General features: G+C 47.2%; 1 protein-coding gene across 2 annotated transcripts; it reads left to right on the top strand.

Moving 5' to 3' along the window:
• The first annotated feature begins 12,405 nt into the window (after window positions 1–12,405).
• Window positions 12,406–50,995, top strand: LOC144783791 (uncharacterized). Of its 2 annotated transcripts, none has more exons than XM_078662491.1 (3): window positions 12,406–12,543; window positions 13,180–13,395; window positions 47,697–50,995. In XM_078662491.1, exon 3 carries the CDS (start codon window positions 48,642–48,644, stop codon window positions 49,974–49,976), a length of 1,335 nt encoding a protein of 444 aa, XP_078518617.1. In that variant the 5' UTR covers window positions 12,406–12,543; window positions 13,180–13,395; window positions 47,697–48,641; the 3' UTR covers window positions 49,977–50,995. The 2 variants fall into 2 exon arrangements, with proteins under 2 accessions (XP_078518617.1, XP_078518616.1); XM_078662490.1 differs by having other exon boundaries at window positions 12,515–12,651.
• Window positions 50,996–72,089: the final 21,094 nt, after the last annotated feature.

The following is a 72,089-nucleotide window of genomic DNA, read 5'->3' on the forward strand; positions in this document are numbered from 1 at the left end:
AACCAATGGGAGGGAATTCCTGATCACAACAACTAGACCATAACATCTCCTTTTCTTAAGGGAAAGACAAAAGTTGAACATCAGAAAACTGTAGGTGGAGGACTAAACGGTACAGGGGAAGTTACCCAGAATTAATGGGGATGATTGGTGTGGGGACCACATACTAAATAAATGATCTTGCTAGTACGGTATATAAGAGTAATGCAGAGGCTACGTGGAGAAGGAAAACAAGGGTAGTAACAATACTAAAGAGATGTCTAACCTAAATGAAAGTTAGGTTTACTGTACGAAATGAATTATGCACAACATATAGCAATTACTGTATAAGTATAATCAACAGAAAATAAGAACTGACACACTTCCTATTTGACAAAAAACAAAAAATATATATATATATATAATAATAATTCATTACCAGAAAGCTACATGTTTTGAATCAATAATGACAAAAATGACAGTATGAATAAAAGGTAATGTAACGTAGAAAAGTTCCATGACTGTACATAGTCCGTAATGTGAATGGCAGACAGATGGTTCAACTGGAACGGAGCGCCACATTTTTGGGATGGTAATAAAGTCCTTGCAAAAAATACATAAGCAGGTAATGCTGAGGGAAAACCGAAGACTGGAGTCACATACTAGTGTAAATTATTAATGGTAGCTTGAATGCTGATATATGAGTAATTACATGCTCGAAATACACACTTCAAAAGCTGCCATAAAATATATGTAAGAAAACTAAACATATTTTGCATAAAAATACTGTATGTGAGTAGGAACGATATTTAACACTTTACAGAATGACATACTGTTTTATGTAGAGCCAATCCAATCCAGTGAGCGAAATATGTAACGATAGATGGATCCCGCCCTTCTGTACCAAATTCTTTAGGTCGAACATTTGAACCGTGAACATACTTACTCAACAAAATGACTAATCCAGCTTCTAATAATAAAAAAAAAATGTAAATATTGTCAGAAATATGAGAGTTTAAGAATTAAGATTCCCTTAAATGTATACTCGGATGAACTGCAAGTAAAATCAGGGTAAACTAAACCTAACTACCTATACAACATAACAATATAAATGAAAAGGAAGGAAAATATGAAATGACTTACTACTTATATGCAGGGGAAAGAATTTAGATCACATAAAATTCAATAACTCACATTGAATATATATATATTACCTACTGGCGGTCGCCAGTAGGTATATATAGTTAGGATTTTTTCTCTATGGGTTTTTTGAAAATTCTATGTCTAATAACTTTGGCGTTTGTGGACGGAATTGGCTGAAATTTTCAGGAAAATGGCACATTTTGTTTCTGAGCAGCCCTTGAAAATTTGGCGGGGGTTCGTCCAGTGGGGGCCGAGAAAAAAGGGGGGTCCCAAAACGTGTTTTTAACATTGAGTTTTCCATAGGGCGGTTGGCCTCACTTTTAGCCCGAACGGCTGAATGGATTTGCACGAAACTTGGCAAAATTGTAGGGACTGGTAGCCCGATGTGCCTTTTGTAGGTCTCAATATATGTGCTCCAGTGGATTTTGAGAAATTAACGTTTAAAAAAAGATATATATCTGTAACAGCGGACCGGGCAGCGCTCTGGTTCGCGGACTTTTCGCGCAACGGAGCTTTGTGAAGCGAAGCTGATTGGTTCTCCGGCGTCTGTCAACATTCCAAACAGTCCGTAGCGGCCGCCATCTTGTCTCTCGGTAGGATCGAGAGACAAGAGGAGGTCAAAACAAAGGGGGAAATAACTATAAGGGGGCATAGTAGATCCTCGCTGACCCCCTAGGTTTGATGTGGAGGTTTTAAAAGGGCCCCGCGGGGCAAAAAAAAATAATAATAATAATAATCGAACGGCTGAATGGATTTGCACGAAACTTGGCAAAATTGTAGGGACTGGTAGCCCGATGTGCCTTTGCTAGGTCTCAATATATGTGCTTCAGTGGATTTTGAGAAATTAACGTTCAAAAAAAGATATATATCTGTAACAGCGCACCGCTTCGCGTACTTTTCGCGTTACGGAGCTTTGCGAAGCGAAGCTGATTGGCTCTCCGGTGTCTGTAAACATTCCAAACAGTACGTAGCGGCCGCCATCTTGTCTCTCGGTAGGATCGAGAGACAAGAGGAGGCCAAAGCGAAGGGGCAAATGACCATAAGGGGGCATAGTAGATCCTCGCTGACCCCCTAGGTTTGATGTGGAGGTTTTAAAAGGGCCCCGCGGGGCAAAAAAAAAAATAATAATAATAATCGAACGGCTGAATGGATTTGCACGAAACTTGGTAAAATATTAGGGACTGGTAGCCCGATGTGCCTTTGCTATGTCTCAATATATGTGCTTCAGTGCATTTTGAGAAATTAACGTTCAAAAACAAGATATATATCTGTAACAGCGCTCCGCTTCGCGGAGATAAAATTATATCTGTATTACCTAGCTGTTGCTAACACCAGTTAGCGACGGCTAGTAGGAGATAGCGACCATCTTGGGTCCCACTTTGCATGTGAGTGATATTTATCACTAATGACATGCAAAGTGGGCATGCCAAGATGTTAGCGACTGGAAACAGTCGCTAACATCGCTATCTCCTATTATCAACTAGTAGGAGATAGCGACCATCTTGGGTCCCACTTTGCATGTGAGTGATATTTATCACTAATGACATGCAAAGTGGGCATGCCAAGATGTTAGCGACTGGAAACAGTCGCTAACATCGCTATCTCCTATTATCAACTTTTGGAAATATTCGAGATAAGCGCGAATATCTCCAAAAAGTAACAGCTGCCCTGAGCAGTTCTTAGCCATGTTATCCAATGGGAGGTGGATAACATGGCTAAGAGCATTAGCTCGGTAATGCATGAATATCGCGGAGTTTTCAGCGATATTAATGCATTGCGCTCGTTTTTTATCGTATTTGCGATAAACCTTGATAATAGCAAGGTTTATCTGCGATAATTTCTGACGGTAAAAAAATCTTTGCAATGCATCGTTAGGGATAAATATCGCTTAACTTTGGTAATATGCCCCAACGTCTGTTAACGTTCGATTCGAAGGAAATCAGGAATTGTTGAAAAACATTGTGTGCGCCATCTTGTCTTTTTTCAAATGCCACACTTTTGTCGTGCACGGCAGCCATTTTAGATGCCTTGACCAGACCCACTCTGTGCACGCTGTCGATCCTTAGCATGGCTCCCCACCCTCGCAAGCATCTCACCCAGGCAGTGGTCACCCCCGCTCTCTGTCTTATGCATGGGTAATAAACCTCCCCCCATCTGCGCTGCTCTTCCCTGAGAATCACACCCTGTGCCCGCCCGACACCTCCCTTTCGCCCTATTCACTACCGCACCCTCTGACACTCCTTTTCCTCTGTGTCCGATTGTCCAGGCCGGTCCTAGGCTATCAGCTAGCCCTGCAGATGTAGTTTATGGCCACAGCTGTAAAGAATCACCCCTCTTCAAAGGAGTTATAGTAGATCAAGGCCCACACTCGATGAGATCCGTCACAGCAGAAGCGTTGCTATTATCTGAAAACCATCCTGTATTGTGATTGGGGAGGGGACCGAGCGTGAAGCGGAAGATTCCAGGGATGACTCTTTGTACATCAAAGTTTTTACAATTATGTGTCACATTAAAAATATATAGCACTCCGACAAAGTAGTAAGATTATAAAACTTTAATAATTTATAAATATATACAAGAAAACAAAAATAGTAATAACATATAAACATTTTTAGGGAAAAACAACGAAGTAGCGGTCGGCTGTGCGAATAGTCCCAACGCAGCACAACGTCCAGATTTCCGGCGTGGGGCGTCGCGGGGGGTGGGTCATCAGTAGCAAACTGTTGTGCGAATAGTTCCAAGGCAGCAGAACGCGCCGAAATCTAGATGACACGAAAGTGATGTCTAGTAAGTTGCCACCCAGCAAATAACGGCGTGGGGCGTCGCGGGGGGTGGGTCATCAGTAGCAAACTGTTGTGCGAATAGTTCCAAGGCAGCAGAACGATGGCACCAAGGTGATGTCCAGTAAGTTGCCGCACTGGTTTTGGTATCCTACAATGCTGCTCCGAATAACGGCGTGGAGCGCCCCGGGGGAGGCGGCGTGAACGGGCCTCTCCAGGTGGAGTCTCATCTGTTTTAGTGGGGCGCCCCTTTACCGTTTCAGTTGCCATTCCGTCCGCTTTTGGTCCACTGTGTCAAAATCCGCCATTCAGCTGAGTTGCGCCCACTCTTGCGGTGCAGCGATAGGCGGCTGCCACAGGACTCTCAAAATGGCGGCAGGCTCTTTCCTTTTTGGGCGTGGTCCACTGAAATGGCCCTGGGACACCTTGGAAATCGGACGCTTGTCTGCTAGGTCTTGGACCCCATTCTCGAAAGCGTCCCCTCCGCCTTGAGAATTCATCAAAAGTTTTGGGGGCCCCGACTCCTGCAGGCTTCTGGTGGGGAGCGGCTGCCATGATTGCTCGCGGAATGACCACGACGGAGCTACGAGATGGTGGTGCTCTCATGCTGACGCCAGTTTAGTCTGAAACATCCAGAAACAAGGTGGGGCTTTCATCGTTTGGGGGGAAAAAAAAGTTTTCATCCAATGAAAAGTGTTGTTTTTAGGTCATATGATCAAGCCTTCCATCATTCGGAAACCAAAAGTAAAATGAACCAATGAAAAGTTTTATAAACAAGTCACATGACCTGTTATGCGGCATAGGGTATAAAATGCGGAGAAAATACGTTGGCACGTGAGGCGGCGTCAGTAGCGGACCGATGTGCGAATAGGCCGAAGGCAATACAACGCGCCAAGATCCGGATGGCACCGAGGTGGTGTCCAGCAAGTTGCAGCACTGGTGTGGCCATCCTACAATGCTGAAAGTCGGCGTGGGGCGCCCCGTTGGCCTGTGAGTTTGCGTCAGTAGCGGACCGATGTGCGAATAGGCCGAAGGCAGCACAACGCGCCAAGATCCGGATGGCACCGAGGTGGTGTCTAGTAAGTTGTCGCACTTCTGTGGCCATCCTACAATGTTGAAAGTCGGCGTGGGGCGCCCCGTTGGCCTGTGAGATGGCGTCAGTAGCGGACCGATGTGCGAATGGGGCCAAAGGCAGCGCAACAATATTTTCTGACTGACACCACAAGGCGCTGAGATGCCAAGATCCGGATGGCACCGAGGTGATGTCTAAGTTGCGGACTGATGTGCGAATGGGGCCAAAGGCAGCGTAACAATATTTTTTGTATGGAAGATACCACTAGGCGTTGAGATGCCAAGATTCGGATGGCACTGAGGTGATGTCTAGCAAGTTGGTGTGGTCATTCTACAATGCTGAAACTCGGCGTGGGTCGCCCCATTAGCCTGTGAGATGGCGTCAGTAGCGGACCGATGTGCGAATAGGCCGAAGGCAGCACAACGCGCCAAGATCCGGATGTCACCGTGGTGGTTTCATAGTTGAGAGGCACTTCATCTGCAGTGGGGCGCCGAGATCCGGATGGCACCGAGGTGATGTCTAGCAAGTTGCTGTACTGGTGTGGTCATCCTACAATGCTGAAACTCGGCGTGGGTCGCCCCATTAGCCTGTGAGATGGCGTCAGTAGCGGACCGATGTGCGAATAGGCCGAAGGCAGCACAACGCGCCAAGATCCGGATGTCACCGTGGTGGTTTCATAGTTGAGAGGCACTTCATCTGCAGTGGGGCGCCGAGATCCGGATGGCACCGAGGTGATGTCTAGCAAGTTGCTGTACTTGTGTGGTCATCCTACAATGCTGAAACTCGGCGTGGGTCGCCCCATTAGCCTGTGAGATGGCTGTTCTTTGGATTTGGGCCTGGTCCACCAAAATGGCCCTGGGACACCTTAGAACTCGGACGCTCGATTTTTTTTTCCTTTCCTGTACATGCAAAAAAAGGTAAATGCCCGGTACGTTACACGCTTCATCTGCCACGATGAACTCTCCAGAGGAACCGAAAAAAAATATAGTTGTGGTAACTATACCATGCATCGTCATATGGAGAGGTGGCACCAATTAATTATAGTGCTGCATAAAAGAGAGATTTGGAGGAGAACCCCTGACCTGCTAGTACATTCATCAAAGAAGTGGCACTGAGAGCTTCAGAGGCAAGGGAAACGGTCCCAAATATTTAGAAGAACTTTGGAAAGATTAAAATGACATGTTTAGATTGTGGCAAATTAATTTCATGTGGACAGATGAGTGTTACTCTAATAAATACAGCATATGAACATCATCATAGTCGATGGTTGGTAGAGACATTTTGACTATATCCTGGACCTGCCCGTCCTCGCCCAAAATGGCGCCGGAATAAATGGGACTCGTAACTCCTTGTTGTGTACTGGTTGCAGAACCTTGAAATCACGAGATACGTATGCAGTTTTGAAGCACATGGCGGGCGGGGACGAGAATTGATTGAATATTTCGACATCCCTATTGATATTAAGTTCTGATGTGTTATTGATTACTGTACTGTTGAAAGTTCGAATTAACGTCACCCATGGTACTTGCCCGCAAATGTATATCTAGATAATTTTATTGTAACTGGCCCTGTCGTATTTTAATTATAAAATGTACGTCCACCGATTCCGTAACTGTTAGACACCTTAGTTCTTGCAACCTAATGGCCCGCCCGTTACGTTCCTCTACAGTGTAAATGTCTATTCATCATATACGATTACAGTTTGCTCTGTGGCAGGCCCACGTGGTTATAGGCTCGTATTTGTATAATGAAATTTTCACAATAAAGGTTTTTAAAAGAAAACATGGTAGTAGTATATACATTGGTAAAGTTTTTAATAATAGTGACTGTTTTAGAATCATTAAAAGGCAAGTGAAATAAAGCAGACCAATTACATGAAGGGTAAAAGGTATAATACGAAAGAACGCAGTAAAGATAAATGGTCAAGGGCTGTTGTGTTTTCTATTCCTGCAACATAAAGTGATCGATAAGAATCTCATATTCAGGCGTATCGGCGACTAAGACAGCAGGTCGACCCTCTTTTGCTCAACGGCTCCGTCATGGGACGAAGAAACGCTCTTTTTCTCGAAAAAAGAATATATTTTACTTGCAGGACAGTTGTAAAATTTCCGGGAAAGTACATTAGCCTGGAACATTATAACATATATTTAAGAAAAAATAATGTTCGGAAGTAATGAAAAGTGTAATTTTTAGGTCATATGACCAAGCCTTTCATCATTACAATAAGAAAAGTAAAATGAACCAATGAAAAGTTTTATTAACAAGTCACATGACTTGTTATGCTTACGTTACGCGCTGCGCGCCCCGGATGACTTCCGGATGCGCTAACGCGGCGCGTCATATGACGCATTACGCGACAACGCAGGTACAGAATATAGTCAAAATGTCTCCACCAACCAGCGGTCGGAACACAACCCCTTTCAGCAGGCTAAATAGTTCTGTTAAATGACAACAGAAGGGACAGGCAACAAGAACCATCAGTCAAAGAGGGGAGAGCTAGTTCTTCTCTACCGGGTTACATTGGGGCGCTACCGGAACTGATCGAATTGGTAGTCTACAGTGTTTCTGGATGTTTCAGACTGAAGCTGGGGTTAGCATGAGAGCAGCACCATTTCGTAGCTCCGTCGTGGTCATTCCGCAACCAATCATGGCAGCCGTTCTTTATCGTTATTTTGGGCGGGGTGGGTGGCGGAGCCGAGCTGTTTTGCAGCCATCATTGTGTGGAGTTCAGTTCATCTCACTAGTTTTGTATTTGTCATGAGGGGTTGTTCCTAATGTTTCTATTTTAGCGAGTTCAAAAAGAGATCCCATTAGTGGCCTACTGATTTTGCTCGATTCCTTTTCTTTTTTTTTTACACGATTTTTCGTTATCTGCAAAGACTAAACAGAGTATTGCGACTCTGTGTTTGTTTGTAAATAGAGAATGAACCAAAGAGAACTAATTCTAAAACAGTAAATACTTGGATAACAATCAATCAAATGGAGAGAGAAGCAGGCACGACGGATTACAATGGGGGCAAAGACCTGCGTTAACTACCTTTCACTATCTGCAAAGAGAGAGTACTCCTAATAGAAATGAGGGGGGGGGGGCACCATTCAAAGCAGATCAGTGTGCATAAACACGAAAATGTTTTCACTTACCACGTACTTGACATTCGACAGCTTATGATATTTGCTATTAAAAAACCATTGAAATTCACTGAAAAAACCATAGGTTATAGACCATATATAGTTAGGAATTAGCATTTACAAAACCTTGAAAATTCACTGAAAAAACCATAGGTTATAGACCATATATAGTTAGGAATTAGCATTTAAAAAACCTTATTTTACTCACACAAAACCATTGAAATTCCATATATAGTTAGTTGCACTAACTATATATCGCGCACCTGCAATCCACTGCTGATCATGTCACATATTACATCATTCATGACATGGTCAGTGACATCACTGATGACATCACTGATGACATCTCAAATGACATCACTGATGACATCACTGATGACAACATCCAGTGACTGTATGTTTCTGTAAAGTTAAAATATGTCTTACATATTGAAGAATGAGTGGATGTATAAGTGTCTGGATGAAGGATTTAGTAGGTGCGTGACTGACTGTATGAGTGAGTGATTAAATGTGTCTCACTGAATGCATGGGTTAGTGACTAAACTGTCTTAATTTGTGCATCATTATGTCTGTTGTTCTGTAAACTGCTGCATGTGTTGATCATTAGCTATACGAGAGGCTATATGTGTTATTAATTGGTTGCCCAAGTATTTCTATGGGAGATTGAGTTTGTGTGGGGGTGGCTGGAAGGTGTGTGACTCTATGCATAGATGTGTGAACAGTTTATTCACTAGGTGTATGAGTTCAAGAGTGCATGTGGAAACAGCTACATGGGCAGTTGACTGTGTGCATGAGTGTATTGATGAGTGAATGGATATCTCAATGCTACATGTCATAGTAAGTACATATGTAAAACACAGTACATGTGAGAGTTGGCATATATAAATAACTGTGCATGAGAGCCACCGAATGAGTGAGTGGTTGTATCGATCATTGTGAACTTGTATCAGGGATTGTATAAGAGAGTAAATATGTGTTAGTATATGTTTCAATAAGTAAGGTGTGTTTAACTGTATAGTTGAAGAAATGGAGATGAGATTGTTTCTTTGCATGACTGACTGGGTGTGTGAGTAACTCCATGGATGAGTGGCAGTGTGTGAGTGTCTGTATACACTGAGTGTATCTAAGGTTATATTAGAGTCTGAAGAGGTTTATCGTATTAGCACAAGAATGACGTCAAATGAGATGTCATCAGTGATGTCATCAGTGATGTCATTTGAGATGTCATCAGTGATGTCATCAGTGATGTCACTGACCATGTCATGAATGATGTAATATGTGACATGATCAGCAGTGGATTGCAGGTGCGCGATATATAGTTAGTGCAACTAACTATATATGGAATTTCAATGGTTTTGTGTGAGTAAAATAAGGTTTTTTAAATGCTAATTCCTAACTATATATGGTCTATAACCTATGTTTTTTTCAGTGAATTTTCAAGGTTTTGTAAATGCTAATTCCTAACTATATATGGTCTATAACCTATGGTTTTTTCAGTGAATATATATATATATATATAACATGTATGCAACATCTGAACTGTAAACTTACTACGTGATGGCTTCTAGTTGAAAATCCTATAGGAAAGAGATAAAGGACAAAGGAAACATACCCTACTACCCAATAGTACTCTATAAGTCACCTTTAAATCCCTTTAATGACATATGAAAGGAGTGAACTATGTAGATGAATATATTAGATAACGATATTAAAGCACGTATCCTCCTCTAACTCATCCACCATATTAATCCTTGCATCATCATTACGCCACTTATAAAAATTTCCACAGACCATAGGATAATGCCCTATTTTTTGCATTTGGTGCATCTATTTCCTATGGCTGGACAATATGTGGAATCTGCCTTATGGTTCGGGGAACCACACCTGAAACATATTACAGGGGAAGGATTAGAAGCATAGTTAGGGTTATCATTTTTTCTAATATTACTATTTGTCCTTCTTCTGTCAGTTACCAACGCTATGTTTGAATTAACTGATTGATTTGCTTTTGCCAATTCCCTTCTACTTTCAAGTGAACGTTCGATACCCTTGGCGATATCGACAACCTCTGCCAATGTAGGTTTCTTGCAGGCCAATAAACGTTCCTGGATCTTGTGCTCAAAACAATGGAACACAAATTGATCTCGGATGTAGATATCCGTCATGTCACCAAAATCGCATTTCATTGCTAACACCCTTAGATTTCCTATGTACTCTTCAACATTCTCGGACTCTAATTGTTTTCTTAAGGCAAAACGATGTCTGCCCACCATAATGTTTTCATCTTCATCAAATTGTCTCTCCAACCTCTTAACTGCCTCCTGAAATTCATCCAGCGGAATAAATTGACCGGGATCTGGTTCATATTCAGGAAGACTTACAAACATTTCCTGACCAGCCACCCCCAACAACCCAAATAGAATAGCTTTTTTTCTTTCTGCGTCAAATTTCTTGCCATTGATGGCCACTATATAATTCTCAAATTGCCATATACCAGCTCTTCCATTTCATACTTGGTTTACCAGGAATTTCCAGGAAAGGGGCAGGAGCATTGAATATATTTTCATTAGACATGACTTCAACTTTGACCTCCTCCTCTTTTTTAATAGATAAATTAATGGTGATGCAGACACAACTAACAACACTGAAATGAACTGACAAATGCCAGAATCAATAATGTGAGATAACGTTGAAAATGCTAAATATCACACCTGAATCATAAAATAATCATAAAACACTCTCTATAAAATACTTATAACATACTTGTGATATGAAAATTTAAATAAATAAAATCAATGTCGGAAAGTATTTCTAAACGATAAGTTCATGTGAATTTCCTTAATGCTCCTGTGCACTGAACCAGCGCTAGTGAGCTCGGTGAATACACCACTAATCAGTACTTGAGAGAACCTCTGACGAGAATTGAACAAAAATTGTTGCACAAAATGGCGGCACGTACTTACGTCAATGACGTATCGACGCGCTATGACCAGCTGTACAAACTGAAACGGATAGCTGAATGCGGATGAGGTATGCGTCACCTCCAGCTGACAGTTGAAAGTAAACTGTCAATTACACTTAACGAACGAATTCCCACAAACGCCTCTCAAACTCTTCTTGATGTTCTTTCTGAAAAATACATCAGAATCTTTGTAATGCCGGAATTTTAAAACACAAAAACTTCACGAACATCCGCACTTGCCTTTTAGTTATCTTTCAGACTCCGCCCGACAATGAACCACATGTCAATATCACGACACCGCTTTTCCTTCAGAAATCCTGTGATAACGACTCGAAATGTAGAAAGGAAGAATTACAGATCAGCCTTGAATTAGCTTAAGAAAGAAATACCTTAACTTGCCTTGAAATAAAATGTAGAAATCCTGAAGAAATTTGAAACGAACTGTAGAACCTCTGAAGAAATTTCCACACAAGCTCCTAGTGAAAACAAATCCCATCCTCGTCGCCATTGTAGTGAAATGGTTCACCGTAGAATTAATATATTATCAGAATAAAGGATGTCCACAAGAATATAATTATTTATATGTTTAATTATAAAGAAAGGAGCTTGTGCGGCAGTGACTGCGCAGAGTCACGGAATAACCAATAGCACCGGGTGACGTCAGCTTTATACATACTTTGCATATTTGTTAGCGCGTGCCTAACAACCAATGGGAGGGAATTCCTGATCACAATAACACTCATCTTGCTTATCATTTCCCTACAATATTTGTCTTCTTCCTTTAGATACCAATTTTTATAATGTTAATCCACGGTTTTATGACTGATGGTGGTACGCCCAACCCTTGTGTGATTCTTAATGAAATCAAATAAAAGTATTTTGATCATTACAAACTAAAACCTTCGGGTAAAGTCCGCCCTATATAAAAACGCATAAAATAAAATAAATAAATAAAAAAGGTGTATGCGCTGATCGCTCGCATTTTCAGAAGCAACTAATGGGAAAGGGCTGGCTATTTACCAATCGGATCCTGCGCTGCCCAGAGGACGCACATTCAAAGAACAAAACTTTGTTTACACAATTGACAGCGAGCGATAACGAAAAACGTGTTCTCGAGATACTTTCCCGGGAGTTTTCGCATATTAGAATATTTACATCCCAAGCCGCGGTCCTTCCGCTGGCTTCTATTGGCCCTTTTAGATGCCGCGAAAATGATTACTTACCGGTTGGCGGTCGTTGCTGTCAATCACACTTAACATTTCCGCGTAAGTGACCTGATAGATTCAGTAGGCTAGTTTAATGAACGCCGTGGATCAATTGGTTGTCACCCGTTGTAGGTAATACTAGCGAATACGCTGATTGGCTGGTGTAGGTTGGCGCCAGGTTTAGTTGCTGGGGCCAGGAAGGAGGAGCCAATCGGTCAGAGGCTGGGGTCGCGGCAGAAGAGAAGCCGGAAGTAGGGGCGGGCTCCTCGGGCCTAGGTGCTGTTACGAGTTCTCCGTAGCATGTTCTTGTGTTTTACCTTTGTTACAGGATATACGCGTTTTTGGTTTGAATTTCAGGTTTAGTGCGTCAACCCTATCCTCCAGGTATCAGCGATTTTTAACGGGCAGTTTATTCTGTCAAGGGTGCCCAATATCTTCGCCACAAAGAGTAAACCTGTTCTAAGAAATATGTCCAGGTCCTCGATTGGAAGAAGTTTTAATCGATATTATTGGGTTTCACCACATGCGTCGCCTTTCGGCGCGTGTGCTTTTGATTTCCTTGGTCCCCGCCTGACTTTCTCTTGTCGGTCTTCATGTATCTTCGTTTCGGTTATATGTGGCTATAATTGATTGGACTAATTCGTTTGCAGGATATACTCGGTTGTACGCTCGTTTAACATGAATTACAACTGCTTAGTCTGGCGTTCAGTGTTAAAAAAATATATATAATTTTGATGTGTTTTACGCCGTTACTTCACTCGCGTGTGTGTTGCATGAATAATATTGTTTTAACTTTTATGTATGATCAGTTCGAACTCTATCGAATCACAACTTCAACCTTTTGCTTGTGTATGTAGCCCATTAAATCACACACATTAATCTCGTCTTTATTTTATATTGCTTTGGTTGCAGACGTGAAGGACCCCACCGCGTCATTTTATCAACATCATGGATGGCTATCGAGCTGCTCCGACCTGGGGACCCCGCCGCCTCTCTACCCGCCTCGTGCTCCCCTGACCCCTCCCTGCCAGTGTCCAAGTCCATCTTCAGAACTGAGACTCTCCCATCTGTGCTCTCTCCCATTACCAACCTAGCTCTCACTATGGACCAGCTGCAAGGGCTGGGCAGGTAAGCTGGGGGGATTACGTTTTTTTTTTTGCTGGTTACCCGTCAAATGTAGCAAATGATCCAGGATGAGTGGTAGGGTTGGTATGTATCCAGAGATGCATGGTGAAGCCATAGAGTGTACTGTAATGTGAAGGGATTACATTTTCAATTGAAATGTCCTCTTGAAAAGGCAATTAAATGTGCCATATGGTATGAATCTTTATCGTTGAACGTACATGGTGCACAAACAACTTCAGATTTCAGTGCGGACTTATCACACAAGTAAAGTGTTTTGGTTTATTTGAGTTCCCATTAAAATCGCTGTGTCCCTCACAATTCAGATTTAGAAAAAACAGTATACCCTATTTGCTCTTTCCTTGTGGCTGATAACGTTAGCAATATTTGTAAGTACGTTTACAAGTATTTCACTTTGGTTACATAATATTTGACATGCTGCTGCCTTCTCCTTTCATATCTGTGACCAAAGAGATTTGTCACTTGGTTGCGAAATTGACTCACTTTGCAGTAAGAGTGGGAGAAAGTAAACACCCACCTCCGTGTTAAAGGCATAAGTAATTTGTCAGACGACATTACCTAACATTTGACCTGTCCTTGGTTGATTTTTAGAGCTTATATAGCGCATACTGTCACCCTACGGGTATCCTGTCTTTGAAGGCAAATAAAATGCTACAAGATAAAAAACAAAATTGATGGACTTAAATTGATTGTCATCATTCTTTTTGAGCTCCTACAAAGTTTTTCTGGGGGTGCTGCCGCAATCCTCTGCACCCATAGTTCAATTGCATTTCAAAGGTTACTCTGGTTGCATCACGTCTCTTGTTAAAGTGTGCTAAAAGTGACGCTCTTATCCTGTTCTCTTCATGTTAATATTCTTGTAAGTTATGTGCACCTGTACAGGAGGGAGGAGCAAGTGTGGTTCCAGGAACCCCATCACTACAAATAACGGTTGACCTTCAGCAATATACTTTTGGAGTTTTTAGAACTCATGGCTGTTTCACTTAGTCACCCTGGTTGGGCAATCAAGTGGCAGGGACTAAATCGGATCCTGCAGGTGTTTATTACAATTTTGATGCCATACTATGCGTGCAGGTGTACAGTATACACTAGCTTACTCCAAGCCCCTGCACAGATAAACACTCTGACCAGTTGAATTTTATCTGCCCATCGGTGTTGATCATGGCCAGATATTATTAGAGATTAGATATTAACTCAGCACTTTTGCATGGAGAACTGGTCCCATTTTTAATCTACGTTTAGGTCTTGCATACTGTCTGGCAACAGATAATGTCCTCATACAACACACACTACACAACATTCATTCATACACATGTACAGCTATAGAAAGGGGCTTTTGGAGAACCCATTTCAACCATTCTCTAGAGCGGTTCAGCTGACTTTAGGCATTGGCTAAAAGAGTTGTACATCCGCATTTGTATCAGCCCACTGCATTTCAGTATATAAATCCCTCAGGGGGTGGTTTTGATCCCCTGAGAGCCCCAGCGGTCTATTTCCCCAAAACCCATGTACACACACGGTGAACATCTTTTAAGGGCTATAAAACATTCCAAGATGGTCACCACGTGTGTGCATGATTGTGCACACATGATGCACCAGCAGCTTTTTGGGCAGTTTTACTTTACCATGGCATCACTGATATTTTAGTAATTTAAAGTAGACATAAACAAGCATTTGCAAACCATATAGGTCGGCACACGCCAGTTAAAGGGCGAGACCTATTTGCTTTGCCAATGCTTTTTGGGGGGGGGGCGTGGATGCTGTTCTTCCAGACTATCGCCCATGTTACAACCAATAACGCTGGCTGGGTTTAACTAGTGACCTGCCTAATTAATACTGATTAGGCAGGTCATTCAGCCACCCAACATGACTGGAGATTGTGACGAGGCTTATTAGTACATAGGTTGCATCATAAAATCTGAGACAGGTTGCCAAGTCATTGCTCAAGTCACAAACTTTTTGCGACCTGGCCCTTTACCTATAGATCTTGTCAGATATTAAGTTCATCAGTGTTAATAAGTCAATTAGAGTTTCAATCCCTTCGCTGCCACCCTGACGTTTGTCTTGACTATCGCCAGCCTCTAAGAGTGAAGTTAACAAAGAGTACCTTGGTTATCCTATTTGAATTTAGTTGTAGTAGTGCACTAATGGTCAACAATGGTATTCACTTAGGCTGCTGTTTATACACCACATACATTTTAAGACTCGGTAATAAGCCTTCAGTCTTTTTACTGCCTTATTTGTAAACATTGGACACACTTAGAAATAGGCACTATAAGGATAGTGGTTACTATTTAAAAATTCTTCACAGAACCCGAAGCAAGATGGACAATTCAGTTAAGTGGGCACTGTAAACCTATCCCACTGCTGGAAGTGGTCCAGTGAGTTTGTTTTAGCTATAGTACTAGATGTTTTGATATCCAATCGTAGCTTTATCAGATTGTCAAACTATGCTGGCCGTAAATGGTATTAAAAATGTGGGCACAGCTTCCAGACATAGTGCATATTAACTGCAGGACAGTCACATGGCCGCCTTTTTGAATTACTATGAACAATCTGGAAACAGTGAAGCTAAAAGATGCGTTTTTTTAAATCTGCTTCCCCATTTGATTACATTATATGCTCTGGGGCCATCAGTTTTTGAACATTCGCCTGAACCTGTGGGTTGTTTTTGTTGCAATTATAGGCAGTATTGCAACTATGAAAAGCCCTGATAGTAGGTGTTTCATATAACTGGACTTGAACCCAACACACTTTAGATATACTCCCTTAAAGAAAAAGTACCCTGACTTGTAGGTTACTTACCAAAATGTGGCATGTTAGAAAAAATGCCACAAACAAGGGTCTGGTCTAGGTTTCAGCAAAAAGGAAAGATCATAATTCTAAGATAACTCACTCGAATATCTAATAGCATTAATTCCTCATTCTAGGTCTCACTACAAAGGCAGCCATCTATCCTGCTCTCAAAATCTTCTTCTTCTTCTTCTTCTTCTTCTTCTTTTTTTTTTTTTTAATACGTATTGTGGTAATTTATTTCCCTCGGCCCATCAAAAACCACGTCCGTCTAAAATCTTGGGGCCAGATGTATCAAAGCGTTTTACCCATTCTGTGTCTATGGGAAAATGTGTTGATACTTATGGCCCTTGGTTTCTTAGTATCCTCTTTATTCGCAGCTGGGAGGCCTCCAGAAGTTTCCCATGCAGAGACATTAAGCAAGTCTCAAAACACAACTGTTGCGCATTGCTTATTTACATTTGCTCGAACATTGGATACAATGGTTGCGTCCTGGCTTCATTCCGTTGCTCACCATGAGCACATCCACTGATAAGTCACACCATCTTGTTTTGTACTGTGAGTGTCTTCTATTCATGTCTGAGCTAATCCCAGATTTCCCTCGAGGCCATATATGCTCAGCTGAGTGCTAAGGTCGGTAGGTTATTTCTTGAAACTGTGTTTTACCAACTATCATGACCGCCCCCGCGACTAGCACATGTATTAAAACTCAGTTTTCGGCACACATATTACTGCTGTGTCTAATTCGGTCTTGGTATCTCTTGTGTGCGAAAGGCATTCTGTTCACAAGATGGGTCATTAGGTTTTTCTATTTCCAGTCTCACCTTAAGAAGTAAAGCTGTGCCTAATGGGGCAGTGATGAGTTATTAACTCAGATATAGGTGCCCCCTTTTTCTGTGAACCGTACACCGTATTAGCAAACAGTTTCATTGTACACAACCAGTCATGTTAGTTTCTGGTTGTTGACAGGCCTCCCCCATTTAAAAAAAAGTAAATCCAGTCACTATTTTTATTGCGTTTTGATGGTGCTGTGACTTTTCCTAAACTCAATTGAGCAGACCCCGTATATGGCATTATAATAGTCTATATGAGAGAGGACACAGATGATCGCCACTTGGTTGGACCTCTTCAGTGGGAGAATATGATGGATTTTCTTAAGTGGTTTAAGCATATATACAACATTTTCTTTTTGAGGGAGAAAAGGTATCTGATGCAGGGCTCGAAAAATCATAAAATTGTTACTAGACCTGCAAGTCTAGTAACCTGAATAATCTACTCGACCTAACTGTAATGTACTTAACCCGTGAACTGGTCTCAAATTGTAGGATCCTAGGCAAATATTTTGTCTTATGGAGCCACCTTTTTCTTATCACATAAGAGAACACCTTCAAATATGCGTGTTCACTATTTCTGCTGTACAAAAAACATATTTACTAGACTAAATATTTGCTCCATGTATAACAAGAAACAAGCCCATATATATATAGGGTACACGTGATCCCTGGCTTGCCTCTTAGTTCACGAATAGCATTGTCATCTGGGCAGGAGCAGTAATAATTCCCAGTTCATGTTTACACCACTCACTTTAAATAAATGTATTACTAAAGCCTGATGTGGTAGAGCACTGTCATTTACAGATAGAATATTTTCCATTGACATGGCCACAACACGTTACCACTAACATGTAGTTTTGCTGAATAGTGCATAAAAAATGTTTGAAAATTGGGGTTCAGTAAAAATATTTAAAATGTACGCATCGTAAAGTGCTAATTTGTTTTGATCCTATACAAATATTTTTTTCATCACAGAATTACAAAAATGTCTTCAGAACTAATAAACTATATTTGAAATGTTAGAACAGTCCACTTAGCTATTTCGGTGTTATAAAAAAGCCTGCAATTTTACAGCTTTACATTTCACATACTTTGCACAGTTCAGTCGTCACACAGTTCACTTTACAAAATCCTCTAACTTCAGTTACATAACGAAAAATAAATGTAGGAAGACAAACTGACTTTTGACCTATCTCTCTAAAAGCCAGCAAATGTGAAAAGATAAGATTTAAAGGCATCTTTATTGCTCTTTCAATTTTTTAGCAATAAAAATGAGTTTAATTCTCATCTTGTCACTTTTGCTCCGCTTTCAGACAGAGGTCAAAAATCAGTTTGTCTTTTTACATTTACTTTTTTTCTGGGGCTAAAGCCAGAAGATTTTCAGCACGCCAGAGAGGGCGATTAGTCCCTAAAAAAACTGTCCTGACTAAATATTGCTCAACAATGCGAGTGGATATTTCGAGCCCATGGTTGCTTAAACAGTTACCAAGTTCTTTACTGTAATGCAAGAAATGAGTCCTCCAATTTCGCTGGCACGTGTCCGTTGCCCGCAGTGATCGTTCTTGTCCTCATTCAGGTTTAAAAAGTTAGTGACAACGGTCAGGAGCAGTCTTTGTCTGATAGAATTTATAGACCTTTAACTACTTGACTGCTTATGACGGTTCCCTGTCGTCATGAGTCACAGTATGCGTATGGCGGCCGGTAGCCATCCGAACGTTGCCGCTCCGCCCAAGCAGTATTAATTCCCCGCCTGTGCGAGAGAAATCAGTGGGCGGAGTTCGGATGGCTCCCGGCAGTCATGAGCACACACCCACCATGATTTATGACGGCCGGGAGCCGTCCTGAGTATGGGAGCGCCACACCCAACCCCGCCCCCCCCCCCCCCCCCCCCCTCGCACTGCGGCGGAATTTGCCCTGCGGCGAAGGTCTTAATCACATTGCAACAGCAGCTGAGTGCGACCTTCATATGAGAACTTACGATCTAACCAAACTGCTAGAAAGCTGTACATAAGTTTTAAAGAAGGGGGTATAAAACTGAAACGTTGGGTACATTATGTCAGGATAGTCAAAGTGCAGCAGCCACAAAGAAATGGGTGCAGTGATGATGGATAGGTTTTTATATAGCGCAATATCACCGCCAGGTCTCAAAGCGCTTTGCATTGGGAACCCGTCCTGGTTTTTCCCTGTGAGATAACCCCTACTGGGTATCCCCAAGGTGAAAGCCAGGCATCCCGCCGCGGGGGGCCGTAGTGGAGATTAAGCAAGCTATTGCCCAGAGTTGCAGAGTGTGAACCTGTGATTCCAGTAGGCACCGAAGCGAGAATTATCGAGTCCGTGGACATTTTGGGCTCAATACCCTGCCGCGTCGGGAATTGAACCCTGGTCCCGGGTCTGATCTCAGCGTCCGGGTCTGCCTCCTCTAACCAGTGAGCCACACTTCTCCACTTCTCCATGATACAGCACAAAAGTGTTGTAGCGGTATCCGTGGATAAGCGGCAAGGTTAAAGAGTAGATATAGGCATCTGTGCCCCATCTACCTTCTTTAGCCAAGCAAACAGGGATACCATGTTGCAATATTACGTAGTTTTAATTATCGTAACTGTAATTCTAAATGATACATAACATTAAATGTCAGTGGTCTTATAATTTACAGATTCAAATGCCTCTATTTCGATTAATTCATCATAAGACGTTTCACAGTGTAAAATACATTCATAGGAAAAGGCGTACAGCAATTTATAAAAGATTAAAATACAATTTCATGAGGCTTGTAATGAAAAAATACTAACATTTTAAAATGGAGGTTGATATACCATAACAAGGATAAAAATACAATCATTACAATGAGGATAAAAACTATGTAAAATCACTACTCTGCTTGCGGCCTGGCCCTAATGATCCACACCCAGCCTAGGAATTTTGCCACAGCAATTACAATGGGTTCGCTCGTGTCATACCTCAGGATCCTTAAGGCTACAGACCCCACCCTTGTACCCATGTTGCGACAAATGGGTTTTAACCATTTGGCCCGTGGGGCTGCGTAAGCCGGGCACTCAAAGAATGTGACAAATGGATTCCCTACTGTAGGTACACCATCGACAGGATTCGGTCACCTGACCCTTCCAGTTTTTAGTAAATGTTCGAATAGGTAGGCTGCCGACCCTTAACTGGTGGTAAAGTTTCCTGTCGCAGGACCTGCTAATAATGTCCCAGTAGTCCTCTAGTGAAGGATCACTTTTAACCTCCAGGAACATACCAGACAGCGAGTTGTCCGGAAGTTGTCTGAAATGTTTCTGGCTTATTTAAGACCAGTATAGGCTTTTAAATAGTTTTTTAGATGGGAAGGGATTATTAGCAGGGTCGGACCACAGATTTCCCAGGCCCATGGACTCTAGGAGCAATCTGACTTGCTTGAACCATAGTAGGTTTCCCGAACCCAAAATGGATCGAACATCCAAAATTGCCATAGCATATGGGGCTAGTTCGGGAGTGGTCCAGATCCTCCTCCATAGAGCCACTAGTTTAAAGCGAGCAATGTCTATGGAGTGACGGCCTAAATCCATTAGTAACGGTCTCGTGGGACTGGAGCAGGGAAGACCTGTGAGATTCCTTAAACATTTATTTTGAGCTTTGACCAAAGAGGAAAGGTCTGCAAAACCCCAGAGTTCCGCACCGTACAGGATTGCTGAACCTATCCTGGAGTTGTAGATCTTCAAAGCTGGGCCTATCCTTTTGGTCTGGGACATCATCTGTTCTTTTACCAAACACCCTGAAAGCTGGGCAAACTTAAGGGATAGGGTGTCTATTTGGGGCTTCCAACTCATTTTGCTCTCTAAGACAATCCCCAAGTAAGTCATAACATTTGTCTGTTCTAGCTTTGTGTTCATCGTGACATGGCCCACCACAGGTCTGCCCTTGTTAAGAACCATAAACTCGGTTTTGGTGACATTAACCTGTAGGTCGTGATCTTGGCAAAAATCATCACACTTGTTCAGGGCCGCCTGCAGGCCCGTCTGTGTCTGCGATAGTAAAAGGGTGTCATCCGCGAACATGAGTAGCGGAAACTTGGTGCCACCTAGGGAAGGGGCGTCTGTCGGGAAGGTTGAAAAATACTGCACAACCCTGTTGATGAATAACAAAAACAGGGTTGGCGCTAGGACGCATCCTTGCCTGACACCCCGTGACACTGGGAATCTATTTGTTACCTGCCCTTGCTTGCCCCATCGAACTTGGAGCAAAATGTCCCTCGTGGAGCCTAATTACGACATTCATGAGGTACGGGGGCATCCCCAAGCTGCCTAAGACCCCCCACAGTTTGGCCCTAGGAACTAGGTCAAATGCTGACTTAAGGTAAAAAAAGGCGGCGTACAGAGTACCACCACCTAGGCTGACTATTTTCCAATAAATCAGTTGAAACCTGAGGACCTGCTCGATGGTACTGATGCACGATCTGAACCCGGCCTGGAGGGGTGACAAAATATCCTCCAGCTCTATCCAACTCTGTATTCTTGCCAGAACCATCCTGGCGATGATTTTTTGGATAGTCAATCAAACTGATTGGACGATAGTTCCCCGGACTTGAACTGTCTCCCTTCTTGTATATTGGCAGTATCTCGGCTCCTCTCCATGAATCTGGTATGACAGCCCCCTTGGAGATGGCAGTAGCCAGAAATGCATTGTAGGGTACCCAGTTAGTTTGGTCGTGTTTGAAGATGTCCGCCGGGATGCAGTCAATAAACCGGAGCCTTTCCACGAGGGATCTTACTCAAAGCTTCCTCAACTTCTCTACAGTCAAATGTGAGGTTGTGCGTGTTGGCCATGAGACGGGAGTCATAGGGTGAGATTTCGACGATCCGATTAAGCCCAGAAAACTGGGACTCAAAATTCTCAACCCAGATCTCCGCCGGGACGTGGTTTGTGGGAACCTGCGAATTAAGGGAATTGCCCCATTTAACAATGTGCCAAAACGTGGTTAGGTTTTTATGCTTGCTGGCAACAAGAAGGTCCTGCCAATGTTCATTGTCCCAATCTTGTTTGGCCAGGATTTTAGCTTTGCAATAATTTCGCCTAGCTAATCTGATATCAACCATGTTCTTAGTTTTAATAGCAGAGGCCAGTATACTGTAGGTTTCCCGGCATGGTTTGTTGTACCAATGTTTGCACTTTGGTTGGCTGATTTGGTTCTTTGGTTTACTGGATTTGGAGAAATGTGGTTTAAGGCCAGTAAATAAGTCTTCGTGAAGTTTTATCATCTCCCTATTGATGTCATCCTGTGTTGGAAGGGAGCGCAAAACTTCCAGGGCCCGTGAAACTTTGGTGCTAATCTCATCTAGTGCCCCGGGTTCGATGGCGACCCTTAGCCAGCACACCCTGCGTAGGTCATTAGTAAGAAGGGCATCAGCAGTGGCTAGCTCAGTTTGATCTTTACGTCTGGAGTCACTGCTTAACTGAAGACTGACTACGAGGGGGTTGTGGTTACTCTCAGGGCGATCCATAATCACCAGAACACTACTTTAATGAGGGCATAGTCTATTCGGCTTTTGCGTAAGCCGTTGTCAAAAGTATCCCTGCCCATTTTGTCAGTCAGTCCGTCCATTTGCCGCCCTAAAGCCGCACTCTAGGCAGAGGCCTATCCACAGGAGGGCAGATTCAGTCCATTTCTTGATGGGTATAGGATCGAGAGGGGGGATGTTCCATTGAACATTCACTTCTGTCAGAAGTGTTTCCCCATCGGCGTTCAGGGGCTCAAAAGAGCAGTTTAGATCCCCTACTATTATTACGTTTGTGTCTAAGCTTAATGAGTCCAAAAAACCATCTGATGTTAGAAATGTGTTGGTACCACGCCCTCCAGGCTGGCCTCTGTTGTACACATTTGCAATGAGGGTATCGGGACAGTCCGGGAAGTGCAATAATCTAACTAGAAGATCCAGACTGTCAACGACTAGTTCGGTGGGTCTACAGTTGATAGTTTGTCTGACCCATATGCTAAGGCCTCCTGAGGGTCTGCCCTTAGCCCCTCTGACTGCTGCTTTATAGAAGTTAAGATAAACAGGTAGGTAAACAGGGTCCACGGGCCACGTCTCCTGGAAGGCCAGTATGTCGTATTTCTCCACCAAAGCGGACCACTCTACTATAGAAATTTTGCTCCTCAAACCAGCTACGTTCCACGAAACCAAAGTGAGCAGATGGGTATCACTTTCTGCGAGCGTTTGGTGAGGGGACATGGCCTGATGGTCGTCCAAGTCATCATTATCGCCATGAATTGGGCACCCATGGGGGGCGTGGCTAGGCGAGCAATGGCGGAGGTCTCAACCGGGTAGAGCTCCGAGCCGAGCTCCCCTTCCCCGGGCCGATTCTCCGCCAATTATCCTCTGAGCCGCCTGAAATTGAATTGCAGGCGGACCACCATAGAGCCATACTCTGCATTCTGGCCGATTTTCGAATCAGAGACCAGACCCAGCAGCACCGGCCTTTCCGGAGAGCCTCTGGCGGGACTCGCCGCCACCCAGACGGCGAAGGTGACTACGGGAGACCGCAGCTTGGGCCTAACATCTGGGTCTCACCACGCGGCCTGGCCTCCGCGACCTCCCCACGCATCGGGGCCATCTCAACACTCTGACCCCTGCTCCCCCCCTGCTCCTGGGAGACTACGGGAGGCCCACGCCGGGGGGGTGGGGAGGCCTGGCCGGCGTGACGCGGCCGTTGCGCTGACGGCGGCCCAAGCCAGGGGCGCGGCTGCCCGACTGCCTGCTCGTGTGCCCGAAGGTGGCGTGACCCCGGAGGTACGGCTAGCACCACACAAGCGGAACCGGAGAGCCAGGTGGGAGGGCCCTACGCTCTGGACATTGCTGGACGGCCGCGGCCACCTGAAGAGGCCCCCTCCCCACGCAGGTGTGGTGATACTGTGGGGGGCGGATGCAATCAGAGGCCTGAATTAAACACCATAGCCCACGCGCCAGAGACGCTGAGACCTCATCGAGACGATACATGGTTCTGTGTACTACGGACTACCCCCCCCCCCCCCCCCCCTTCCACGGGCTCCTTAGAATTGGCAGGCCTGCGGGGCCCTGGTGGTGGCGGCTGACTGACAGCGCCTCCACCGAAAATCCGACCCCGTCGGGGACACAGGAGGCGCGGTGCAGGGGCTCTCGGCCCAGTGTGGAGGGAAGGGCCACGCGCGCATTGAGAGACACTGCGACACGGACGCCCACCATCGTATGGGCCTGACTTCCCTACGCCGCATGGAGGTGCATTGAGGCTGCGATCCAGTGCTTCTAGCCTCTCCAGCAAGCACACGGCGACACTCGGCCTACCCCACCTGCCCAGGGAAAATCTGCGGCTCTCACAAACAAAAGACGCCTTGCTGCCCCGCGGTCGGCTGTCTGCGGTGAGCGCAACCCCTTCGGCGCTGTTGTCAGCCGCCTGCTCCGGCGCACTACTACGCAGGCCCACCCCGCGAACCAGCACGGAGGACACGCGAGGGGCCGGCTAACCAACTACACAACGCCCGGCGCAAGTGGCAACGCACCGCAGACACTGCCGGAGCCGCGCACCAGAAAACGCCTCATCCCCCGGCTAAATTGGACTACACTGTTGGCCGGGCCGCCTTGCACATGTCCGGGGGGGTGAGAACTCGCACTGGAACAGGAGGGGCCCCGCCGAAGGGAAAAACCGATAAGTCACTACACAAGATGGCTGCTGATCAGGTGACCGCGAGGTTAGACAGCGTGCTAGCCGCCATGGAACGCATGGAACAGTCGCTCCAACTGACCAGGACATCCTTAGAATCCAAAATAGACAGTGTTGCCATAGATCTCACCCACTTACGAGCCGACCACAAGAAACTGGCTGGCCAGACAAACACTGGAAGGGACAGTGGGGGAGCTTGGCCCCAAAGTCACAAAAACTGATAAACGAGTCCAAGTCCTTCTGAACAGAGTGGAGTTCCTAGAAGACCGCGCTGAGGACTCGAAAGGGAGGGCGAGACGCAACAACATCAGACTCGTGGGGTTCCCGGAAAAATGGGAGGGCAACCGTCCTGCTCAACGAGTGGAAGACTGGCTAAGAGATATGTTGCCTGAAGACACGCTATCGCCCCATTTTGTAGTGGAACGGGCACATCGCGTACCCACGAGACCTCGCACCACCGGCTCTAACCCGAGGCCGCTACTCTTCAAGGTCCTGAACTATCGGGACAGACACTATACTAAGAGAAACTAGACGGCTCGGGGAAGTTCGCATTGACAATGCTACCGTGATGTTCTTCCAGGACTACACCATTCAGGTGCAACGTCAGACACGACTTCTTGGACGTGAAGCGACGTCTCCGCACAGCAGGCCTTCAGTACTCCCTACTCTTTCCTGCAAAACTAAGAGTGGTGGCGCAAGACAAGACCTACTTCTTTAGCACTCCTGAGGAGGTAAGCGAATGGCTTGATAGCGGTACAGACACAGCACCCAGGCAGCCACATAGCTCTGAGACAAGACCTCGGGCCCGTGGGCCACGACGTCGCCGCAGGAACAGGGACCAAAGGGCCGGCCGACCGGAGGAAGCGACGCGCCACTCCCCGCCGTCGGACCAAATGATCCAGGAGCAACGAGATGCCCTCCGAGTCTCCCAACTGAGTGCCTCGCCAACTTCGGACGTCACGTCACCAGCCCACGGATGGTTCCGAGCGATGATGAAGCTATTTACGGGATACCGGCCTCCCAACTGTCCGTAGATCTGCCGGATGTTACGCCGCAAACGGCTGACATGCTCCATTGAAGCCACACATGCAAACCTAACAGACCCTGCCGGGGCGGCGGGGACGGAACCAGAGACCAGACAGTTGCTGTGAGCCGTTGCCTGAGATGTCCCCTGCCGCCCTGGAGACAGAGGGAGAGAACTTGACGCAGTGAGTACACACCCAGACATGTGGACACTGAGGGGGTGATAGGGTGGTGGGACCATACTGCAGTGCTTCCCCCTTCTCTCCCCCCTGCCAGCTGCCCATACCGCCTGGAGACCTTCCTACTCCGGGACCTTAGGGAGTGGAACTTACCTCTCTCCCCTGTGCGTGATTGGTCAAACAAGCAACCCCACGACAGGAGACGGCACTGCCTTCCTGAACACTGATTTTGGCTACATGGTGCACATGACATATGGCCCGGGGAAGGGCCAATGACCCACTTTCTTGATTTGAATAGGTGACCTGCCAGAACTGTAACTAGCGCACGTTACCCCCTAGACTTGAATACTGTTCTATTGCCTCTTTGGTGTGTTTGGACGGCGACATGTTGCGTAGCCGACCTTTTGGTATCTATCTGTTTGCACACCCTGTTCTTTTTCCCACCCTCAACCTCGGAGAATTGCTTATACCCTTTCTTTCTGTGCTGATGTTTGTGTCCGTTCTGAGTGGGAGGGGGGGGCCGAGGGTCTTGTGGAGGCGCTCGCCTGAGGGATGGATGGTAGGTGGAGCGGGTATTTTTTACCACGACAGTATGGCTGAGATCAGGATATGCACGTGGAATGTGAGAGGCATGCACACACCGTCGAGATGTTACCAAATCTATTCTTATTTACGACGACACAAATTTCATGTAGCGTTGCTACAGGAAACACACTTAAACAAAACTGAGCTACACGCACTGCGCCGTAGATGGCGCGGGCAACTTTACGCCACGGAGTACTCCTCCTATGCTCGGGACACTTATATGGATACGGTCGGGCACCCCATGGGCAGTCATAGACACACAGATAGATTCGGAGGTTAGGTATGTGATGGCCCGAGGCAGACTCGATGGACACCCTGTGGTACTTGCCTCTTTATACTCCCCCAAACACTGACCAGGGCGGCTTCTTTGAGAGCCTCTCCACAACATTGGCGTCCTGGCATGGGCTCCCATGGATCCTTGGGGGCGACTACAATTGCGTCCTGGATGTGAACCTAGACAGATCTACTGCACCCCCGGCCAATGCCCAGGCACACGTCACCACGAAAGCCCTCCTCAACTGGGCCCAGCAATGGGATCTACACGACGCATGGAGGGCACGCAACCCCACAACACGAACATATTCCTACCGGTCAGGTGCGCATGCACTACATGTACGCTTAGACAGATACAGGGTCTCCACTGATCTTCTTCCATTGGTCCGGGACTCGCAATACATGGGCCGCACACACTCAGACCATAATCCACACACACTAGTCATCGCTTGGGACGACCCACACCCCCCTATTCCCACCTGGCGCCTCCAACCGGACCTCTTACTAGACGCAACCTTCCGCGACTCCCTAATCACACAGGCGGCTCAATACTTTGAATTCAACACTGGTACGGCGTCCTCTCCCCAAACCGAATGGGATGCTTTCAAGGTGGTGACCCGGGGACTCTCCTTGGGAACACAGGGGCACATGCGACGACAACTTGAGCAAGACCTGACGCGACTAGAGACCGAACTACTGGACCTTGAGCATGCTGTGGGAGGGGATGCGAGCACTCGACTGACGGAAGCCAAGGCGGAACATGACCGCCTACTAGACCGTTTGCGTAATGTCAACTTCGCGGCACACTCCGCCCGGGTCCACAGGCAGGGTGATAGACCTGGCAAACTGTTAACCTGGCTGATCGCGCGGGAGGATCGCTCGACCCCCCCCAAACTGTTGACCTGGCTGATCGCGCGGGAGGATCGCTCGACCCCCCCATATCGGCAATACAGGCGGAAGACGGTGAATTACTCTACTCCCAACGCCAAATACACGAGGCATTCACGGGTCACTACTCGGGACTGTACTGTTCCGACTGCGTGTCCCACTGGCTGCCATCACTGAATATCTCTCAGCCATACAATTGCCCGCCCTAACGGCGGCACAGCAGAATGACCTCTGAGCACCGCTGGACTCCGAGGAACTTCGTGATACCATCTTTAACCTCTCGAATGGCAAGTCTCCGGGACCGGATGGCTTGCCAGCCGAATTCTATAAGGCCGCCTTGGACATCCTAATTCCCCACCTGGTGAGGATGTACTCTGCGGCTACAGATGACTTCTCTTTACCCCCGACACTTAATGAGGCCATTCTCGTGTCTCTACTCAAGCCTGGCAGGGATAGCGAGCAGATGGGATCCTACCGCCCTTTAGCACTCCTCAACACGGACTACAAAATCCTCGCCTCCGCACTTGCTCGCAGATTAGCCCCTATGGTTCCCGCGCTGGTACATCACGACAAACTGGTTTGTACCGACACGACACACGTCCCATAACATGAATTTGAATTTAAAAGGCTTGTATAGCGCAACGTACACCATTACGGTTTCTTGGCGCTTTAGCGGCATGCAATAAAACAGGGATGGGAACAATTAGAGTGGGAAGGCCTGAGTAAACAGAAAAGTTTTCAGTCCCTTACGAAAAAGGGAATATTGTTTTAAATTTCGGAGGTGATCCGGCAGGGAGTTCCAGAATACCGGAGCCAGATAAGAGAAGTTGGAACCTCCCCATTTTTTCCTGGTAAAACGGGGGACTTGCAATAGGGCCTGATCCGACGAACGAAGGTGTCTGACAGGAACGTAATTGGTTAGAAGAGAGGAAATGAAGGCCGGGGCCATTCCTAGTCGTGCCTGAAAGACCATGCACCCCATCTTAAAAAGCGAACGCTGCCGGACTGGCAGCCAGTGCAGTTCCTTCAACAGAGGTGTAGCATGATGGAACCGGGGAAGGCCATACACCAGCCGAGCTGCTTGGTTCTGCACAAGCTGGAGTTTACGGAGGCTGTATGCCGGAATGCCGTTGTAGAGGGCATTGGCATAGTCTAGCCGGGAGATGACCAAGGCAGACATAATGAGTTTAAGTGCCAGAGGGGAAAAGAAACGGGAAACAGTGCGGATAGTTCGAAGCATAAGAAAACAAGAAGAGACAACAGCACCAACCTGTGAGTGAAGAGTGAGCTGGTGGTTAATTTTTATGCCCAATGTTTTTACCGTAGAAGAAGGAAGGGGGGAGGTACCAAGAGTGGGGGGCCAAAAGGAAGAGTTCCAAGGACTGGGGGAGCCACCAGTAAGCACCAGCTCGGTTTTATCCGGATTGAGCTTCAGATGATTGTGGCTCATCCAGTCCCTGATAAAAATCATAATAGACTGAAAATTGGAGATAGCGTGAGGGGAAGAAGAAAGGTCAAAGACCAGCTGGAGGTCGTCCGCATAGTTATACACCGCGACCTCCCGCTGTTGGAGTGCAAAGATCAGAGGATAGATGTAGAGATTAAACAATAAAGGGGAAAGAGAGGAACCTTGGGGAACACCACAAGTGATCTTAACAGGGTCTGCCGTGAACTCTCCCAACCGGACCGCCTGTGTGCGATCCCGCAGGAAGGACGAGAGCCACACTAGTGCTGACCCTCCGATTCCCGCCGCTCCGATACGTGAAAGCAAGATGGAATGGTCCACCGTATCGAAAGCGGCGGAGAGGTCGAGGAGCACCAGGGCTTGATGTTTATTTTGGTCCCGACCCTCCCTGAGGGTGTTTAGGACCGACACCACCACAGACTCGGTAGAGTGTTTAGGGCGGAAACCAGCCTGGCAGGATGCCAGGCCTCCCGTAGTCTCAACATGGGAGCTAAGCACCGCGGCAACATGCCGCTCAAGCACCTTGCCCAGGTACGGCAGCAAAGAGATGGGCCGGTAGTTGGAAGAAATAGCTGAGTCGGCCCCTGGTTTTTTTAAGATGGGCACAATAGAAGCTACTTTAAGGGCCGGGGTCACAATTCCCTGTGACAGGGAACTGTTTAAGAAGATAATCGGGGGCTGTGTGCAGACCGAGAAGATTTGCTGCAGAATACGAGCCGGGCAGATGTCAGCAGGAGATCCCGACTTAACTTTTAGCAAAATTTCCTGGAACCTAGTTTCCGTGATGGGAGGAATTGATATTAGACTAAGCGGCAGGGCTGGTGGGCAGGGGTCAGCATAAGAAGCAGAGGGAGGGGGAATGTTATTTTTAATGTTAAGCACCTTATCCAAAAAGTAAGAATTTAATGAGTCACAGAGGTTTTGTGTAGGAAGGGGTTTGGATGTACTCCTGTCTGAGAAAGCTAACTCCTTAACTATCGAGAAAATTTCTCGAGGTTGATTCTCAGCTGCTAAGATTTTTGATGAGAAGTAGGTGGATTTAGTTTCAATGATAGCTTTCTTATAGTCCTGCCGTAGAGTTAAGTAGCGAATTTTCAGAAGGGGGCAGTATTCCCTTCTCCAAAGTCTTTCAGCGCGCCGAAGGGACGATTTCTTATCTTTGAGGTGGGTATCGAACCATCTGTTAGCCTCCTTAGGTCTTTTAATTGAGATCCGGCGTAGGGGGGCTGCAGAGTCGCAGCCTTCCATAAGCCAGGTATCAATCCCAGTGGCTTGTGTTGACAGAGATAAGCCATCTAGGTTAGGCACTGTGGCTAGGAGGGAAGATGATAACGAGGTTAAGTCAACCCGGCTCCAGTTCCTGGCCCAGAAGTTCTTTTCCCGCGGAATCCTGGCTGGTAAGCTAAGATGGAGGGTAAAAGAAATGATGGCGTGGTCGGACCAAGGACAGGGAGACACTGCTACAGATGAGATAAGATAGTTTAGAGACCAAACCTGGTCAAGTACATGTCCGCCCGTATGTGTGGGAACCTGTACACGGGAGATAAAGTTTAAAGACTGAAGCAGGTCAGAGAATTGTTTCGAGGCCTGACATTCGGACGGATCATTAGGCCAGTAGTTAAAATCCCCCAATATAAGGAGGGAGGCATGATTAACCGTCAGCGTGGCTATTAGGTCCTGGAAGGTTGTAATGAAGTGAGGGGTATTCTGAGGAGGGCGATAGGCAAGTAAACAAATCAAAGGAGGAGAGAAAATATCAGAACGAGCTACCAGATACTCAACAGAGTCAATAAAGGCAGACGGGAGTAACCGGAAGTTATACTCGGTTTTGGCGATGAGCGCCACACCGCCTCCCTTTTTCCCAGCAGGGCGGTCTACTCGAAGAGCCACATAGGTAAGGGGAAGAGTCGCTAAGAGAGCGGGGAGTGACGAGTCACCAAACCACGTCTCTGTTAAGCATAATATATCTGGTTTCTGGGTGTCGAGCAAGATAAATAGGTCCTGGTGATGTTTCACCGCCGACCTAGTATTTAACAAAATAAAAGACAAAACAGAGGGAGGGGAGGGCGGGGAGGGGCGGAGTGTCGGGGTAGAAGGGGTAAGGCCAAGAGATGAGATGTTACTACTAATGACAGATGCAAGGGGCCAATCACCTTGTAGGAATTTCAAGCTAGTCGGGGAATAGGTAGTAATGGGGGCAGAGTGACGTGCCCCTCGCCCCGGCCGGCCGCGGACGGGCGCAGACGGGCTTAACTCAGGCGCAACTCCGGCGCGCCTCCGTCGCGCCCGCTGCGCTCGTCCGCTGCGCTGACACATTAGTACCGTATAAATAGACCCGTGACCCGAATGGGCGGGGTCAGCAGGGCGGGAAGGGCGGGGTAGTTTAAAATAAACAGGAAGAGTAGTATCACCGCTCTATCTCAGCGGGAATCGGTGTCCGGAGGCTCGCAGTCAGCCTAGAAGAGCAGGTAGGTAAATAGTTAAAAATATCGCGTGCCGCCGGCGAGTCTGTCCTCTGCCACCGGACAGCTCGGCTTTAGCAGGCGGAGTGAAGACAGGGACTAAATAGACCCGTGACCCGAATGGGCGGGGTCAGCAGGGCGGGAAGGGCGGGGTAGTTTAAAATAAACAGGAAGAGTAGTATCACCGCTCTATCTCAGCGGGAATCGGTGTCCGGAGGCTCGCAGTCAGCCTAGAAGAGCAGGTAGGTAAATAGTTAAAAATATCGCGTGCCGCCGGCGAGTCTGTCCTCTGCCACCGGACAGCTCGGCTTTAGCAGGCGGAGTGAAGATAGGGACTAAATAGACCCGTGACCCGAATGGGCGGGGTCAGCAGGGCGGGAAGGGCGGGGTAGTTTAAAATAAACAGGAAGAGTAGTATCACCGCTCTATCTCAGCGGGAATCGGTGTCCGGAGGCTCGCAGTCAGCCTAGAAGAGCAGGTAGGTAAATAGTTAAAAATATCGCGTGCCGCCGGCGAGTCTGTCCTCTGCCACCGGACAGCTCGGCTTTAGCAGGCGGAATGAAGACAGGGACTAAATAGACCCGTGACCCGAATGGGCGGGGTCAGCAGGGCGGGAAGGGCGGGGTAGTTTAAAATAAACAGGAAGAGTAGTATCACCGCTCTATCTCAGCGGGAATCGGTGTCCGGAGGCTCGCAGTCAGCCTAGAAGAGCAGGTAGGTAAATAGTTAAAAATATCGCGTGCCGCCGGCGAGTCTGTCCTCTGCCACCGGACAGCTCGGCTTTAGCAGGCGGAGTGAAGACAGGGACTAAATAGACCCGTGACCCGAATGGGCGGGGTCAGCAGGGCGGGAAGGGCGGGGTAGTTTAAAATAAACAGGAAGAGTAGTATCACCGCTCTATCTCAGCGGGAATCGGTGTCCGGAGGCTCGCAGTCAGCCTAGAAGAGCAGGTAGTTAAAAATATCGCGTGCCGCCGGCGAGTCTGTCCTCTGCCACCGGACAGCTCGGCTTTCCGCCGCCTATTCCGCTTACAAGAATACGCCACACGACAGTGGCCACGAGCCGGGTGCCTGGTACTAGACCTAGAGAAGGCGTTTGACTTGGTGGAATGGCCTTACCTGCGAGCGGTCATGGACAAATTCGAGCTGGGGGGGCGACTATCAGACTATGGTTGGACTCTTATACCGTAGACCCACAGTCCGCGTCCGTACTGGAGCGCTGCTCTCTGACCCTATCCGTGTGCGGAGAGGCACCAGGCAAGGCTGCCCCCTATCGCCCTTGTTGTTCTTCTTAGCTGTGGAACCCCTGGCTGCGAAACTCCGGTCCCAAGGGGCGGATTGGGGTATACCGATGGCGGATGGACTACATGTGGTGTCATTGTATGCTGATGACCTCCTTTTGTATGTCAACGACCTAAGTAATGTTCCGGCCTCCCTAACTGGCATCTTCAGCACTTCGAGGAAATGTCGGGATTGAAGGTGAACTGGGCCAAATCAGGGGCCTACTCATTTAACCCGAACGTTCCCGAGAGCGAGATACGCATCGGGGGCGAGAGATTACAGTGGTACCCCACGACGTTCAGGTACCTTGGGATACACATCTACCGTGACCCTACGGATATTTTGGAAGGGAATCTGATGCGAGCGATCGCATCTACCCGAGCACAAGCTGGGTTCTGGAAGACTCTACCACTGAACGTTCCTAGCCGCATAGCCCTAACAAAGATGATAGTCCTACCGAGGCTACTGTACTACTTTGCAAATATTCCATCCTATGTCCCTACTCGGGTGTTTCGAGACCTTGAGGTCCTGCGACCGGATTTGGAATAAGGGCCGGCCACGAGTTGCATTGACGAAACTGAAGCGGGCGGACTAGCTGTTCCCAACATGGAATTATATTATCTAGCTGCGCAAATGCAGTGGGTGTCAGGTTGGCTAGGTGGCAAGAACCTGGGAGACACAGCCACAGACACCGCTGTCTGGTCCCTGTTGCAGATCCACGTGTTTCATCCGCTGACCCGGACTCCCCGACCACCGCAACTACTGCTCGCGGTGGCGCGCAAATGCTTCCTCCGTTGTTTGCGTCTGACCCGGGCGACAGTACCATATGCCCCGATACTACCACTACTGGGCACCCCGACCACGGCGGGGACCTTGACGGCTGTAAAGCTGGACAACTGGACCACCGCGGGGGTGGAAACACTGGGAGATCTATACTCTGATGGCCCCCTCCTACCCTTCGCGGATCTCGTGAGAGACACGTCTCTTCCGGCTGGACAGTTCCTATTACACGCATCCCTCATCCATACGCTGACTGCCGCTTGGGGGGACGTGTCTGGTGAGCTACCCACACATCACTTTATACAATACCTTCATGTCATGAGCAATGGCACGCACATAATTCATTGGATAGCACAAGCACTCCTTCTCCATACTCATCCCACAACCGTGCAACTAAGGGAGAAGTGGGCGACAGACAGGGGGAGGGACTGGACGGACAAGGAGTGGGCTATCATCCTGGCTGGCCCAGTGAACATCCCCCGCAACCCTCGCTTCAAAATCGTACAACTTTACATACTGCATCGCGCATATCTCACCCCGGACAAGATAAACAGATATTTTTTAGTCGCTGATACTGCCTGCGGTCGCTGTTCCCTACTGGGAGCGGACCTCCTCCACATGCTCTGGCTCTCTCCTGCCCTCCAACAGTATTGGGATGGGGTGACTACGTTACTCCGACATTGCACCAAGGAACACGTGCCGAAAACATGGGAGGCCTGCGTACTGGGATTGTACAAACGTACACGACTTAACAAAGTCCAGGCCCGTTACTGGGATCTCGGACTGATCACGGCCAAGAGACTGCTTACCAAGCGGTGGAAGGCTGACACACCCCCACACATCCGACACTGGAGCCTGCCGCTAGTGAACTGGGTGCGGGCGGAAAGCACTGTCCTGCGGCGAGAAGAGACAGCGGGACTCAGGAAATTTCCTATCGCACAACACTGGGATGACCTCCACTCCTTTCAGCAGAAATGTGTGGAACAGGGGATTATGTGAAGAACTGTATGTCGCCGCCCCCCCCCCCCTTTCCCCTCCCTGTAATGGTTACTACGAGATATATACAATGCACCGATCGCTGCCTACACGGCCACCATGCCTTGCCCACCGTGTATTACATACTTGACCGTTCCGCAGTAGTGGGTGTTATGCCCCTCCCACGCCTACATCCCCGCGCACAACGTTGTAACACTGGGTCTAGCCACCAAATGCTTCCCACTAGGCATTGCAACGCTACACTCGACGAGCCCTTATAGTGGGGTTCCCCCCCTTGTGCACTTGACATACGGACAAACTGCCCTCCTCTTCCGGTCTCCTACCTACCCACCCACTGGACCGCAACCGACACACTAGCACCGCACTTCCCTCCCCGAACACGTGGCTTTCTCTGCCCCCATCCACCCCTACCTATCTTTTGTATTACCTGTGTTACTGTTTTCTGGTTTATTGATATTCTGGTCTTATTTCCTTTTGGACCAAGCCCTTGCAGATAGAACATTGCACTTAACACGCTACGAGGCCTTCGGGAATGACAGCTATGGTCTAGGCGTTTCGCCTGAGTGCCAACACAAATATCAGACACTCTCGTCAAGTTGGGTGAGCTACGTAGATACACGCTCACCAACACACTTGGATACTGAGCAGCCTCATCCCTCATTTATGTAGCACCGTGCCCGCTTGAAGGACGAACTCAACTGATACCCTTCCCGACGATACACATATGTCATAGTGGGCTCTGCCTAATCTGGAGACGCTGATGAGTGCCAACCTAACGCCGTAACTCTGAGTTCGCAGATAAAATGAGAAACCCCATAGACCCACACTTTTATAACACCGAATGATTGTATGATTGTGAAGTATCGTGACACGTTGATCTGCGCTGCCGAACCCCAGGGTTGTCGGCCTTAAAGCTGTGTTCCTTTGCTACGTTTGATGCAATACTCATTACTCGCAGCTGGCCCGGCTGGGTTGTAAGCTGAATGCTGTGTAACGTACGTGTTGGACAATAAAGGTCTTTAAAAACAAAACAACAAAACAAAAAAAAAAGAATTTGGCACCCATTCTCACTAGAACTTGGTTCCATGGGCATATACTCTCCCTTTTCCAACTGGACCTCCTGGGTGTGAAGCCTGATCTTGTTTGAGGCACGGGATGTGGGGGGGAGCTAAGTTTGGGAACTCAATACCTGCACCCGGTAGCCCCCCCTTTGGCTGCTGCTAGTTGCTTTCTCCTCCCCGACAATACAACCTTTCCCCTTATGCCAAACTAGGCTAATACCCCTGTTGCTGTTGTCCAGTCAGTCCACCCACTCCAGGCTACTCAGTGGCTCAAAGTGATTGAGCAGAGGGAGGTGGAACTCCTGTCTAAATGATCATCGGGGCGTCTAGAAATAGTTTCCCACCCATCAAACTGAACAATGGGCTCTCCACGGGATAAGTTGGGATAAAAATAGCACAAATCCCTAGTGTGATCTGTAACAGGTGTGTTTGCTATGCCTTTGGGTGTAGCAGTGGGGTGGTGTAGAACATTTTGGCTGGGTGGTGAGAGGTGAAAAATACCATTAAGGGCGTTCTTAAGGTCTGTAGCCGTGCCTGGGGGTGCTGGAGGCCCAGGACCAAGGGTAGACTCTACAGCTTTTTCCAAAATGACCGAATTTGCTAATACAATACTTTCCAACTTCCCTACGTTCTCACTAAGTTGTTTGACTCTGTCGAGTAGTGGCAGCAATAGCGATTTTAATAGTTGTTCTAGGGTTTCTAAAGTGCCTTTAGGGAGTCGATTTGCTACGGACTGGCAGGGTGTTGACTTGTTTGTCCTATATCTGGAATCGTTTGTGGGTGTTTGCTGATGTGCTGTGGGGTGGGTTGGTTGTAAGGGGGTGGTCGCTTTAGAAACTTTGGCACATCTACCCTTTTGAATCCCTCCCCCACGCTTTCTTTTGGCAACGGTGGATTGTCATATTGCCTTTTCCCATTTTTGGTGCCAGTGGTGCAATTTCGTGGGGCAGGTTGGGAATAGTAGTGGGGTTTGGTTCGGGTAGTCTGTTCCCCAAAATGGATATACTATCAGAGGTTGTGTCTTGTGAGGTGCTATTATAGGATATGTCTGCCCCCACCTTCTCCGCGCTTATGCCCGGGCTATGTTCACTACAAACCTGCTGCTGCTGCTCTGGGGAAACCGCTGCCATGATTTTGCCCAGAGAGGATCTCTTCGCCAGTAACTCTAGGGACAACCTTTTTTCGGTAAGTGCAATTTCGTGTTCAAGAACAGCCGCCGCTCTAGAGAAACTGGTCGAGTGTCTCGGACACGGAGCCCCCCACGCTACCCTGTACAATCTTCCTCCCATTCCTTAGGTGTAGCGCCATTGTTGGACGCGCCGTGTGTGGATTGGGGTGTGAGCAAAACTAGTTAAAACAATGAGACTTTTCACGTCCGCAATTAAACGGTAGAGGATAAATTAATCACGTGCTAATATGGGCAAGAATGTCTCACTTATTGTGGTGCTAAAATAATAAGAAGGGTGGCCCAACCACAATCAGAGCTGATAGTAAGCCAATCCTTAGTGCCAAATATTAATATGGTAGAGTCTTACTTTACAAGTATATGTCCGGGATCGCAAATGTAAAAGAGTGGCCCGTCCCGGCCTCCTTCGGCCACAGACGGCCCCGCCCTTGTCCCGGGCTTAGCCCGGTGCTGCCCGCGCGATCCCGCGACGCGGGGGCTGGGCTCTGATTTAAAGCGCCTCCGGGCGCAAAAATAGCGGATGTCGGCCACAAAGCAGTCTGGGAAGGGTAGTCCACCTCCTCCACTCGCCGGCAGAGGGATGTGAAATGGTGGCGGGAGGGGTACCAGCAGCAATGAAGAACACACAGTAAGTAGGCCAGCAATTCCCTCGAAATGACCAGGAGCACCCGCTCCACCGGGGCTGGGCTCTGATTTAAAGCGCCTCCGGGCGCGAAAATAGCGGATGTCGGCCGCAAAGCAGTCTGGGAAGGAAAGTCCACCTCCTCCACTCGGCGGCCGCGGGACGTGAAATGGTGGCGGGAGGGGGGACCAGCAGCAACGACCCCCTCCGACTCCAGCCCCACCGACTCCAGCCCCACCGACTCCAGCCCCACCGCCCTCCTCCTCAATCTACCACTCTACCGCCCTCACTCTACCACCTTCTCTAATTCCCTGATCACTTCACTTCTGCTGCTCTCTTCCACCGCCTCCTTGTCTAGCTCCCTGTTATCTTCTCTACTCCTGTGCCGATCTGCTGTTCTTTTCTTCCCGCCTCCTTCTGTAACTCCCGGTTCTCTTCTCCTGTGCCGATCTGCTGTTCTCTTCCAACCTGCCTCCTTCAACTCCCTGGTCTCTTCTCCTGTGCTGATCTGCAGCTCTCATCCACCCCACCCCCTTCTTTAACTCCCTGGTCTCTTCTCCCGAGCTGATCTGCTGCTCTCTTCCACCTGCATTCTTCTCTAGCTCCCTGTTCTCTTCTTTTCTCCTGTGCTGATCTGCTGCTCTCTTCCACCGCCTCCTTCTTTAACTACCTGGTCTCTTCTCCTGTGCTGATCTGCTGCTCTCTTCCACCCTCCTCCTTCTTTAACTACCAATTCTCTTTTGCTCTGCTGATCTGCTCTCTTCCACCCGCCTCCTTCTTTAACTCCATGTTACCTTCTCCTGTGCTGACTTGCTGCTCTTGTCCACCCCAACTCCTTCGTTAACTCTCTTCGCTTCTCTTCTCCTGTGCTGATCTGTGGTTTTCACCCCGCCTCCTTCTCTAACTCCCTGTTCTATTCTCCTTTGCTAATATGTTCTCTTCCAACCGCTTCCTTCCTTAACTCCCTGCGCTCTTCCACCCGCCTCATTATTTTACTCCCTGGTCTCTTCTCTGCTCTTCTCCTGTGCTGAATTGCTGTTCTCTTCCACCCACCTCCTTCTTTACCTCCATGTTATCTTCTCCTGTGCTGATCTCGTCCACCCCAAATTCTTCTTTAACTCTGTTTGCTCTCTTCTCCTGTGCTAATCTGCTATTCACTTTCACCCCGCCTCCTTCTCTAACTCCCTGTTCTATTCTCCTGTGCTAATATGTTGTTCTCTTCCACCGCCTCCTTCAACTCCCTGGTCTCTTATCCAGTGCTGATCTGCAGCTCTCATCCACCCCACCCCCTTCTTTAACTCACTGTTCTCTTCACCTGTGCTGATCTGCTGCTCTCTTCCACCTGCCTCCTTCTTTAACTCCAGGTTTGCTTCTGCTGTGCTGTTATGCAGCTCTCTTCCACCCGCCTCCTTCTAGAACTCCCTGTTCTCTTCTCTTCTCCCGAGCTCATCTGCTGCTGTCACCCGCCTTTTTCTCAAGGGCACCACAACATCACTATGCGCTACCACAGCATCACTGAACGTTACAGCATCACTAGTCGCCACCACATCTCTCCTCATCACCACAGCATCAATCAGTGCAACAATTCAACAACTGGTTCAAATATGGTCTCTTAATGTTTCAAGCTTTATTACAAATGTCACAAAAATATGTTAATATTTCACTTCAGTTCTTGGATTTTCGTCACAATAAAATACACTGAACATAATCTTCACAAGGTATTTAGAAAAGTTTAAGCTATTGCCATTATAAATTACAATAACTTTTATTTAAGTATTAATTAATTTAAAAAAATATAAGCCATTTTTATTAGTAATATCAATACATCTAAGTCACGTAAATACAACACATGTTGCATTACAAATGCTATAAGTGTCACACTTGCAAAAGTTAAAAGTATTGGCATTGTAAATGACTATTAATTTCACTATTTTCGAAACCAACACATAAATATAAAATGCGTCATTTACAAGACCAATAGCTCCAACTTTCCTAATGCGAGACCTATTGCATTGCAAATGCTTGTTGTTTTAATCTGAAGCGTCTCCTGTACGTAGCCAGAGTTCAGGGAAATGGTGAGGATGGTTTATATTAGCTGTCTCCTCCAGAGGATAGTGGTTGCGGTAAGGACGTCTTTTAAGGGACCTCTGGCGGGTATTCAGACAGTCTGCTCCTCCTGGTCAGGTGGCGGCTCCCGTGGTGATAGAGGAGAAAAAAGCGAATATGTGTAAATGATCCGTGCTATAAGTGCCAAAACGGGGAAGGTAGTGAAGGAAACCACTCAGTGTTGCACGTCTATGTAAAGAAAAGGCATGAAGGTGCAGGGAGGGGAATACACCTACTTAGGGGTATGGTAGGGGTTGCGTCCCTTATCCGTCGGGTTTCTCCCGCCTCCCTGCCCGCAAACCGCCCACATGCCTGGGATAGCCACGCTCCTCCGGGAGCGTGGCGGGACGAAACGTGGTCCAAATGGCCTCCTGGCTCTCGTGGCACCTCCGTACTCCGACCGGTGGCTCCGTTAGTCGCTGTCAATCCCACTGCACTCCAATCTCCCCTCGGCTCCGCGTTCTCCATCGTCTCAGTTTCTCGGGTCCTCCGTACCACACCTCCTTCCAGCTCTTGTCTGCTCTTGTTGGCCTCCACCACTCCCCGTCATCAAAGGGGGTGGAGTCCTCTGATGCCGCGCCCCAGTTAAAGGGATAGTCCTCTTGACATACGGAAGGCGGTCACGAGCGGGGTTTCCAGCTCTCCTGTTGCTGCAAAAGAAGAGGTTGTTTTGTTGTAGGGACATTGTACCAATGACACGAGTTCTTTATAGTCACATGGCTTGTCTGCCCCGTGACACCCCTCTAGTCACTAGACAAATTGCCAGGCGCCTTGGCCCTGCTCCTGGCGACTCAGGCTAGAGGTGTAATCTTCCACCAGCCGTTCTAATCCCAACACATTTCCCACCACTCCCCTTATAGGGAATCTAAGCGAGTGCAGATATTCTGGAAATCTGTCTGTTCTTCTACCAGCTTGGCCCTCCAGTCGGTTAATGGCAGCTGTTTGCTGGGACGCTACTCACACGCCCTTTGGTGTATGGTCGTTAGAAATAAAGGGGTCCCAGACTGGGAGAATAATTTAGTCATCAGAAAAACAACTTTAAACTAATCATAACACACAAGATGAATCATAGTAGTATGGTTGTTTATTCACAACATACCAGAAACCTACAATTGGTTATAACCATGTTAATTCTTGGACAATCATTAGAATATTGTACCATAGTAGTGCCCACGCGCGCAAAGGGGGAAGGGGTGGTGGGGAAGTGAAGGTGTTGTGCAGGAAAAATTTTAACTAGTGCAAGAAGAACATTCATAATTCGAGAAATAGAATTGCATTTCATTCTATATGTAATCACAATTTATTCAAAATGGCTGCCCCTCCGGGGGCCACAAAATGCTGCTTAAACAAGTCAGGAAAAACAAATTGGAAGAAACAGTCTTCTGGTTGGCTGAATTAATCCTGCTTGGGACAGAAGCTGGTAAACGAATGCTGGTTCACGGAGAGAAACGCTCGTATACTTAAAGATCTGATCTAAACAACGCCCGCCCAACGTGTGAGGCGTCCATTATTCATGTGTGACACAAACCCTGATTTTCTCACCGAGTCTCGATCAAAGTAACGCTAGTTAAACATGTGAGGCTTCCAATTTTCAGTGCCAACGCCTGCTTTAATTATGGCAAGGTTTCTCGCCCACCTAATCCCCCGTCCTGATGAAGACCCGTTCCGTAAGGGGAACTATCCCTACCATCACAAGGGTCGAAACGTAGACTTTACCTACCTACCGGGACCCCTTTATTTCTAAGGCTCAGCTACCCAGGTCCTTTCGACTAAGTTTGGGTGAAACCCTTTCTGATGTACTGACTTTGGTATATGGTGGCACAAGTCTTCCTTGGTGTACCCAAAGACCTTTGCCCTGTACACTCGAAGGTGATTCAAGACTATGTTGATGCTGTCAAGTTCACTATTGGGTTTTGCTTGAACACCACCAGTTCTATCATTCAGGCTATAGACACCAGTATTGCCATCCACTGCCAATCATGGCTGGGATCGACTGGGTTCTCTAGTGATGTTCAGTCCTCCTTGATGGACATACCTTTTGGTTGGGATACGCCTATTTTGGGACAATGCCGAGTCTGTTCTCGAGCTTTTTAAGGGGAGCAGGTCTACTGCTTGCTCTGTGTCTTTCCTCCTGCCTCGCTTACTGCAACAGTTCCACCGTTCCTTGTGAGGCTTTGCCCAAGGCACCACCTGCCCATCTACTCACCACAGGGAACTCCACAGTTTCACATTAGTGACTGGTGCCAAGGTAAGCATGCTGCCAAGCCTGCTGCCGCACCTGCCTATCCCCTTTATTGTGCCCTTGCAGGGACGCAGCCACCCGTTGGGAAGCAGATCTAAATGATTTATACCAGGCTGACAAGCCATCACGTTGGACCGGTGGGTCCCACAGATTGTTGGCATGGGTTACACTGTGCCCTTTCTCTCTTCTCCTCTGCACCTTCCAATGTCCCCTAAGCGACTGATGGAGGACCATCAGGCCATTTTTTGGCAGTAAGTGCTGTAGGAGAGTAGGGTCTGCATCCTATGGTCACCCCCCCACTTTTTGCTCTGATATACTGGTTTCTCGAATTTAGTGTGGCTGTGGGTGTTAGAAATGGGATCCCTGGCTGGCCAGGACTTGTGCCAAAGTCAGTCAGAGACCACCACTCCTAAGTCAGGGCAAGGGAGTCACACGCCAAGATAACCCCTGCTCACCCTCTAGGTAACGTGGCGCGAGCAGCAAGGTTTAACTTGGAGGCGATGTGAGTTAAGTATTTGCGCACGCACCCCAGCAACAACACCCAAGGCCCACCACAAAAGAAACTCCACACAAGGTTATATAAAAATAGCCTTTGTATTACACCAAACACATTAGATAAAAACACACACTTTACAATGTGCCAACAGGCACGGGCAGAATTTACAGGGGATATGTACAAGACTGGGCCACCTGGACCACTGTCAGGAATCAGCACTTTCAGAAGTAACACTTTTAGAACATAGAACATAGAATGTAAATCACTGTATCACACAACCAGTAACTACTGGTAACCAGGACCTCACTAGCACCACCTGTACTAGGAGAACAACCACCTAAGTATTACGATACCTGTAGGGGTATAAGCACATAACACATGATGCATAACATACATTCAGAGGTGTAGCAATAACAATTGCGCAGTAATCACATTGGCTCATAAATGCGCCAGAATCACATTAGCCACAACCTGTGGCAGTCCCTAGGCCAACTGGCCTCTCTAGGGCTAGGACGCCCTGTGTCCCAAAGTCAGGGGGCCTAAACGTAGCAGCTGCCCATGAAGTGCTGGGCAACTGGAGATGATGGGGCAAACACGATGGGGGAGCCTCACAAGCTCTGTAGAAATGACTGTCCCCTTTTGGGAGCCTCGCTGGGCTCTGAGTAAATAAATGGCCCCATAGCCTCTCTGGGCTATCAGTAAATCAAAATGCCCCCTTGAGCCTTCCAGGCTCAAACACAAAATGCGGCCGTCTCTGGAGCCTCTCAGGGCTCAGCAACAAAGGTGCCCCCGTGGGCCTCGCACCACAAATATGGCGCCTTGAGCCTCTCGGGGCTCTAAAGAGAAATGCGGCGTCGTTGGAGTCCCTCCGTGACTCAAGAGAACAAATGGCCCCGGGCGTTGGAGTCCCTCTTCGGGGGACTCGAAAGGAAATAATGCCACCCAGAGCCTCTCGCGGCCCTGAAGAAATGCCCCAGTAACGTAGGAGCCCGCCCGGGGCTCAAATCTGCAGGGAGGCCCCCCCCCCCCCGGGGCCTCTCGGGCTCTTTGACGACAAAGCCCTGGTACTGGAGGAGAGGGCGGGCACCGACCGGCAAGGTGCCCCGACGACCTCCTCCCTAGACGGGAACACAGAGCCCCACTTACCCGGTTCTCAGGCAGCGGGGTGCTCCTTTTCTGGCTGCAAGTTCCTTCACGTCACGCCCCGACCTCCGGTTGCTGTCCCTGGATCTCGGGGGAAGCCCTCACTGCCTGCCAATGGCTGCGAGGCTTTCTGATGACGTGGCGGGACTCCCGGGCGGCTGGACCCAATCCCAGCGCGGCCCTGGGAGGACGAGGAGGGAGTCCCGTACGGCGGGGCTAATCACAGCGCGGCTCAGCGCTGCTTCAAAGCTGCTCCTCTCGGGACACCACATGGGGTGACAAAATGCCGAGTGGGCACCGGCCAAAGCAAATAAAGCTACCTCAGGCGCTAGCAGCAAATAGAGCGCTCCCAAGCGCCGAAGGTCAAGATAAAGCGCTCTCATAGCTATAAGTAAAGTACAGCGCTCCCAGCGCTAGGGGCGAAATAAAGCGATTTCCAAACGCTAGGAGGGTCTAGAGGGTCCAGAGAAAGCGCTCCCCAGCACTAGTTCCAAGGTCCAGACCCTACAAAGTTCTTTTAGGTGGGGGGGCAAGGCTGGGCCCAGAGCCAGCTCACTGGGCCTCCAGGCAGGGAGGCAGTCCAAGTGGCGGTCCTCCTGCCCAGCAACAGCAGCAGCCCCCTCAGGATCCTGGCAGAGAACAAAATGTGAGGGGACACAGCCCCTTCTTATACTAAGAAAACCTTTGTAGGTGCAGGGTGGGGGAGAAACCAGTTGCAGCTGGTTTTGGAGCACCCTTGATGGCCCAACCACCCCTTTCATTCACTGGGGACCACCCAGGTGCAAGATCGCCGCACTGCACCGCCGAGGTACACTGCCCAGAATCCAGATCTCCTGTGCGGGCCGAGACCACAGATCTGTGAAAGACTGCCAGGGGCTGCTCCACCAAATGCCTGTCACCCAGTGGCCATCCGCCCTGCAGCCCACCTGCTCGCACAGCCAGGAGAGACTGTTCGATTCCTGCCTACCAGACAACGCTCCAGTGAACCCATAGCAGCCTCCCCACACATTCAGTATAGACTGGAATCGCAAATGGTGGCAACTAACTGAGGCCGACATCACCCCTGCAGCAAGGTAACTCCGAGATAGTGAGGGGAGAGAAACGTGAGCTAGAATATGCACGGATTCAAAAGGACATGGAGTTAAAGCAAAGTGACGCTGCAGACACAGTTAAGCAGCACTGCCATCTAGTGGCCTGTGGGAGATATCGTGCAGCCCAACAGGCAGAATGAGTAGTACAAAGGCTGCCATAATGTGAAGGAAAGCTGATGTGCCAGACTGGTGCCAAGCTACTACACAGCCGTTGAGGATTAAGAGTAAATGTGCAGCAATGCGCTGGGAGTACAAGAATATAGCTGTGGCAATTCAAAACAGAAATGAGGACAGCGAACAGGGTTTGAATCAATGGACAGGCAGACCCCTAAGACTTTGACATTTCCTTGTGGGAAGGAAGTAAGTGAGCCACACTCAGCAAAGGTAACTGGAGACACCTGGGAGTATCAAGTAAAAGGGGAAAGGAACCATGAAGACTGCTGCATGCCACATCAGTCGCCAAGCGAAAGAGAGCCATATACCCCAACGCGCAAAGGAAGCCTGAAAGCAATACTGCATCCACCCCAGCGAGTAGCGTGCAGGATACTAGCAAGCAAAGAACATTGGAGGGGTGAGACTGTTACACCCCCCACAAGGAGCCTCAGGAAAGACTGATGGAGAAAGCAACATCAGTGCCTCTCTTACGCCCCGGTAAGTGAGAAGGGTGCGTCGCACGCCCTTGGCGGTGAACGGCCGTCACCGTAAGAAAGAGCAGGCACGACCGGCGCCCTAGCAAAGAGTGCGCAGTCCAAGGTGCCTGCTGCATGCACCCAGAAGCACGCCAGCACAGGTGCATACCCAGGAGGAAAAAAGATCTCTCCAAAAGAAAAGGAGCACTGCTAGAATTCGCAGGGAGATCTCATACATCTCCACAGCATCAACGGAGCCCGGAAGGGGCACATCGCAGCAGTGTCCTCCCTCACACAGAAGTTGTCCGTGATCTAAGGCTGACAAGAGGAGTCGTACACCACAAGTGGCCAGCCACCACCACAGCTCACCACTGCCCGTGGAAGCTACTCCCTGTAGAGGGAACACCCAGAGTAGGAGTGTCAAGAAGCTGCCTGAAGGAGCATCTAAGACGAGTGGCTACCTGCCATGCAGCCGAGAAAAACGACTGAAGTTTCGCCTGAATGGTCCGGAGACCATTGAAGTTACTAGGCCCGTTGGCTTTGTTAGAACATGGTGCATGTCACTGCACCAGAAGAAGAGTGGAAATCGTGTCACCCAGAAGAGCTGGACACCCGCAGGTGTGTCAAAGACAACGAGAGGAGAAGCACAAGGACTCGTAGCACCACAACACAAGAACACCTCCAAAGACACCAGACAGAAGCACCACAACCCAAGAACACCTCCAAAGACACCAGACAGACACCAAGGCGGACCGACAGCCCTGGCGACAACGCCAAGGGAGAACCACACGTAAGCCGCAGCAAGCATGAAGCGAGCTTCATCCCAACGCTTCCCCCGGTGAGCGTCAACCGGCTTCCCTGGATACAGCCCCACGGGAGAACGGAACATAAGCCGCAGCAAACGCAAACCGTGTATCATCTAAACGCTTCCGCAGGTGGCTGTCTCAGTGTCAGCAGTCTAAGTCAAACAGCATCCCTGCTCCTGACTGCAGATGCCATGGGTGAAGATCAGCACTGAGTGTCTTTCCTCACACCGCTTCAAGACTGAGTCGGCAGTGGCCCCAAGCCAGGCAAGAGAGGATCCACACACTCTACGTGTCACGCCATCACTGACACTTAACCTCTGCAAGGCGGAGGCACAGGGCTTCAAGTCCCTCCTGACATCCAACTCTCCCAGCAAGACACCACCACCTGTCATCCTGAGCCACCATCTGGCTTGCAACCGCCACCACGCCAGCCATCAACTGCTCCTTCCGAGTTGTATGGAAAGGACTGCCGCCGATATAACAAACGAGGTAGGGATACCATGTTAACAAGCATTGACAATGCAATAGGTCTCGTCTTTTATCAAGTTAAAGCCATTTGCTTTGCTATACAATACCATTAGCAAAGCAAATTGCTTTAACTTATCAAAAGCGAGACCTATTGCATTTTCAATGCTTGTTTTATACAGCTGTCACTGAAAAGGAACCGGACCAAGAATCGTCAATAGAAACCCTGCCTCAGAGGTGAGATGGACTTCTTCTCCATTAAACGGTTTAACGCAGGATCTGCCGGGTAGGCCGAAGCACCCTTGCCTGAGCCACTAGTAGAGCAGGGGTCACTGGATGTTATTGGCTTTAATTTACTTAAGAACAGGTCCACATATACAGCTGCATGGTGCAGAAGCCTGGTAAATATTGAGGTTTAACACCCTACGCATGCTCCGTAAAATCTTCAGATGGATCCCAACCGAAACCAGGAAGACTGTCACCCAGGCACTCGTCACCAGCCGACTGGACTACGGAAAAGCCCTCTACGCCGGAACCACAGCCAAACTAGAGAAAAGACTCCAACGCATCCAGAACGCCTCTGCCCGACTCATCCTGAACATCCCCTTATGCTGCCACATCTCTGGCCACCTGAAGGACCTTCACTGGCTCCCCGTCAGCAAGAGGATCACGTTCAGGCTCCTCACCCACGCACACATCTCTCCACGACCTGGGCCCCAAGTACCTCAACGACCGCCTGACCTTCTACACGCCCACCCGCCAGCTACGCTCAACAAACCTCGCCGCCGTACCACGCATCCGAAGAGCCACCGCTGGTGGCAGATCCTTCTCCTACCTGGCGGCCAATACATGGAACTCCCTCCCCATCCATCTTCGGCTGACCCAGGACCATCTCGCCTTCACGAGGCAACTCAAGACCTGGCTGTTCGAGCAATAGCAGACCCCTTCCCCCAAGCGCCTTGAGACCCTGCTTGGTGAGTAGTGTGCTATACAAGTACTATGATTGATTGACTAATAGTAAAATGGAATAGAAGTTAAAGGAATGCAATTTGGTGGTATACCAGAATAGGGTGCACAGCATCCGATGTAGAAAATTAAGCAATGTATCAATCTTATTATTATGTGAAGACTGATGAGGGGTATTAAAGGGTTTCTATCACGCAGTATATTAATATTGTCTCTTTAATTTTCAGTTCCGGAACCTCTGATGGCTAATGGTCCAATTATTGCCAAGAAAAGTGTTTCTGAAGCATCCACTGTTTCTGTACGAGAAATCCCAAAGAATGGCAGACAATGGAATTTCACAGTGAACTGCATTGCTACCAAGCCTGTTAGCTCTGATCAAGAAAAGAAACTTGCAGGGCTTGCTGCTGAGAAAGTACTCTTATGCTTGCCACCGGAAAGCTTTGTGCAGGTCAACGGTCGCACAAGTCCTGCTTTAAGCCAGCGAACAAGAGCTCCAGATCTGATCCAGCAAATCAGCCTTTTCGGAAAAACAGAACAGCATAATTCCTGTGCTGTGGCAAAGGAGAGCGAAAAGGGCTATGAGGCTAGGCCCAATTCAAAGATAGACAGTATTCAACATAAATTAAAACCATTTAATAATACTCAACGTGGAAAAATGTCACCTTCGTGCAGATATCCCTCTACTCCTTAATATTAAACAGGAAGAGGATCTAGAGAAAGGACTTGCAATTGATGCTCAGCTAAAGCAGTCACTTCCTTTTGGCTTGGACATTAAAGAGGAAACTGAAGCAATTCCAATATGTGAGGAAGGTTCCCAAACCATTACAGCCACTGTATCCCACCCACCTGTCCAACGGAAAAGAGGGTATCTTCAGAAAAATGCTGAATCTGACTGATTACATTCTGACTCTGAAAGCACACTAATCAAAGGAAAACAACCAGAGTCTGCTGCTGACCAGATAGAAACATCTGAGGAGTCAGACCAAACAGATCATCTAGGAAGTGAGAGGGTTGCTCCAGCTCGAAGAAAGAGGAAATCTAACAGTGATAATGTCCAAGGTTGAAATGATAGCACTCTGAAGAGAGGACGAAAATCACGTGCCCCACCTGTGAAAAGACCTGCTCTTAAATCCCGTCTTCCTGAGGAACAGGTACCACTTGCTGTACAGAAAATGTACAGATGTTCTAAATGTAAAAGAACCTTTAGCCATTATTCTCAATTTATTGCTCACCAGAAATATGAGATGAAAAAGATGAAAAAGATGAGCAAACATTTAGAATCTTTAAAACAATCAAAAGCTGATTCTGACAATAGTGAACCTACTGAAGCTGAAGAAACAGTTGAAACATTAGATGAGACATCCACCAGCCAAAGGGTAACTCGCTCTGGCAAAAATGTAGATGACTCAAAAAATAAAGAAAATAACAGCAGTAAGGGTCAAAGACTACGGGAACGCAAGTCCTATACTTGCAACATTTGCAAGGAAACCTTCACAAGTAAATCAAGTATGGTTGTACACAAAGCGGACAATGATGAGGAAGTGTATAATTGCACTCAATGTGAAGAATCTGAAGCTCAGGCTACCCCATGTATAAATAAATATGAATGTGGCATATGCCAGAAGACCTTTGCCTACAGAACGGGTCTTGTTGCACATCGGCGCATTCACACTGGGGACAAACCTCATCAGTGTTCTGAGTGTCAGCAAACATTCACTTACAAGTCTGCTCTAATTGTTCACCAGAGAATACACAAGAAAGAGAAATCGCAAGAGCTGATAATGCCAACCTTTGTGCCCATGGTGAAACCCCCAGTATCTGTCCTAGTGAGGACGTACCAGTGCCCACAGTGTAAGGAGCAGTTTTCAAATTCAACACTCCTTTTCAAACACCAGCAAACGCACACAGGACCCAAACCACATCAGTGCCAGTACTGTGACAAAAGTTTCAATGACAAGTCTCTCTTGACTGTTCATCTGAAGACACACACAGGGGAATCTCCTTATCAAAGTGGCAAGTGTCAAAAGACCTTCACCAGCCAGTCCCTCCTGGTCTCGCACAGTCTTACACACTCAACGGGGAAGCCATTCCAATGCACCATGTGTGAAAAGAGTTTCAATGATGAGGCAATCCTGATATCTCACCAGAGAGCCCACACTGGGGAAAAGACCTTCCTGTGTGGCCAATGTAAGGAAACCTTCAAATCTGAAGTACTTCTTACAGAGCACCAGAAGGTTCATATGGAAGACCGGCCACATAAATGTGACTACTGTGAGAAGGGATTCAACAGCCAAACAGTTCTGGTAGCGCACAGGAGGATCCACACAGGTGAGAAGGCATTTCATTGCCACTACTGTGGGGAAGGCTTCAACACCAGCTCGCTTCTGAATGTTCACCTCAGAAATCATGCTCCAGAGAAGCCTTATCCATGTGATCTGTGTGAGAGAAGCTTTAATCTGAAGTCGCTACAGCAAGCCCATCGAGCCACCCACGATTTAGATAAATGAACATAGCAAGGATGGATTAATGGTGCTAAATTTGAAAGCTTGTCATGTAAATGGGGAGCCTGGTAGTAGAGGGGAGAATATGAAGGCAGAGCAGTGAAAAAGATGTTGAAACTGCACACAGAATACAATGACGCTTCTTCACGCCATAAAAGGACATTTAATGTGAAAAGAAATATTGTTGTTAAATGTTGAAAAAACTGCCAATGATTCTCATTTCCATTAAATGGAGCGTTAGTGGTTGAGCAACCTCATCCTCTCATGTCCATTGAGGTTACATTTTGCTGGGCACAGAGTAGTGTAAGACCATCACAAATTGTTAAATGTCCTGAAATGTGAAGAAAGATCTGCTATGCTATCAGCACTTACCGTAAACAACAATATCACATGGGTAACTAAAATCTCATGTCAACTCTTCCAAAGGAAATACATTGTAAATTCCAGCGATGTCTGCAGACGATATTGCCCAGCATAGTGTCAATATTAATTATCTTGGGAAGAGTTATGTTTTACTTTATCCTTGTATGGCATTTGGAAAATGTGTTCTCACAGAAGCCACAGAACTTCATACCTTAACATATCCAACCTTCTTGAGGTCATAGTGAGAATTCAGATTGGGAAACTAGGGAGGGATGACAAGGTTACCCAGCATTATTTGTGGGTCAAGAGGAGGGAACCCCTTTGCAAGTCTGTCTTACTTGCAAAGCTGACAATTAACTAATTGAAATGCGGGGCCCAATGTAGTATTAACCTGAAATGACTTCAATATTGGTCTTTTATTTTTTTTTTACCTGGATGGGTGTTCAAGTCCACCTTTGCTGTTAGGGTTTGGGAGGGAAAGAGGGCATTTTATATACAAGCATGTCTAGGAACCAGTGGCACGCACACTGTATGTGTTGTAAATATTGGTGCTGGTGCAGGACCATATCTAGATGCACTGGTTAAAATCCAACTTGTGAGTTGGAGAGGACCATCTGTGTGTTTCAGCTGTTTTATTAAGTGTAATAAACATTGTAATTTGAGGTTCCTGTGTTCTTGAAGTTGAATGCCTTGTGTCCAACACCATAGCAGTGTAGGCATGCTCTAGATAATTCTAAATGTTGAAGTCCTGTTGCTCGAATGGAACAAAAATGTACTAATATGAAAAATATAGCAAACCTAATGAGCCATTTGGGGGCGAACACACAAAATGGACAGTACCGCTCTCCTTTGAATACTGAATGTTAATTGCCAGAAATATTTCTTTTAGTATTTTCTTGTTTTAAACCCTTATTTGATTTCAGTCCTACTGAAATTAATTAATGTGGTGCATTGACACTGTTCTACCTGAGAAGGTAGGTGTAGGCACACTTTTTTTTTTTTTAGGTTTGAAATTAGTATCCAGACATGCACGCTCCATATTGTGTGAATAAGCTCATGAAATGTTTATTTAGATTAGATCAGAACATTTCTATGAATGTAGTTGCATGGAATGAAACTGCTATGCAGGAGTGACTGTGTGCTCTTTCTTTAAACTTGAGAATTCTATAAAATGTACCAATTTTCATGTCGAGGTATTGATATGAGTGGACTCATTTTCTTTTATACTTCAGTTGCTACAGTTCTTTCTAAAATGTAATTACAGGTGGGTCAAGATGAGGAGTTGGAGGGATAAGTGGAACATCTACATAAATTGCTTACTAAAATTATCTATCTAAGAGTCTAGCTGCAGATTGCTTACCTTGTGAATTTACCCAGGAGTCAAACTGGACCTGGAAGATTTTTCATGAGCAGTACCCCCTGCATCCCGGTATGTGGCATTGATTGGCTCTGCGTCCTTCGTCCGCATCCTATATGCCAGAAGTGACATTGCGGTCCCTACATAGCCCCCCTCCAGGCATGTCAGTTCTGATCTTTCAGGATAAGAGCTACCCCTCTGTTTTTTTTTTGGTTTTTTTTTACAGGCTTTTTTCAACATTTTGTCAACTCTTTTTGAGGTTTACCTCCTGGTATGTCGAGTTTGTCTTCTAGCAAATCCTGTGGTGCCCCTCACCGCCCGATGTCAGTGACAGGCTGACACTGTGTGTCTCTTTGGTTCTGGAGTGCAACCACACCACCAAGTAGTGTTCCGATTGCCAGGCCATTGCCCCATGGGCTTTAATGGAGTGGTCCCGAAAGTAGAGCTCCCCATCGAAGGGATGGTCCCAAGATCGTTCTGGGAGTCCGAAGTCCTCCATGTCCCATTCAAAGTCCTCCGGACACTCAAAGCACTCTTGGACTTCTCCTAGTCTGTCTGCTGATAAAGTGAGGGAACCTCAGCATTCCAGGCCTCGTTCCCCAGAACCTGCGCCTGGGCCAACTCCGCGCCTCCCCTAATTTCCGAAGGTCAGAGCTACCCCCGACCAACTGACAGAGTTCTGTGAGGCCATGTGCCTCATAGTTTGGCTTCCCCACCCCAGGGACGTGCCTTTGGGCACTGCGGGCCAGAAGGGGCCCCATCTGCTGACGTGCTGGCGGCTTAGGACCCGGTGGGGCACCAGGGATCCATTCAGAGATCCAGACCGACATCGGTATGCCTTCTTGATCTTCCCCAGCCTCGATGCTGATGCTCTCGGCGCTGCCATTCCCATTGTCCTCACTGACACGGAACCAGAGGAGCGTTGCGCGATGTGGACTCGGACACTGCAGGTGCTTTGCCTCCTAGATGGGAGCTAGAGCCTTTAGAATACCAACCCTACAAGAAAGACCAAAGTGTGGACTGGTGTGAGGACCTGGGTGGGGCTAGCGGCCTGGATGCGTCTCCAGATGCCGGTCTGCTTTCTCCTCATACCATGGCTATGGAGGAGGGAGCCTCTTAAGCAAATGTGGTGTGGAGGGTGGCTGAGGTCCTAGACCATCAACTACCCCGCACATGGGGACCCAAACTTTATCACGCAACACCCTATCCCTGAGAGCTTGGTGGTCCAAGGCTCCACCTCCCAAGGCGCTTTCTGTACGGCTCTCTGGGATGCAGAATTCAAGAGAATGAATTCATTTGGGAAGAAGATGTTTTCTTTTGCTAGCCTGGCATTGTGGTCCATGAGCACCGCATGTCTTTTGGGCCGTTATTCCGACACTTTGTGGGATACTTTTGCGCAAGTTCCTCCACGGGTCCCGGACGAGGCCTGTGCTGTACTCTTCCAAGCAGTCACCGATATGAGAGACATGGCAAAGTTCACTGTTCAATGCGGACTGGAGGCGACCGACTCGCTAGGCGGAGCTGTTTCCACAACGGTGGTCCTTAGGCACCATGCCTGGCTGAGGACAACTTGCTTTTCAGGGTTTCTCCTAACTTTGCTGATGGACATGCCCTTCGATGGCACCTGTTTCTTCGCAGACCAGGCAGATCCTCATGCTACGGCTAGTTCCTTAACGCTCTGCCTCCCTACATCCACCTCTCTGCCTATTGATCTCTTCATGTCTACGGAAGGGGCTTCCAGCCGCCCCAATTTCCATCCAGCCACCACGCCACGCAGAATCCTCAGCCTCTGCATGGCCAAGGTGTGGTACCCACAGACCTCATTGGTCAGGCGCCCCTTTAATTTAAAAGTTTATAAAGTGCCCGAATCACCCCCGAAGGGGTTATCTCTGCGCTATGGGCAGAACAAGAACAGAACCAGCAAAGGCTTGAGTGGCAAAAGGTTCAGTTTTAATGAGTTTCCTAAAGATTGAGAGATCATCACATCTCTGAAGTTTAAGGGGTAGAGATTCCACAGCATAGAGGCCAAATAAGAGAAGGATTTACCTTGTGTACGGGATTTCCTGAAGCGGGGAGTGATGAGGAAAGATTTCTCCTCTGAGTATAAGGCCCTACCCGGTTGGTAGGGGATGAGTTTATCAGCTAGGTAATTGGGTCCTTTGCCCTTTAAGGCTTTGTGTACTCTGCAGCAAATTTAAAATGTAATTCTCTGGCGAATGGGGAGCCAGTGAAGTTGTTGCATGAGGGGGAGAGTAGCCATTCTGAGAGGCATATTCTTGACTAGCTGCTCCGCTGTGTTCTGTACCACCTGAAGTTTGTTCAGTAATTCATTAGCTGCAGCCAAAAGTGTGTTGCAATAGTCCAAGTGACTGATAGCCAGTGTCTGAAGTAGGGTTTTTTCACACAGATAAAGAAAGAAGGGGGAAACTGTGCAAAAGGCGCATGACATGGAAGCAGAAGCCGTTGGTAGCCACTACCTGGTCCTTCATAGACCGGGTCTGATCTAAATTCACATCTACATTTTTTTACCCCTGTCTTAGAGATGGGGGCTGGTCCCGGATCCCTAGGCCATCAATCTGCGAACCAAAGCGTGTTGGCATTGGCAAAGAGCATAATCTCAGTCTTTCCAGCATTCAGCTGGAGAGAGTTTTCCGCCATCCATGCAGAAATTGCTTTCATGCCATTCAAAACACAGGATTTTGTGGTCAAAGTGCTTTCATTAAAAGATAAGATAAGTTGGGTATCGTCCTCGTAAGAAATAGGGGTGAACCCAAAATCTCTAATCTTGGCGGGGGGGGGGGGGGCACACAAATATTGAACAATGTAGGGCTCAGACGAGATCCCTGTGGCACTTCCTTGGTAAGTTCCAATATACGGGACCGAAAAGGTCCTAGGTTAATGGTCTGCGTACGGTGTGTTAGAAAGCGTGTGAACCATTGTAATGCTCGTCCACTAATTCCAATCTTCGCAGTAGGGTTCGGTGAGACACTGTATCAAAAGCTGCGGATAGATCCAGCAGCACTATCAACACACCTTGGTTATTATCAAGAGAACATCTAATGTTATCTGTTACCGCTATCAGAGCCGATTCCGTGCTATACATAAGTCGGAAAGCAGACTGTGAAGGTTCTCGACAGCTAGTAGACTATGTATTCTGTAAGATTTTTTTTATTGATATATCTTTCCAATAACTTACTCATCAGAGGAAGGAGAATTGGAATTTCCTGAGCAGACATCCACTCAAGTCGAAGTTGGCCCTCACCCAGAGAAAGATTTAATATAGGGCAGATGGATGGAGCAAGCTGAGGGGATAGCAGTGCAGTAATCTTGGTTGTTATAATGTCAATAGATGACCCCGACTTAGCAGATTTTAACATTTCCTCCACCGCATAAACTTGTAGGGAGGTAAAACTTTCTAAAAAGTGAACCGTATTGTTACTTAGTGTTAGGAGAATGGTTACTTCTTTCATGCTGTCATTAGCTCCAGGAAATTTGTCATAAATCAGATTTTGTTTTCCAAGTAGTTAGCGATATTGCATAATGCTTGAAAAGGGGGAATGGAATCAGTGTCGATGGGATTTGTAAAAGATTTAAGAACTTTGGAGAGCTCTTTTGAAGAGTTGGGCAGCAATGTGTGCTTTGTAAGCTTTTTTATTTTTTATATTTCTATGGTAAAATGCTTATGCAAATTTTGTTCTTTATCACCATGGGCATCTATTTGGCGGCAGGATTCACCATCCCCTGCCCCACTGGCAGTCCACAACATTAGACAGGACTGTGTAGTTTCTGGCTTATCCTCTTGAGCAGCGAGCTATGGATATTCAGGTTATGATGTTGCATCTCTCTCCTGGTGTTCGATGAGAGAGACTGAGGCTTTCGTGGCTTCCTGCATCCTGTTGGTAAATCACGCCAGATGGCATTTGCGGGCTCTGCAGTGGGACCTGAAGTTCCAGTGGGCACATCATTGGGGAAATCTCAGCGATGTGATTCGGATCTCAGAGGGAACTGCGAGAGACCTGCAGGGGTGGCTAACAAACCACAATTGGGTCAGAGACGGACATCTCTACCTTCCCCAACCAGGTCTCACATTAGTGACCGATGCATCGCTCCTGGGATATGCGGCTATCTGGGAGAGATGGAGATCAGAGGACTTCTCTCCAGCAGAATCCAGGCTCCACATCAACCTGCTGGAGCTCTGTGCGATCAGACTGACATTGAAGGCCTTTCTGCCCTCCCTCAGAAGGTGGTTGGTAAAGGTGGTCTTAGATAACACCACCACCGCCATATGGTACTGCGACAAACGGGTCAGGGTGGGGTTGTGGACCTTGTGTCAAAAGGCTGTGTGCCTCTGGACATGGCTGGAACAGCAGGGCATATGCCAGTGGTTCAACACCTGGCGGGCTCTCTGAACTCAGCTGAAGATGCCTAGCGGACTCCAGTGGGGGAGAGCCTTGGTTTTATTTGTTCGCCTGTGCCTAGAACACACAATGTCAACAGTTTTGGTGCTGGAGTTTTCAAGGCAGCACTTGCTCAGATACACTTTTTGTCTCGAGTGTAGCTCAGGCCTCCTGTATGCCTTCCCACCCATACCACTCCTGCCTGTAGTTCTCAAGAAGATCAAGAATGACGGCGCCCAAGTCATCCTTGTGGCTCCGGACTGCGCACGGAGACAGTGGGATCCGGAGTTACTGAGCATGACCATCGATCCTCCAATTAGGCTGCTCCTTCGAGAAGAGCTTCTGTCGCAGCAGCAGGGGAGGGTTCTCGCCCCCAACCTGTCCATTCACCCCCTTCATGCATGGAGATTGAGCGCCGACAGTGACTGCTTCTGATCTTCCTCCCGAAGTCTTTAATGTCATCTTGGCAGCTTTTAGCACCCAGAGTTTCGGTTCTGAATATCTGCCACGCAGAAGCGTGAGCTCTCCTGCATACATTTACCAGCATTACTGTCTGGACAGTCCAGTCTGCAGGGATGGGCACAGTATGATTTTCTTTTTTGAAATTGGTTCACAGACCTTTCTTCCCAGAAGATATTGCTTGGGTATCTATTCAAAAAGTAAGACATCTGCGGCTAGAATTCTCTTTCAGATGAACAAGTTAATTGCCTTCGGTAACGCCTTAACTGGTAGATTACTTACAGACTCACCCACTCTGCAAAGTGATTTCTGGGGACAGAGATGGCCCTTTCAGGGACCTAGTTTCACACCAGTGATCAGTGTTCTTTATGGCTCCGCTCTTCTGGTGTGGAAAGTCGTGAAAAGGAACTGAAGTCAGTGCCTGGGTAGCGCCTATATAGATACTGCGACACCACTTCAGGCATGGATGACGAACGCAGAGCCGATCAATGCCACCTAACATCGCGAAGGGGTACTGCTCACGAAAAATCTTCCTGATCCAGTCAGACACCTGGGGAAATTCATACGGGAAGGAATCTGCGGCTAGATATAGTCTATCGGATAAGGTGTTACAGAAGTTAAGTAACTTGTTTGTTACTGCAGTGTGCAGCTGTGTATTCCATCATACTTAACCCCTTCGATGCTCATGACGGAACCGTTCCATCATGAGCGTTGGTTGGCCTGTGCTCATGACGGAACCGTTCCGTCATGAGCCCGTTGGCTCATTAGAACCTTCAGTACAGCGCGGGAATTCGCGCTGCGCTGAAGGTGTTAAGAGTAATTAGCTAGGGGTGGTGTTTCATTCATTTCATAAACTTGCTCGCCAATAATTGAATCTATTATACATGCTACTGTTCCTTGATTTATTGAGATTGGCTAATCTACTCTGGGGTTTTGTTGGGGAGATGCCTTTGTTTTTTTGTTTTTTTATGGAGCTACAAATGAAATGTGTACGTTCTGTATATTTAAACCATGTCTATTACCATAATCATTAGGACTTAGTGAAACTGAGATTCTCCGTAAGTGCTTCTCTGGTTTGTAAAACATTTCACAGTTCTCTTCTCAATTTTCCGTAGTGTTTTTTCCAGATGTGTTCTTGTAATACTAGCTGAAAAAGATCAAATTATACATCTCCATCTAAGATAATGTATTAGCATTGTACGTAATGCCACTGTGTAATAATTCTAAATATTTTTTCCTTGGTCTTTTTAATGCTGACGTCCACCACATTACCTCAGAACTGAGTGTGTTGTTCATCATGTTAAACAACATTTTTTTCCCCAGTTTAAGCATCAGAAGCATTTTCTTTATTTTAAAGTTGACGCACTATGTTTATATAATAGGTATAAAAAAAAGTGAAACCAGACAGTGCCATCACTTTGATCACTGTTTGAGGGGGCATAACTTTGCCCCTCGAGCACCGATCTGTGTGGGATAGGTGCGGCTGGAAAAGGGACTAGGTCTTCTTCCTCATGGTACCTCCCCCACGTGGGTTCCTGCTTGAGGATCTCGCCTAGACCCCAAGAAGCGATTCACCCACTAGACATCAGGGTTGCATGTATTGGGAGGGACATGTGGGGGGTGGGCCTTGAGAAAGGGGCCAGCCACCAACCAAGGAACCTTATAAATCCTAGCCATTTCTGAAACTAGAGACCCAGATGAATCCAGGGTGGTGTGGCTTGCACGGACCGACCAGAAACCATGTGAAGGCCATGTAGACGAGATGTGGACACAGCTTTCATCAATTCCTGTAGGGGTTAATAAGCCCACCAACACAACTGGAGTAACATTTATGGGGAGAAGTGTGGGAACATCCAGTGGTAAGAATGTTGTGGATCTCCATGGGTTCCAGAACTTTTCCTCACATAGGTGTTAAGAAAGTGTGTGAATTTAGACAGTTTGATATTTGCAAGGCATTCTGGTTAAAAAAGTTAGTGAGATCTATGTACCTCACACCACCCTGGATACTGCTGGGTGTCTAGTTTTCTGAAATATCTGTGTTTGGTAGATTTCCCTGGGTGGCTTTTGAGTCCAGGGCCAAATTCCGCCACGATGCACACTGCCAAAATGGGTACATTTTCATGGCAAAAATGTCATGTCTCCATTTTGCATTCTAGCACTTATCCTGTCACAGTTAATAGATCTGCTCACACAGATGAGGTACCATTTCTATCAGGAGAACTATAGGAACACTGAATAGTAAAACATTTTTTATTTCCAATTCAATGTCTCCATTTTTGGCTTCCGGATGTAAGCCAGTGTGAAGGATGAGAATTTTTTTGTGCAAAATATCATTTGAATTCCAGGAAGAAAATGGTATGGGAATTTTGGATGGAGGTCTTTGGGCGTGAACTACCGGAGTCCCCCACAATATATATGCTTGGGCACGATAGCACGCTAAAATTAAATCCAAATAAGGAAGCTACACTCTTTATTGGAATGGCCGTATACAGAATTATACTTGCCGCACGATGGAAAGATCCTGACCCTCCTAGCTTTCAAATGTGGCTAGCCTGGTTCTCTTCCAGGGGATCCTCATCAAAGTCATAAGCATTAGAATATTCCCGCCCATGTGCGGGACCCCGGAAACACTATATTATATGTGCCCCACACATATATATATATATATATATATATATATATATATATATATACACTCATATATAATATATATATATACACATACATGCAATAGCAGCCGAATAGAGCTGAAATATGCTCCAAAGAATTTCCACCATACATGAGAAATAAGCATTAGAAACATGAGAAAACAACACAAGGTTTGTTTTAGAAACTGTTTTAATGCTCAGAAAGCAGTAGAAATTCTCATAACTCACTGGAAGCATAGCAAGCTCCCAGGCTGCATTGCAAACACACAGTCTAAAAAGACTGAAAAGCTAACCTGTAGCTGCATAGCAATAAACTGACACCGTGCCTTTAAGGCACCCATGACCCCCAGTATCCCATCATGCCTCAGGGGTGACAGTTAGGTCAGTTGTTCTTTCCGGCTCCTTCAGAGAAGGACCCTGGTTACACAGCTCCACTATTTAACTGGTTTTTGACAAAAATTCTTCACTTTTAACAATTTTTTGCTCTTACTCGACATTTAACAGCTAGTCAAGTAAGATACTGTATTTTTCAGTCAGTTTGGTGAGCATTTTCTCCTGAGAATGCCTTCACTATTTGACAAGTGTCCTTCTTGTGGCAACAAGAAGGCCAAATCAGACAACCACGACGTCTGTATCCTGTGTCTGCCTGAAGATCATGATCCAGGCAACTGTCCTCATTGTGAACACCTGTCAGGGAGAACTCTTAAGGACAGGGAGAGGATTCGCATTTATGGCCTAGCTCATAGGTCATCAAGAGGAAGATCTCAGGTGAAGAAGGGCTCCAAGAAGACTCATACATCTTCCAGAAAGAAGTCTTCACACCCTTTACCTTCAGCGTCGGGCTCGGTGCTGAGAAAAGAACCACCGGTGGATCATTCGTCGTCTAAACTACCGTCGACGGCGGGCTCGCCGTCGAAGAGAAGACCAGGTACGTCGACGACGTCGAAGGATCCAGTTCCATCGTCGAAATCCCCTCCGCCGGCGTCAACCGGGCGACGTCCGACGTCGAGGAAGGGTACTCCGCCGCCATCAACCGGGCGATGGTCGGCGTCGAGATCCAAGACCCCTCCGCCGTCGTCAACCAGGCGACGACCGGCATCGAGGGAGGTCACCCCTCCGCCGTCGTCATCCAGACGTCGACTGGCGTCGAGGTGGGACTCCTCCGCCGTCGTCAAAGAAACGACGTTTGGCGTCGAGGACCAAGACCCCTCCGCCATCGACAGGAAGAAGTCGATCGGCGTCGAGGATACAGTCTCCGTCGGTGTCTCGTCAAATCTCGGCGTCGTGGGTGTCCAATACCCCTCCGCCGTCGTCGCACAGACACTCGACGTCGAGGCAGAGGACTCCGTTGACGGCTGGGCATCACCGTTCGACGTCGAGAGGACCTCCGTCGACGACTGAGCTTGGTCATTCGACGTCGAGGGAGAGACTTCCGTCGACGACCGAACATCGTCGTTCGACTCCGAGTAAACCTCCGTCGACGACTGGACACCGTCGTTCGACGTCGAGAGAGAGAGCTCCGTCGACGGCCGGTAATCGCCGCTCGACGTCGAGACAGGGAACTCCGTCGGCGTCTGCTCATCGACGTTCGACGTCGAGAGACCATGCATCCTCGCAGAGGCAATCTAAGTCAAGATTGTTTGATCCGCCGACTCCCCGAAGGTGCACGACGACGAGGGAAGATCGCTCGACGTCGAGGGGTTCAGACGTGGTTATGGTGACGGAGTCAGCTTCCCGTCATTCCACTTCGAGGTCCTCTAGCTCCTCAGCTGCATCTTCGAAGTCCCGTACGCAAGTCTCCTGAGCGTCGGACAGACCCTCGAGCGGATAAAGTCAGACTGTCACCTAGATGGTACAGATCTTTGGACCATTGGAGAGAGTGTGGGGCTGCAAAGCGTATGCAAGACTATGCCAGCTCACATCACAGATCTCCTCTTCTGGATCTTGTGGAGGAGATGGACAAGTGTAGCCCTCCCAGGCGCAAATCTCCTGTGAGGACACCAACCAGATCTCCAAGAAGGTCCCGCTCGCCCAGAAGAGAACCTCGTTCAGAGGACCGGGTCAGATCTCGCTCTCCGAGATGGGAGGAGCGTTCAAAAAGATCGAAAGAGAGGGGGCGCAGTGATCACCGTAGATGTCGACGAACTCCGTCTACTTCATCCACCTCTTCTACCAAGTCTTCTAAGAGGGACTACTCCCCTACTCTAACGGACAGTCCTACGTCCAGATCCTCCCCAGTGGATGACATTGGCACGTATCTAGACGTCTTGCAAAGAGGAGCTCAAAAGTTGAACATTGAAATGTCTGTCCCTCAGGTTACAGCGACAGTCATTTTTGAGACTTTACATAAAAAAAGCGATCTCTCGTCCTCTACTGCCATTGGTCCCGGGAATCATGGTTCCTGTCAATGAGGTATTCCTGACTCCGGCGGCTATCAGAGCGGTGCCAGCCCGCATTCAGAAAAAATACAAACCGGCCTCTTCTGACCCGGCGTTTGTAAAATCTGACCCTCCAGCAGACTCAGTAATTGTGGCAGCGGCGAGGAAGACCCACGCAGTTGCCGGCTCTTCTTCAATCCCACCAGACAAGGACAGCAAGACCCAGGATTCCTGGGGTCGCAAGGTTTGCAACTCCGCTGCTTCCACTCCTAAGGTTTCTATTGCTGCTGCGCTTCTGGGTCGGTACGACAGAGCATTATGGGACTCTATGGAAAGATTCAAATCCAAGCTGCCAAAAGAAGATCAGCAGGATTTTGAAGAGACTATGACTGAAGGATGTCTGGTAGCCAATCAGATGATAAGCACGGCTGCGGATGGTGCTGTCCTGGCGGCACATTCCTATTCACATGGAGTTTGTGCTAGGAGGTCTGCATGGTTGCGGCTTACAGGCCTGAAGCCAGATGCTCAACATCGCATCCTTAATCTCCCCTTTTCGGGTTCCGCTCTCTTCGGGGAGCACGCTGACGAAGAAATGGCCCGAATGAAGACTGAACTGGACACAGTGAAAGCGGTGGGCTTGGAAAAGAAGAAAGAGTTCAAGCGCCGCTTCAAGACCAACAGGGGGAGAGGGGCTCAACAGAGGGTTCAAACCCCTCAATGGTCCCAAAATAAGAATCAAGGAAAGTCTGTTTCGAGGTAAACCCGGCAGAGGTAGAGGAGGTCATCAACAATCCTCTACCACCACGAGAGGAGGAAAAGCCTGAACAGTGGCTTCCTCTGGCGCCGTTGCCCACTCCAGTGGGAGGAAGTGCTTCGCAACACCTGGCAGAGTGGGTCAGCATCACAAAGGATCAGTGGATGCTGAATATACTGCGCAATGGATACAGGCTACGTTTCCGTGCGCCTCCGAAAAACATTCCTCCGAAGAGCTCTTGCCCTCACCAGCTGAGCTTGCTCCGGAGAGAAGTGAAAATCCTATTGCAAAAAAGAGCGATAGAGGTGGTCCCTCTCGCTCAAAGAGGAAAGGGAGTTTACTCCAGATACTTTCTGGTCCCCAAAAAAGATCAGGAGGACAAGTTCAGACCTATACTCGATCTACGACTCTTGAACAAGGTCATCATCAGAGAAAAGTTCTGCATGTTGGCGCTTCACCAAATATGTCCACATCTTCAAGTCGGAGATTGGATGTGTTCGGTGGACCTGCAAGATGCATACTTTCACATCCCTATTGCTCGACAACATCGCAAGTACTTGAGGTTTGTCGTGGGGAACAAACACTACCAATACAAAGTACTACCCTTCGGTCTCAAGTCCGCACCACGAGTCTTCACCAAATGCATGGCAGTGGTGGCGGCTTTTCTGCACAAAATGGGGCTCTTCATATATCCATACCTGGACGACTGGCTCCTAAAAGGTCCATCTCCGGTACAGGTTAAGCACGATCTTCATCTGTCTACTCCATTTACACAGGCTCGGTCTCCATGTGAACCTGGAGAAATCAGTCCAGCAGCCTACACAGTCAATCCACTACCTAGGCTCCGTTCTGGACACAAAAGTGGGAAAAGCGTTTCCTTCGGAGGAGAGACTTTTTTCCATGAGTCAGAAATGTGGAATCCTACTAGGATCTCGGCTTCCAACAGCTCGACAAGTAGCATCCCTGCTGGGTTCCATGGCGTCCTGCATCTTTCTCATCCCAAACGCCAGGCTGAGAATGCGTCCGCTACAGCAGGCTTTGGAGGATCAGTGGGATCAGGCGACAGGTCTTTGGGAGGATCACATCAGGCTCTCCCAAACGACAAAGGAGGCTATCAAATGGTGGACACGGAGAAAGAATTTGCTGGTGGGGGTTCGTTTTCACCAACCTCTTCCAACCCAGTCGATAGTGACGGATGCCTCTCTACAAGGTTGGGGAGCGCACATGGGTCCGCTTCAAATTCAAGGCCAGTGGTCTGCGCAGGAGCAGACATACCACATCAATATGTTGGAACTCAGAGCAGTCTTCCTGACTCTCAAAGCTTTTTTACCAGCGATAGAGTCCAACTCAGTCCTAGTTCAGACGGACAATACGACCACCATGTTCTATCTGAACAAACAAGGGGGCACACGATCTCGCCCACTCTCACGAGAGGCTCAGGCAATCTGGCATTGGCTCCTCCCTCGAGGCCTCACGGAAGTGGCAGTGCACCTCCCAGGCGAGTTGAACGTAAAAGCAGACGCACTCAGCAGGCACTTCGAAGATCAGCCAGACTGGGTGCTAAACGACGAAGTAGTAGAAGAACTTTTTCGTTGCTGGGGTCGTCCAACCATAGATTTGTTTGCAGACGACAAACTCCAAATGCCACGCCTTCGCGTCCAGGTTCCACCGTCCAGGGACTCAGGGGAATGCTCTACTGATGGATTGGTCAGGGACATTCGCTTATGCATTTCCTCCCCTGGCTCTGATTCCGAGAGTAGTTTCCAAGCTCTGCAAGTCGAACATGGAAATCATCCTGATAGCTCCGGACTGGCCGCGGCAGTGGTGGTACCCGGACCTTCTACATCTGTCTGTGTGTCCACACAGACGACTTCCTTGCAGGCCGAACCTGTTGAGCAAGATGAACGGGAGGATAATGCATCCCAACCTCCCATCACTGAACTTAACAGCATGGCTCCTGAGGTCCTGCAATACGGACATTTGAACTTGCCTCCGGAATGCATGAACATTTTAAAGGAGGCTAAGAGACCTTCCACGAGAGCGTCCTATGCGTTCAAGTGGAAGAGGTTTTTCTTATGGTGTAGGGATCATAGTCTTGATCCGACTAAAGGTCAGGAGGACGTCATCTTGCCATACCTCCTTTCCCTAGCGACTGCTGGTTTAAAATACGCTTCTATTAGGGTGCATTTGTCAGCCATAGTAGCATACAGAAAATCACCTGATCAAGTTTCTTTCTTTCAGGTTCCAGTGGTTAAGGACTTCCTCCAGGGATTGAAAAAAGTGTATCCCCCTGTGCGAAATCCTTCTCCTCCATGGGAATTGAACCTGGTGCTATCCAGGTTAATGTCACCGCCTTTTGAGCCCATCCACAAGGCCTCTTTACAACATCTCTCTTGGAAGGCGACCTTTTTGGTGGCTATTACCTCTGCTCGCAGAGTAAGCGAGATTCAGGCTCTCTGTGCGAAAGAACCATATACTGTCTTTCATCACAATAGGGTAGTCCTAAGGGCTCATCCAGCTTTCTTGCCTAAAGTCATTTCTGATTTTCATATAAATCAGTCCATTTCCCTCCCTTCGTTTTTTCCAAATCCTACGACCCCAGCCGAGCGGTCACTTCACTCATTAGATCTTAAGAGAGTACTCCAGTTCTATTTGGAAATGACCAAAGGGATTAGGAAAACGGATCAACTGTTTGTGAACTATGGTTCTATGCGAACAGGTTTTCCAGCGGCCAAGAGGTCTATCGCGAGATGGATTGTCTCGTGCATTAAATTGGCTTATCAGCTTGCAGGCAAGCCTTTGTTGCAGTCACCCAAAGCGCATTCCACTAGAGGGAAGGCCGCTACGGTAGCTTTCTTGCATGACGTTCCAATGTCGGAGATATGCAAGGCTGCTACATGGAAATCAGTTCATACATTTACGAGGCATTACTGCCTAGAATCTGATTCCAGGGCCGATACTCAAGTAGGACAAGCCTCTTTGAGGAATCTATTTGGGTAGCCTACGGCCTGTACGAGCTTAGTGGTTACTAGGCCTAATATGGTTATTACTGTATTGTTACTCCTTTGCCCGCAGGGAGATGAGGTGAGGCTCGCTATTCTATTCTAATGCTTATGACTATTGATGAGGATCCCCTGGAAGAGAAGGATTAGTTACTTACCTGTAATCCTAGTTCTCTTCCAGGGGTATCCTCATCAAAGTGATAAGCAACCCTCCCGCCTCCCCGGGCAAAGGACATTCTTTAATAAGGAGATATTGTATCTGTTACTGGGTTTATTTTCAGTCTCCGAAAAGAACAACTGACCTAACTGTCACCCCTGAGGCATGATAGGATACTGGGGGTCATGGGTGCCTTAAAGGCACGGTGTCAGTTTATTGCTATGCAGCTACAGGTTAGCTTTTCAGTCTTTTTAGACTGTGTGTTTGCAATGCAGCCTGGGAGCTTTCTATGCTTCCAGTGAGTTATGAGAATTTCTACTGCTTTCTGAGCATTAAAACAGTTTCTAAAACAAACCTTGTGTTGTTTTCTCATGTTTCTAATGCTTATTTCTCATGTATGGTGGAAATTCTTTGGAGCATATTTCAGCTCTATTCTTTATTTGGCTGCTATTGCATGTTTTTATATATATATATATATATTATATATGAGTATATATATATATATGTGGGGCACATATAATATAGTGTTTCCGGGGTCCCGCACATGGGCGGGAATATTCTAATGCTTATGACTTTGATGAGGATACCCCTAGAAGAGAACTAGGATTACAGGTAAGTAACTAATCCTTCTTGGGTGTGTACAATCATGAAATAGCAATCTATGCCACTAGGGGTATGAAGGCTAAAAGGCGCGGCGACAAAATCTGGTCCCCCATTACAGTATGGAGCACCGTAAAAATGCTAAATTGAGCGTCTAAAACTCTATGTATCATAATTACTTTATCGCTGATATTATATGATCCCTTTTTCTTCTCATATTATCTTTTCGCTTACTCTTTCTATTTTCGTATCCCGAAAGTATATATCTTACTTTCATATTCTGTGCTCTCCTATTCTTGTTTGCCTGTGATACTGCATTATTATGTGTCTTTTGCTTTGTTTTTTTCCCTTGTATGCATTTTTTTTGTATGTATTGGAGAAAAAAAAAATAATGAATCCCAGGATAGCACAGGTAACACAAAATATATAGTTGAACAGATAATCACTACTCCTAAATTCATTGTTGTGGGGAAATTTTAAAAAAATGCATAGGTTTCCCGTATACCCATTTTTCATCCATTAGATTTTACCATATGAGCAGCTGCATGATCAGTTCATAATGATAAGCTGAAGCGCAATTATTGGCATTGGTTTTTTTTGGACAACCAGCCACCAGATGGTTCTGACAGACATAATGGTATAATACTTTTGTAAATTGGCCATCGGGGCGAGAAATTATAGATTAAAACATTGTCACCAACAATTTTGTCCTACTTATTTTATTTCCGGGAGTACGTTTTGGGGGCGAAAACCATGAGCAATCTACATGAATGACCCTGTGCGGAATATGAAATGTCTAATTTTCAGAAATAACACACTTTCTTACGCAGCAGTTTTCTTTCCCAATGCTGTATTTTGGCTATTTTATGGGTTCCCTCCTGAGAAATCCACAAACCCTAGGTACCTTTAGAATCCACAAAATGTGTGGGAGGGACAGGATGCAAATTTGGTCTGGATATCTTTTATTGGAAACCAGTTATGAAGTGCTAAGCTTGAAGTACTGCAAACATGAAAATACTTTCTTAACACAGCAGAGGGAACGCCTCAGCACTAAGGGTTCAATACATATTCTAAAGGTATATATTTTATAATCTCTTGTTAGGTATAGAGTTGAAGAAAAAGCATATGTTAAGAATGTTTTGTTTCAGTGTGCTGTGATGTGGATGGCCCCAATCACAGAAAATGGTGTAATTGCAAAACTGTTTAGAAATGTATACTTGATCATTTTTATTCCTTTATGCACCAAGGATTTTAAGTGAACCCCCTTTTTAAATGTTATTTTAAATTACTGAATACTAAACTTACCTTAACAGATTGTGTACCCAAAGCCAGTTGTTTAGTGGATAACATTTGAGAGTTCTTGATTCAAAGATTGAGGAGGTTTCATTTGCTGTGTCCATAGTATAAACAAAAGCAAAATCAAAGATTTACACTAAATTGTCTTTTTCTGCATTAGGTACTTGGAGCAAGTCAATATAACTTATTATCTTTCGGGCTTAATCAGCCTCATTACATTTGTTTACATATAGTAAGAAAGACTTCCAAATGGACAGCTTAAGCTGTACCGTGATACATCAGGCTTAAATGTTATTGTAGGAAGCTGGCTCTGTATATACTATACCAAAATGAGGTATAGTGTGCACAGAGTCCAGTGAAACCCCAAAGGTAAGCAGAGGTAAAAGTAGATAGCACTGTCTCTCTATTTGTGGTATTGTGGGCGAGCAGTACAACTCGCCCACACGTACTGTGAGAAATGATGTCAAGAAATGATGTCACACACTCCGACTGAACTCAGACCAATTTGATTATATACAAATATTTAGTTATATTTATTTTCTAGATCAAGCAAGCCTGGCGCAGGTAAGTGTAAATGGTACTATTCAAGGCAGGCAGATCAATACAAGCAAGCTGAACGAAAATGACTTTTACAGGTTTGAAAATACGTTGGATACAGTGGAAATTACTGTTAGATTACTTTTGCTTACTTTTCAGATTACTTTATCAATTACTTTTTCTACTCTGTGTGAAATGCCTAGTTATCACACTGGGACATTTCCTAGAGAAAAGGTAAGTAAAGCTGTTTTTAGATATTTGCAGTTTTTTAAGTTCTCATACAAAACCAACTCCACACTTGGATCAGTTTTCACAAGAAAGCAGTCAATGCAGTCCTATGGGTGTAAATTAGGCTATCGGTTTCAAGGTAAGAACTTGGGTTTGGGAGTTGGTTTTCTGGGGTTAGAACCAGAGTTCCACCAGGGTCAAGGATGAATTCTCAAAGCATCCTCAGCGGCACTTAGGCGGCTGGTTGCAGAGTGCTGAGGCCCATTGTTATCCAATAGGGGTCCGCCGATTGGTGGCTGCTCACAAGTTGGCCACAAGGTTGTGGGAGCAAAGCTCCTGGTGTTCGGCTCAGGGCAAAGGGGGATCAGAGTTAGCACTCCAAGTACACCTGCAGCGGCGGCTGGGTGCAGGGTGCTGTTTTTGCGTCTGGTGCCCTGTTGATTTCAATGGGGATTATCCATTTGCAACAAAGACTGCAGGCTCTGGGACAAAGATCTTCTGGAGGTGACCACTGGTTGGAGAGGTAAGTTGGGATGCTGGGACACCGTCGGTTGGGCCACCCAAAGCCGTGGGACGTCGAGTGCAGGGGTGTCTTTAGGTGTCTGGTTTTCTTACCAGCTCTGGTCCTGGGGATCCTCCAGAAAGAGACTGCAGGCGTCTATTGGAGAGTCTAGGCGTGTCAGAGATCACCAGATCTCCGGTCAGGATCGCTGGGGAGACCTCCTCATGGTGTTGGGTCACTCGGGCCGTGGGCATCTGGTGCAGAGTGGTGCAGACTTGTGGATTTGGCCTGAGACAGTCTGTGGGTGAGCAAATCCGGTACTCACAGGAGACTTGGAAGGCAGGGCATGTCCTTCGGGTTCTTGAGGCTGCTGGCTTCAGGACACACCGGGGTTTCGCTGGAGCAGGTTTGATGTGGGGACAGGCCGGTAGGGCTGGGCCAAGTCCTTCTTGTCAATTCTAGTCTGAGGAGGCAAGGTTCAGGGTGGCCCCTAAATACTAGATTTAGGGGCATTACATGTAAGTAAACATCATATGCCTCTCTCTGGTTCGCTGAGTCCCTCCATCTACAAGAAGGCGGGGACTGAATAGTGCATCACCTCACCGCCCCCACCTAAGGGGTGGGGTTGGCAAAGGTGGGCACACCTCCCTTCCTCACTTGGTTTCCCCGCCAATTCTCCCACCCAAATTGAGGGTCAGAACCGGTGGGGGCCAGTTGCTGGAAGCAGCAAATGGCTGGGGTAGCTTACAAAGACTGTGGGCCTTTGAAGCTTCCACTTCATGGACCCTGCCCATCCTGGGGGAGGAGGCTTGGCACCGCGTCCCAGGCTGTGCATTGTTCCAGACCCCCAAGAGCAGCAGGCTCTCGACCCAGGGGTCTAGAAACATGTCTGGTGGTGGCAGCTGTTGAGCAGCCACTCAGCCAGGACACTAGAGTTAGGTCGTGTTTTAGGGAGCATCTCTACGATGCCCTATGAGTTTATTTTTCATTAACTCCCACACAGGCATCATTGTGGGTTTAATGTGCTGAGAAAGTTGATACCAAACTTCCCAGTAAAGCCATTATGGTGCTGTGGAGTTTGTAATGGCAAACTCCCAGTACCATATACCTTTAATGGCATTACTGCACTTACAATGTCTAAGGATAGGTTTAGACTCTGTCGTGGTACACGGCGTGTGCACCTGTACCCTCACCACTGGTATAGTGCACCCAGCTAGAGGGGTGGCTGACCTACGCCAGGGCAGGGGGTTGTAGGCATGGCACACAGGGATGTGTTCCGTGTCGACTTCACTTTGTTCTGCACCAAAACATGCAGTCTTCAGTGCCAGTGTGTGTGTAAAGGTACATGGCCTCTAGGGGTAGCACAACAAGTGCTTCAGCCCTTAGAGGTCTTGCCAGACCACAGTCCCCATGGTACCTATGATACATTTACAAGGGACTGACATGTGGCCAAGAGTTCCAATTGGGTTTTGTCTTAATGCAGTTTTTAGGGAAAGAACATAGGCCCTGGGTACCAGGTTGGCAGGAACCCAGGGCACAGTCAGTCACAGTACTACAACAGTTCGGCAAAAAGTGGGGGCAACCCTACAAAAAGAGGGCATTTTCTTACAGTTAGCTGCTAACTGTGTAACAGCCTAGTCTTTGCATTGAGTTTGCAATCCAATCCCAAAATGTTACTTGTCACAGTATAGGCTGGACAATTACTGAAAGTAAACTTTGAATGCATACATGACCTAATTCTTTAAAAAAATATTAATAATAAAGCTAAAATCTAGCAAACGAAGACCATAAATCTAGAGCAGATGAGCAGAGGTATTGAGGGATTCTTCTTTTCTTTATGCTATTGTCTTCACATTAGACCTCTTGCATATATAACGCATTAATTTGGGACCAAAGTCTCTACTGTGGTTTGGCAATACTTAAGGCAGCTGATGTTTTACCATTCTACCTTTGGACAAGTATATTTGGGCTTTTTCTAGACTTCCTAATTATGTGCACAGAGGTGTAGAGTGTTGGCTATGAAGATGAATCCAAATATTTATATTGGATACCATGTGAGTTCCCTGTTAAATCCACAGATAGCCAGAGTTTTGTGCATGGTAGATTAGCTCCTACTTGTTTCCTGGTATATAGTACACTATGATCTTGTCTTTTTCAAACCTATATCTTCTATGACTTGAGAAGTGACAGTGATGATACAGTTGAACAAAAGACTATGATGGAGAGGGGTGTTCTAACAGGACCCCAAGGGCCACCTTCAGAGGTTCTACTCAATGAATCATTTTAAGTAATTGTTCTGCTACAGTTAACTCTTATTACCCTCCTCCAACCATATGTAATTGACTGTCAAAATGCTTATGGTCTTCACAACCTTGAAGTGGCTCACTGAGCCATTGTAGTTTCTGGTTCTCAAGCCTATACAATTTGAATGATTAGATCTTCACAGCACTTCAACCTTCTTTACTCCTATTTTATTTGTAGTGGTATGTGCTATTTAAAGGCAGATCCCCGTTGGAACAATCCACATACTTTAGTCCTGCAACATGTATTATGATATGTTGTCTGTGCACAACTTTCTTGTTCATTTTGCATTTGCTGATGCTTGTATAGATGCCCTATATTCTTGTCTACCATGTCAAGTTATTAGAGATGTTAACCCCTTGGGTCTGGAAGCAAAAAGGAGTAGCTCCAGAGGAATCTGAAAGTTTTAATTGACAGATCGAGGGAAGGTTTGAAAAACCAAGTAAAAGTTACAAGAACATCGATGGATAAAGACAAAGTCAATGGATACTGAAAACTTAGGTTAAACGCTGTTGTGATTGTCCAGTGGTGGGTTTTTTTCCAGTGAAAAACAGAGAACAACATGGTCTAAGAATGTGCATTCATGTACTTGGCACACGTGTTGGAGGGAGATGGAGGTTGAGCGATGGAGAACACTCCCTTCAGATTGTGCCCAAGGTGCCAGCACACGTTTGTACAAAAAGATTACTGCATGGTCTTTTGTTTCTGATGATCTCTTGCTATTTCTCGTTTCGTTTGAGAGCTCCAAACTTGTGCCCTGATTTTTCAAAAGATACCATCTAAAAGCCTGGCATTTTCCCTCTGTAAAGAACATGTATCTGCTTGCAGTTAGTTGAATTCTAGATTGCTGCTTCACCTACAGTACGATTCTTGGCAGATTGTAGCAAATTCCATCTGACTCAAGACCACTATGTGGATGTTTTAATGTTGCAGGAGTGGTGTTTTTGTATGGTGGTTAATATTAATGTTGCATGGTCAGATCAGTCAATGAAAAGGTTACTTTCAAGGGCATGCATCTTGTATTTCAATTCAAAGCAAATTTTATTCGGCCAACATAGGCCATAAATGCAGATAAAATAAACAATAAATGAATACTAAAACTGATCGTTACATAATATTAAAAGGACAGACCAAGATTTC

This window comes from Lissotriton helveticus, chromosome 10 (genome assembly GCF_964261635.1).
Source record: "Lissotriton helveticus chromosome 10, aLisHel1.1, whole genome shotgun sequence".
Taxonomy (NCBI): Eukaryota; Metazoa; Chordata; class Amphibia; order Caudata; family Salamandridae; genus Lissotriton; species Lissotriton helveticus.

Excerpts from the sequence above, each read along its gene's own strand:
- LOC144783791 (XM_078662491.1), top strand. The coding sequence starts at position 48,642 with ATGTACAGATGTTCTAAATGTAAAAGAACCTTTAGCCATTATTCTCAA.